This window comes from Melospiza melodia, chromosome 16, assembly GCF_035770615.1.
Source record: "Melospiza melodia melodia isolate bMelMel2 chromosome 16, bMelMel2.pri, whole genome shotgun sequence".
In the NCBI taxonomy this organism is placed as follows: Eukaryota; Metazoa; Chordata; class Aves; order Passeriformes; family Passerellidae; genus Melospiza; species Melospiza melodia.
In genome coordinates, this window is record NC_086209.1 from 3,358,967 (window position 1) to 3,431,055 (window position 72,089).

At 42.2% G+C, this 72,089-nt stretch overlaps 1 long non-coding RNA gene across 1 annotated transcript; it reads left to right on the forward strand.

Moving 5' to 3' along the window:
- Window positions 1-11,396: 11,396 nt before the first annotated feature.
- LOC134425915 (uncharacterized) lies at window positions 11,397-37,026 on the forward strand. The gene is made up of 3 exons (XR_010029802.1): window positions 11,397-11,763; window positions 32,478-32,586; window positions 34,343-37,026. It is a non-coding gene; the product is annotated as an uncharacterized LOC134425915 (long non-coding RNA).
- Window positions 37,027-72,089: the final 35,063 nt, after the last annotated feature.

Below are 72,089 nucleotides of genomic sequence, written 5' to 3' on the forward strand. Positions count from 1 at the left end.
CAAACACCTTCAGCCCCTTCCCTTCCTGTGCCCCACCAACCGGCTCTGGCTCTTGGCAGGGCTGGGAGGGGGAACCCCGGCTCCTCCTGACCTCCTCCAGCACCTTCCTCCTCCTCCTCCTCCTCCTCCTCCTGACCTCCTCCTCCTCCTCCTGCTGCCGCCTCCTGCCCGGTCCCCTGGGCTCCCACCGCCCCTTCCTGGGCAGAACAGAGCACAAACCCAGGACAGACAGCCTTAAAAACCAAAAACTCCTTACAAATCAGGTAATTGTCATTACTAGGGCAACATTTTGGACATTAGTGGAAGTCCTGTCAAAGGACAGAATCTATGGAGAGAGGCTGAAGATAATTATCATCCTCACATGGTTCAGAGCTCAGTTGCTGCTGCTCTGGTGCAATGACCAGAGATCCTCAGGTGAAGACAAGGTAGCTCTGCAGAACTCAGATAGATTAAATTTACCTAAATATCACCCTTATCTACTAGATGTCTTTTTAAATGAATTGCAACATGTAAAAAGAGTAAAACAGTGAAAGAAATGAGACTTCTACTCAAAGGTTTTAATATTCCTAGTCCTAACCAATAAACTAATTGACCTAAGTCAAGGTATTGAACTAGGATTAGTTGTAAACACATTATTATTATTGAAAGCCAATTCTATGCCCAGGTATGGCCAGTTCTAATGAGCAGGTATGGCTGACTCATATGTAATTCTGATTAAAATATTCTATAATAATTCTGTAATTATAATTCTATAATTTTCCCCCCCAAAAGATGTAGTTTTGCCTGTTCAGCTGTTATTTTCTCTTTACAGAAAGGAAACTCCCTTTTGTCATAGCTGATCTGGCAGCAGACCAGTGATACAGAACCTCTGACAAGCAGGTACCATTGTGATAGAGGATAAAAGGCACAGGCAGACAGCCAGGATCTGGCTGATGTGATGTTTCTTGTTCCTGAGTCTCTTTATCTCATCTTTTATGTCTTGGCTACCCTTAGTAAGAAATGTGGTTCCTCCTTCCCATTGTTGTACAGTGTCATTTCTATTTGATCAGAGGAATTCACAGAATCACAGAAATTCAAGGCTGGAAGAGACCTTTAAGATCATTGAGTCCAACCCATGTTCTAACTGTTCAACCAGATCATGGCAGCAAGTGCCACATCCAGTCTTTTTTAAACTCTTCGAGGGATGATGACTCCACCACCTCACTGGGTAGATGATTCCAGTATCTGACCACTCTTTCTGTAAAATACTTCCTCCTTAATTCTAGCCTGTATCTCCCTTGGTGCAGCTTGAGACTGTGTCCTCTTGTTCTGTCTGTTGTTGCCCGGAGAAAGAGCCCGACCCCAGCTCACCACAGGCACCCTTCAGGAGAGCCCGACCCCCAGCTCACCACAGGCACCCTTCAGGAAGCTGCAGAGAGTGATGAGGTCACCCCTGAGTCTCCTTTTCTCCAGTCTGAACAACCCCAGCTCCCTCAGTTGTTCTTCATATGGCTTGTGCTCCAAGCCCCTCACCAGCCTCGTTGCTCTCCTTTGGACACGCTCAAGCATCTCAACGTCCCTCCTGAAGTGAGGGGCCCAGAACTGGATGCAATACTCCAGGTGAGGCCTCACCAGTGCTGAGTACAGCCAGAAGAGAGAAAATGGGAAGGAGAACGTTCTGCCTGTGAAGACAATTAGCAGAGTTTTCCATAATAAATTAAATGACTAAAGCTCCTGAAAGTCTCAGCTGGGGTAAGGCAGCAGAATAGCAAAGGCTCAGGGACAGACCAGTTTCTGTTCAACACTGAAGGACAAAATGCATCAATCTCTGTGCTTGGATCACACCTGGGGGATCCCAGCAGGTACCTGGAGCTGGGTCATGAACCTCTGGCACCAGCATATCCTCTGATCCCTTCTTGCCAACCTGAGACACCAAACCCCACTTCCATTTAATTATTAGAACAACATCATGTGAACCTTAAAATTCACAGGAAGATTTTTTTTTCTGCTTTGTCTTAAATGTTGCTATGCAGGGAGGGGAAATTCTGTGGTACCCAAAGATATGTTACAACTAGTTCTCACTTAATGTCATCGAGATATTTAGAAATAAAAAGCATTATCACAAATTTCTGACATAAATATTCATTTATCTAAATAGTTGGGAGGAAAGGCTGGATTATTTTGTTAAATGCAGCTTCTGGTATTGGCTTGTGGGTTGGTTTGGCTTGGAATCAAATTCATTTTTCAGATTTAAAAACCCTCTAAGTTTCAGTCCAAAAGCTGACATGTTTGCCCATCTTTTACAACCACTAATTTATGTTTTATCGGTTAAAGGGCCAGAGTGTAAACAAGTTCAATGACTTTTTTTAGTTTGAATTTAAAAGCAGAAAACATCTCACAATGTTTTTGTAGGCAACTCCGTAATATTTAGCCTAACTACTTGTTTCAAACAATGCATTCATGTGATGGAAAAAAATAGGAAGAAATCACATTTATGCCTAATCTGATTGCAAACCCTCTTGTTCTGCTCAGATACAACAATCAGATAGAGGTGGTGCTCCATTGACATTTCTGAGAGGTTATCAGTGGAACCAGGCTGTGGAGAGAGGGGTTGAAGTCAAGAAACTCCATCCAAACTTGTGGTATTTGAGCTCTGAATTTCTCATCCCCTTAGGGGTGAGGCTGAAGGATATGGAATCTGGATCTAGTTCTCAATTTTGTGGCTTGGTCTCTTTTCCAGTTCCCGCAGAAACATGTTCATCAAGATCTCCTGACATTTCTCTGCATTTTTTTTCTTTCTTTCAATGATAATTTGAAGCAAGCCCTGCCCTTTCCCCCATAACATTGTGCTTTTTACATCCCTGCAGCATGTAAACACTAAAAAATGCAAGCATAGCAACTCAGCAAAATACATAGAAACAAATGTGAGCAGAACAGCCTTTTTCCACGATTTTATAGGAGTTCCACAGAGCTGGGATTGCACACACAAACCAGAGCAGAGTTACACATAAACCAGAGTTCCTGTCCTGGTGAACAAAACCTCTGTGATCCTGTGCACTGAGAGTCCTGGGTAGGAGATTTCAGTGCAGTCCCACTAATGAATCATTCTGCAACAGTGGCTCTGTGTGCAATGCTAATTATGGTGATTACAGAAGTCAGTGCCTTGACAATGTGGGTAAAAGCTTCATGAAAATGGGTAGTTTGACTCCTAAAAAATTACCAGTCCTTAAAAAAATTGCTCCAATAAAAGGAAAATGTGGACAAAAAAATAGGCTGCCTTCCAAAAGATGGAATCAAAGGCCTGATACCTTTTATCATTGTTTCACCACAGCTAATAAAACTTCTGTAATTACCTGAGGACACTGGAGCCTTTTATCTGTGATGAGTGACACAGCAGTGTGTCTGCAGTCAGGAAGGTAAATACAATACAGGCCTGTGACAGCATATCAGGAAACAAAAATAAACAGGGATCCACTTACAGATGAATACTGGCATCATCCTGAAACTGTAATTTCCCCTTCTAAGCCGTGCACCTTCCCAACCACCAAAACCACCACTGAGCCTTCTACTTCAGCTCCTACCCAAGCTCTGCAGAAGGCTCCCTCCAAAATACCTTTTTGTGTGTGTTTAATCACTAAAGTAGCCTCATCATTTAATCAAAAGCCTCTGCTTTAATCAGTGATCACCTTCCAGTCCAGGCTCTCAAGAACAGAGAGCATTCCTCTGTAACAGCCTCCCTCCTGAAAAATGAGGGATTGTGTAGACACTGAAGGCTGAAATTCTCCCAATTTGCCCCAAGGGATGCCAAGTGCAGCTCAGACAAGTACAAAGGGAACCTGTTCTTGCTGCTTTTCAACTGTGGCCCTACTTAAATTGCCCCGGGGGTTTCACATTTCATTCTCCTAAGGTTACTGTCTCAGGCTTTTCTGTAGAAAACATTAAGGATGTAGGCCTTGCTTTAAACCAATTTCCCTGGGAATAAGACTGGGCTCATAATCTTACAGTAACAACTCACATGTTTGGTATTGTCCCTTTTCCCATGCATGAATCACACAGCCTGGTCTTTAGAAAGAGTTCCTAATTTAATTTATTGAGATATATATACACACATAAACACACACATACCCATGGAATGGAAAGAAGGTAAAATCAAATAAAACCAGCACTTCATACTGCACAAAGGCTTATAATCTTAAAATTTCATGTTATTCTTAGACTTTTCATTAAAATTCTTGCCACAATCTTCGAAGGCACAAGCCAGTAACAGATCTTGTGCAGGAGGATCATTTGATCCAGTGTTGAAATGCTGCCACTTTGGAGTGGAACAGAGCATCTGGTTTACACATTAGAATAGCTGGGGACATGAAATGAAGGTTCTTATAACCACCTGAAGCAGTAAAGGAAAATGTAGGCAAAAGTCATTTTAATTAGCTGAATCCCTGCAGAAGAGCCCTGGGAACACTGGTGGATCAAGCTCTAGTGCTGATGTTTTGGCTCTTCTGACAAGCCCCAAAATCATTTCATCTTGCCTCTAAAAGATGTTCTCCCCCAGTTCAGCTGAAGACCAAGTCTCCTGAGGCTGCAGAACTGGACAAGTGACAGCAGTGCTGGCCAAGGTGGCTGTCACTGGAGCTGAGCTGGACCCTGTGTGGCTCAGGGACATCATGGCCTTCCTTACTCTGATTGTTTTCAAAGAAGAATTAAGCATTTGTGAGACAGAAAAAGAGAGAAAATTGATTTTCAAGGGTGGGCAGGGTGCAGACTCCTGTTTCCCTCCCTGCCCTCCTCTGCTTTGACAAACCCAACCTCTCCCCCCGTGAACAATCCCATAACAGATCCCACAGCCCCAGTTGGAAAAGGCTGCTGTTCCCAGCATGGGAGAAGATGAAGAAAAAATGACAGCCCAGCCTGCTCTGTCACCACACAGAGATGATAAATCCTGGCTGGGGTGATCTCAGACATTTCTCCAGCAAATTCAGCTGGATCCCTGGGCCCTCACTGGCACTTGCAATGTGTCCCAAGCAAATAAATTGAATAATGCCAGCACGGCCTCTCACCCAGCAGATGTGCAGCTCTCACTGCTGCTGCAGATACAATATAATCCATGTGCAGGGGATGACTACAATTTAATTTACACCAGTTGTAGCACAGAAATCTAAGCCACCACACAGAGCTGAAATCATGGGATGGTGCCATCTGTATGTAATTGTCAGGGTTACGTTTTCCATTACATTTTCTGCTGGAGGAAGGGGAGGATATGCAACTGGGTAGCAATCATAACAGTCAGGCCTTGCAAAATATCAGTCAGAAATCACACTTTGGTTTGCTAAAGGGGTGATTTGCATTTCATTCTGACACGTCAGAATGGTCTATTTCTAAACAATGTCAGAGAAAATGAGATGAAATTCAATTTTTATTCCAAATATTGTAAAGCAATAGGCCAAACAGATGGACAGGTATGGCATTACTTCATCTGTGGCATGCTAAGCTTGGCCACGAGCCTGCAGAGCACAAATGTTTCAGCAGTCCTCAGGGGTTAACAGGCAGCACGTTCAGAGAGGCCCAGAAATTAAAAGATTTAGCAATTGTTGCTTTTTTACTTTAACCCTGCAAGAGGCTGCTAGGCTGGGAAAGCAGCTAGCTGGACTAATCTGCTTGGCAATTGTAAAGGAAAACTTCAGAAAATGTAACTGCAACGACTGAAAAAGAACCCAAAATACGTTAAGCCTGAAATGATTTCTTCTGCTCCATTTTCCTCTTTGCTCCGTTTGTTTTCTTAGAAAGTGAATATTTAAAAAGACACTGAATACTTCATATAGACAAATGGTTATTATATAAAGACTGCCAAGTCTTTAATCTGTTTGCATGCCTTAAAGAATGCTCTAGGAGGTTACAATTAGAACTCGAGGATGCAGTTCCATGAGTATTTTCTGTAGCACCTAAAAAAGATCCTGATGGACCCCACACCATCTTCCCCTTCACACCCTGCATGCCCTTGTCCTGCAGTTCACCTCTGAGGCACTCTGCTAAAACCCAGCCTTGGACAGAGTATTTTCCTTCCAGAACCCCTGATGGCATCAGCTCCTGCAAGGGAGTTCTGCAGGGATCTGCAGAGGAAAATAATTTTAAACTACGCTTCTGCTGTGTATATTTATCTAAAGTCGTGAGTTATGCTGATGAAGCCAATCATTTTCCAGCCCCCTTTAAAGTTTGCCCAGGTTTTGTGAGGACAATTTTTTTCCTGTGAGTACTTTTCTGTAAAACCTCAGGTTTGCATCTGCTCTTTGCATTCATAGCCAGAAAATGGGGAAAAGGAAAAACTACCCAAGTGCACAAACCATGTGCTACAAACTGTCTGTGCTGTTTGACATAAAGACTCTGGGATAGTCCAAAACAGGGATTAATTTCTTCAAAACTCTGACCTCTGACAATCCCCTCAGGTCTGGAAATACCAACACTCCAGGAGAGAAAAGTTCTGCAAAGCATTCACAGCCCAAAATCACAATATACCTGTCCTGCATGGCTGCTTTCAATGTCTGTCAAGATAAGCATCATGGCCAATGTGCTCTTGGAGTTAGAAAAGTCTCCAATAAACACTTTTACAAACATTTACCCATCCATCACTCTTCAGAACAAAATCTCTCCAATAAACACTTTAACAAACATTTGCCCATCCATCACTCTTCAGAACAAAATCTCTGGCAAAACTGTTGGCAACAAGACCTTGATGGATAGGGACAGGATGCCCTTCCAGTGAAATCCAAGAATTTCAGCTTAGTTCTTTTAACTGTTCAAGTGGCTGTTTAAGCAAGTAATGTTCATGAGATACTACAGAAAAAAAAAATTGTTTATGTTTAAGTTAAAAAATGATTAAACACCCTCTTAGACTCATACATACAGGTAGAAAACCCTAAACAACTCAGGCCTCCAGCATGTAAGGGTTAAGTTCCTGTCCCTTTAATGTTTGGTTGTTAAATGCTTCCAGTGAGCCTGGAACTACAACTGGGCACTGCACACTCCAAGCTAACTGGCAGACAAGTGTTGCTTTAGGCTTAGAAATGCTGTTTTTTCACTCCTGGGAGCTGGGTTTATTCCAGCTTAATCCAGCTACAAATTGTTCTTCTAACGTCTGCAGCTTCTTTTAAGTGCCTCCCTCCTCCTCGTGGCCTATAATTACCAGCAATTACCATTCTTGTTTACCAGGGGCCATCTCTGAGTGGTGTCAGTGTGTTTATGTTTGTGGAAGAGATGGAGCCTTTCTGAAAAGCTGCATGGACCGACCCAATGCTCTTGGGAAGGATAAGACAAATTGGCGTGGAAAACTGAGAGATCTGAATCATCCAAAGGGGAGTTGGGTACTAAAACAAAGCACAAAAATAAAATATCTGGGTTTGCTTCATTTCTTTGGAAGACCTACCACAGAGTTATTTCCCCCACCTGATGTAAATAATTGCTTCTGCAATGCTCAGCCATTCAGAGGCTGTTGTGTTGGAGCAGTTGCTGAATGATAAAGTACTTTGGAGATAAGTTTATATAAAGAGAAATTAGAGCTATCCTGCCAGAACAGTGACTCAGCCTAATGTGTGAGTTTATAGGCTGCCCTGGTCTCAAAAATCATCCTTCAAGTCTTGGCAGCCAGTACCAGGTGAACATTGTGTTCTTCACATGGAGCATCAAATTTCTGGGGCTTTGGCTGTCTGGAGCACGTGCTTGGAGAGGTGCTGCTGCACGGGCAATTAAAGCCTGCTCTGCACCTCTGGTGCCTTCAGCAGCTGCAAGGATCCTTCAGAAACAACCCCGGGCTCTGGGGAGATGCTGCATTTCCCAGGAGCAGAGGAGTGGGAGTGCTGCCAGACGAGAGCAGGATGGAAGGAGGGTGTCTCTGACACCAAACAAGACCCACAATGTACCCATGATATTTTCTGAAAAATCCTTTCCTCCTGAGAAGCTGAGAGGCCTCAAGAACAAAATGTAAACAATGGTTATCTGCTGCTGTGGAATGCAACAGGTGCATCTGGGATTGGTCTCATGTGGTTGTTTCTAATTAATGGCCAATCAGTCAGCTGGTTTGGACTGTGTCTGAGCCACAAGCCTTTGTTATCATTCTTTGCTATTCTATTCTTAGCTAGCCTTCTGATGAAATCCTTTCTTCTATTCTTTTAGTATAGTTTTAATATAATATATATAATAAAATAATAAATCAGCCTTCTGAAACATGGAGTCAGATCCTCATCTCTTCCCTCATCCTGGTCCCCCTGTGAGCACGGTCACACCTCAGAGCTGAGCTGGCTGTGCTGGGAGCCCAGAGGAGCTGTCTGGCACCAGGAGCTTCTGAGGACACCTGGCCATCACCTCTTGCTGTGAAAGCAGCAAAACTTTAGTGCAGAGGGGGCCAGAGCAGATCTGCAGAGCCAGAGCAGCCCTGTCAATGCTTGTGACACACTCACAGCCCTGTTTCCTCACTGAAGTGCTGCCTCATTGATTTTCTGTTGTCACACAGTAAAATGTGCCCTCTGCTCATGGCTCAGCACCTCCTGCAGGCCAACAGGGTGACTTCCATGTCAAGAAGGAAAACAGGCAGTGACACAAGAGAATGTTAAAATTGATGAATAGAAGGTGAAGCAACTTTTCTGCTTTGTGAATTTATATCTGTCCTACATTTAAACTCCTGTTTGTCTTTCAAGTAACAAACCAGAGGCTGATAAAACCATTTTAGGAGTGTGGCAATAAATTATTTTCTGTGAGCCTCTACATTGAGGTTTTCTTGTTTCTGTGAAATCTCAGTACTTGAGATCCCAGAACTCTGATGACTAAAAAAGAAGGAATAGATCCAGCCACATTGACTGGAGACAGTGCACAAGTACATTAAATTAGTGTCCCAATAGCTCCCCACTGTCCCTAATGGCAGCTCTGGGATGCTCAGACCCATCTGCAGCCATTGGCACCTTCCTGGCGTTAGTCTATTGCTTTTTTAAACATTTCCTTTTTCCTAAAGGCCTAGGAGCCCCTTTTCAGTGCTCTTCTGCCCCTACTGCTTCAGGAAAAGAAAATAATGAATTAGATTTTGGTGAACTACAGAAATACTTTACTTACAAACTCAAGGATAAGCTTTTAACTTCTCCTACATCCATTCCTGCTATTGTTCCTATTTTCCTTCCTTTTTTCCTCACCTATGAGCTACATGTGCCTGATGTGCCAGTCCCAGATCTTTAACCCCATCTGAGCCAGCTCCCCTGAGCTGCACAAAGGCAGAAATGCAGCAACTGCTCCCACTGGAAGGTCACAAGTCAAAGCAGCAAGTGCTGAACCCCCTCTGACAATGATTAATGCCCACACTGAGAACAACTGAGCTCTTTTCCATTCTTTGTGCATCTTATCAATAATAATATTTATTTTTAATTGACAGTAGTCCAGAAAAAATCCTTCACATCCCTTTAATGTGCACAACAAGACAAAAACATCTGAAATAAGAGAGAGAAAAGCAGCAATGTGGATCAGTAGTATTTCAGAGGCTGCTTCAATATCCTTTGCTCACATGGCTTGGGACTCATTTGCAATAATACTTGACATGGTTAAGCAGTCAGGTTGTGAAGCTCTTTATAAAGTTTGACTCTTTGCAAAATAAAAAAATATTTTTGGGTTCTGCTACAAATTTTGAATGAATCCATGCATTGTGCCCATACCAAAGGCTCACCATGGTTTACAAGTCCATGAGAATTCCTTTGTCCTTTATTGTTTCTACTTGTCTTGAAGTACAACCAAAGGTCAGTTTGAGATGAACTGTTTATCTACAGCTTGGTTTGGGGTTTGAGCCATGTGGGTGTTTTCAGACATGGAGCTATAAAGAAGGCTCTGAAGGAAATACTTCATTCAAGTCAGGAGGGTTATGATTATAATGTAATGGGTTTAAAAATGTTGTACTGCAATTTAAAGATGAGAAAAATGCAGCTGTGAGGCATTCACTGAAATAACAACAGGACCACTAATAATAACAAGCAATAATAATAAGAAGAAGGACAGAAATGGGAATGCCAGGGTGCATGTAGGAAAACATTACCAAGCCATGAAGTAGCAACCCAAAAATTTGAAACAGAAGAAGAAAAAAAGCTCTAGATCTGTAGCAATATTTGGCAAGCAGAATTTGGCACTTTGGACTCAACAAGCTTTTCTAGTTAAGAGTGCAAACTACACTATTTGTACCAGAGGGGGATGACTCCTTGGGATGCAGCTGGAGGGAGACTCAGACTCTCCTGAACAGCCCTATGGGTTTTCAAGTCTGCCTTGAGAAAAAAGCATTTTCCTGTGTCTTAAATCATCTCATGTCCCCTCTCCTGCCACTGCCCCTTCCCTGAATCTTCTCTACTCTTAATTTTCTCCTGGCTAAAGGGAGAGCACTGGGGTGAGTTTGAGATACAGTTTAGCCCAGCTGTCACTTGGCCACTCAGAGAGTGGCAGTGCCTTACACACACTCCTGCTCAAAGCACAGGTGGCTGCTGCCTCACAAGGAGTTATTGTAGCACAGCACCTTCCTCAGCCAGAGTTCACTGCCTCCCATCCATCTCTCAGAGGCCACCACTCAGATAACCATGAAAACACCCCATGTTCCAATTATTAAGTCCCCCAGAACTGTGGTTTTGTCTTTTGAGCTTGAGTACATTACAGGTTGTAAAGAGCTTTTCCAGCTGTAGATGGAAGATGCAATAGAAGGTGAAGTAATTCTATTTTTCAAGTGTGAGGTGTAGGTGAATCCAATTACAAAGCAGAAAATTCAGCTGTGATTCAGTCATTACAAACCCTACTGCAAACGCAGAGGAGGGGACGAAACACCCCAAGAAACAAACCGGGAAACTGTTCCAATCATAAAGGGAAAAATGGGAATTCCTTTGGGAATTTTATTCAATTCCTAATGAGAATTGAAAATGTTATTTTATTCCTAACGTTATTTTATTCCATTCCTAATGGGAATGGAATAAAAGAACCCAATCTCAGCAGCAAAAGGCCCGAGGTGTTTCATAGGGCATGCAATGCTGAAACCACCCTTCCCCAGGCTCCAGAGAAGCTGTGTGCTGCAGCAGCACTGAGAACTCTCTGCAGTGGATTTTCCAGAGTGCAGAGAGCCAAGAATAATATAACATCACCAGGCAGACTTCAAAGCCCTGCTCCTCCAGTCACTCGCTGCTCCTGTGCATCCCCCCGGTGCCAAAGCACACAGGGATCGAGGGCTCTGCTCAGCAGCTGCTCAGGATGTTTGACACATTTCCCAAACTCTTACAGCACTTGGAAAAGAAGTTTCCAATAGAGGCAGTGCTCTGACCGTAGCATTTACAAGAACCAAAGATAAAAACAAGAGGGAGTTTTGTTTATTGATTGACTGACACAATTTGCAGATATTTCCTGGAAAAAGGCATCACTGTAATTGTGCAGGATCTTTTCCTGTGGGACTGCAGATGTTCACAGAAGTACAAAGGAAGACTTATTGCTCTGGTAGGGAGCAAAGTCATTTTGGGAACCATCTACAGATAATGACAACAAAGACTCACTAACTCTGTGCGTTAATCACTTGATGAGCTTCAGGTTGGCAAAGCTGAAAGCATCCCAATTTAAGATCAACTCTGTTTTCAGAGACAATAAATTCATGCTCCAGCTACAAAGACTTTCAGAAGTGAGAACACTTGGTATCCTGCTGTGTGAGCAGCATATTGGCAGAATAAAGATTTCCCATCAAAACTGAAGACCCAAACATACAGAGGAGTAGCTGAAATCCTCAACTCCTGTGCTAGACCTGTAAGTACCAAATTTTCCCAAGGTTTGATGGTGTGGGGTGTGGAGGGCTGGGGAAGGGTGGCAGTGGCCCTGCAGAAGGGTCACAGGGCTCTGGGTGCTGCCCTGGCAGCCAGGATTTCACTGTGAGGTCCCTGCAAAACCACAAATAGGCAGGTTTTGATTTGCAGATTTTTAACAAAGCCTAAAACCTAAACCAGATCTCAGTTAAGATCATGAATTTTCATCTGGATTGTTAATACTATTTTTAGTTTATCAAGTTTTAGAAATGTCTCTGAAACTGTGTGGGGAAGAAAAGGGACAGAAACCCCTAACCTAAAAAAGCACCATGAGCACTTGCAGGGCCAAGTGATGTTTTGCAGCCTCCTGTGGCTGCCTGATGAATCAGGGCTGAATTCCCAACCAGGAGCAGATATCACAGCCTTTGGATGGACATCACAAAACAATGTCCACCATCACCCAACCCCAAATATCCCATGGCACTGCCTGCTCAGATCCTTGGATGGGAAGCAGCTTGCGTGAGACTGGAGCTGATTTTTGTTTCCAGTTTAATAAAAGGTAGCATCAAAAACTCATTCTCACCCACAAATGCCACACGTAACCAGCAGCATGAGCTGGCAGGGAGGCTGGAGATTTGCTGTGCTCTCAAAAGGCAGCACTTCCAAATATTCCATTTAGGCCATTGAGGTCACATCAGTCCTCATCTTCCCTGACAACAAAACTGGGATGAGGGAAACTCATCTTGGATCTCCTTTTGGTTCATTTTGGTTGTTTTGCCCATTTTCATAGGGGTTTATTATTTGGCAGTAACCTTGGGAAATCTGGGTTGCATGTAACAGATTAAAGGCAGAAAGCACATTTGCTGAACAGAAGTTCACCAAGGATAACATCTTTTAATATTAAAAAAGTGAAATGCAATAAATAATAGAAGCCATATGAGCTGAGGTTAAAAAATCAGGGTCCTTGAAGGTGCCCTGATGTTCAACACTTGAGAGTTTTCCCACCAGCTCTGCCACTGGTGTTTTTTATTCATCAGTTTCCCTCAGCTGTAAAACACAGAGTGGTTCTCATGCTACAAAACTGTTCTGCATTTAATAGGTTACAGGGTTTAAAATGCTTTAAACTTGTAAGCCATGTACATACACCACTGAGGCACTTTCAGTTTTAAATAGACAATAACTGACATTAATTTCATGTGTGACAATTTGCAGTGGCATTTTAGAGAAACCAAACCACTGAAGGCATCGAGCCTTGAGGGAAACTAAAAGCTTCTAGCACGAACCGGTGCAATTGGGAATAAACATCTGGCCTCTCAACATCTATTGAGAGCAAACATCTGCTCCATTGGTAGGGTTTTCTGAGAACAAATAGTTTTATTAAAGGAGAACACAGTTATATGAGGAGAATACAGTTGTGTGGCTGTAATTCACATGGATCCTTCAGCTTGCTCAGACAAGCGATGGCCCAGGTCCTGTTTGCAGCTTCTGCTCCTCAAAGACCTTTGAAGGACCTGCTCATGTGCTAAAAGGTTTCCCACTCACATCAAGAGGTCAAGAGAAGAGGAGCAGCTGCAGACAAGAGATTTTTGAGCTTTAGAACGTGTCTTCAAAACCCACAGGAGCTGTGATCATCCCTTCCCATGAGTGGGACCCCAGACTGCACCACCAGGATGTCCTCACTGCTGACCCTGCTCTTTCCATGCTGGGATCTCCTCCTCAGAACCCTGAAGTCTCAAACCCCTGCTCTCAGTCTAATAAATAACTCCAAGTGATCCCAGAGCCCTTCTGACACTTGTCCTTTAAAGCCTTCCTTTCTCTTTAGGCACTTTGATAATTTATGGCTTTCCCTGCCCTAAACATCTCATGGGAGTCCAGCTTCTCTGTTTATTTAAAATTCACCTGTTCTGAAGTGTATTTTGGATGGTATTCCTTCAGCAAGTACACACTAGTGCCTTGTATGTAGATAAACAATGATTTTACTTCAAACAGAAAATTCAAACCCTGTATACTTTGAGATACAACTTGCTCCCAAAATTAATTATCTACACATGTCCAGCTGGAATTTCACTTTCTTCACACAGTGTGCTTAAGCATAATAGACACTAAAACAATTATTTATACCACAGACTGGAATTGCTTGGGTAGAACAATGAGAATCTTTTAAAAAACATGTTTTTTAAGATAAAGCCAACTAGCTTTTCAGCTTCAAATTTAGGTTTTGCAATAGAAGACATTCTACAAAACATTATACCTTTGGAAATGCTTTAAAGAAATAAATTTAATTTAGAAAGTTCATAGTTATTTTTGTGAAGGGAAATGTGGTGGGGAGTTTGGATCCAGGATCGCACGACATCGTAAGTCTTGGAATACTTGGAATTCTTGAAAGACAGTGGAATTTCCAGAGGACTAAAAGAAAGCTGGTGGTGTGCCAGTTTTCCAAAAAGGGTAGGTTGGACAGTCTGGCTAAGACAGCCTGGTCAGCCTCACTTCCCAGGCAAAAAATATAGGGATAACAGTGCTTCAACCCATGCAGCTCAAAGAGGATTCCTAATTAATCCAAATCAATGGAGGTGTACAGAAAACTGGTTTGGCTGAACATCAACTGCTTATTGAGAAGGGAGAAAGACAAAATCAACATGGTAGATATTAAGAGGATTCAAATAGGTTAAATGGCATTTGTCTGCATTTAAATGGGGAGTCAGAAGTGTACCTGCCTACTCAATCCCAGAGTAATTGTGAGAATGCATGAACACATTCTGTTGTTAACTGGAAGAAACGAACAATGAACACAGACCAAAGATGGGTACAAAGAACGTGGTGGGAGGAGGAAGCAGGAAGAGATTGGTCACTGATTGTGATCTGCAGCACGTGGGAAGCTCAGCAACAGCAGCACCCCCAGAGCAGCCAAACCCTGGGTCAGCCTCAGCCCCAGCCCTGCTGCAGCCACTTCCCTCTGCTCCACAGCCCCTCCAGATCCTCTGCAGGGATCACACTGCATAACCCAGTAATCAAGAACTCCCAAAGGTGGAATATCCCACATGGGAAGTGGGCTTACATAATCTCTGGGTATGGTACTGGAGCAGGTACCACCCCAACATTTGGTATCAACAAAATCTGCCTTGATCTTGATTTGGTTTGGTTCAGGATTAAAAACAAAATTTGTTCTGGGTAAAGAAGCCCAGGAGCAACACTGGTTTAACTTATTAAGGAGAGAATTCTGTGCTAACTTTTTAGGTACCTAAAAAAATAGAAGAAATCCAAGAAGAGGAACATTTCAGTCTAGAGACAAGAATGCTTTTAAGTCCAGTGGGCACAAACACAGAGTAGGAGTTAAGGAGCAAATTTAGACACACTGGTTACCAACTATTGGAATAAGTGAAGACAGACTGTGATGAATCAGTGGAAACTGTAAGATCAGGATTCTTCCTGTTGAACAGGGATTAAGCCTGGTGATCCATAACTGCTGTACGTGACCACAGGAGTTCACTTCTGACTACAATCTTTATGACCTGCAAGTCCCCAGATAATATCACCTTCCCAAATCTAACAAATGGCAGAAATGCGCAATCCAGCCACATCAGAGGAGCAGGGTAAACAGGGCAGAGGCACCAAGGCTGGCATGCTCATACTGCATTTATTGATGTGTAACCTGGCCTGGGCCTCCCCATGTCTACATGGAACTGCTCTGTGCCATCAAAGCAAACCCACTCAGAGCAGTTTTTATTGTCAACATTTGAGCAAAATTTGATATTACCTTCAAGAAAAAACAACAAGACATGATTTAAATATTCATATTTTAGTAATGCGGAATGTTTTTATTACTAACACATGCAAAGAAAATATTGCAATGTTTATGTGAATATCACATGCTTTAATAAACAGTGATAGAAGTTCATATTTGTGTTCATTCTTGTCTCTAGAACAAACCTTCTGTGACCTTTCTGAGATGCAGAGCATTTTAGAGCAGTGTTTACAAAGTTCATAGTTACCTAACAGCTTTGAGCTGGGATGAAGGCACATGGTGCAGAACAGGGACTTCAGACATTTTTGTGCAAGATCAAAAGAAAAGAGGAAAACAGCCAGCACCAAACAGGCACACACATCATAGCAAATAACAAGGCTGGAGCTGCTGGGACCAACACTAACCCAAGGGCTTGGATGTTGAACTTTTATTCTGAGTGCCCAGAGAAGATGGAGTGAGGACCCTAACTTGGAATTTCCTGGCTGTCGTCAGTTCTCTTACAACCATAACTTGTTTCAACATGTTTTCAGCTTTTAAATTTTTTCCCTCCTCCTTAATATAGTCTAAACTAGACATAAAATGGAAAAAATGTACTATTTCCACTGAGCACTGATGCCTTTGACATCTGCTTCCAAGTGTTATTCATCACCACACAGTGCAACAATCTTAGAGCAAGTACAAGGCACCTTTTGGAAAAAGTGAGTCCCTGGGATTGCTTCTCATAACAAAGCCTCCCTTTCCCCAAGGAATTGCAGCTCTTGGATGCCCACAAAAGAAAAGCACTACAGCCCACCTGCAGCCCTAGCAAGCGGCAACATTAGCAGTGCTGATTTTAGGGTCAACCCTCCCACCTCACAGATGGCACAGGGGATGTTCCTTACTCCCTTTTCTCAAGCACAGTTTCCAGTATTTTTTTTTAATCTACTCCCATCTCATAGTGGCATCATTTTCTGCTCATGATGACTTTTACATACAAAGGAAAAAACCAAAGAGAATTTCTGAAAGGATGAAAGTCCTGATGAGCATCTCTGCCATGAACCAGATGGCCTTGGGAAATCCCAATCCCACACTTTGTGTGTCAGCAGCTGGAAGCAGCAAACTGCAAACACTACAGAAGATATTTACAATTGTGAGTTTGGGTTCCATCCCCATGGAATATGGTTCCAATCCCTACAGCATGAAACTCTTCATTGATGAAAATGCAGTAAGAAAAAAATTTGTGGCTAATCTCACCAGCAGGTTCCCAATCTAAATCACTGGGCTGAGTTACAAAAACTTCAGATAACTGCCATGCTATTGCTATAACAAAATAAAGGAAAAAATGCCAGTTTTATTGGGAACAGAGGAACAATGGCTGAGCAAAATCACAATTACAATCAATTTTTTTCTGCATCAAAAATTCTATGCAAAGCATAACAGGATGGGTATTAATGGGTCCCTTTCCAGGTCTTTTCTGTTTTGCTAGATAAATTTGAAATAATTAGCAGCTGGGGGTGGCTCTGTTGATATTGGTCCATCACAGCTCCATCAAGAAGGAACTGTTTATAGCTAACACTATTCTCCCTTGGAAATCTCCTCCATTTCCATACAAACTGAATTGTCCTTTGTTGAATGCAGGCAATTAAGGATGATTCACATAAAAAAAGAAAGATCTGACTCTGCACAATTATTTTTTCTCTTGAAGATAATACTTGATTGCATGCTAATTCTAAGCATCATTTTAAATGGGTAAATGACAGGAAAATTAAGGTTACAGTGATGTTTGTCATTGATTTTTACTCTCTCTACAGAGTTGTGATTGCATAAAGTTTCTGGCTGCATACTTTGACAGCAAAAGCAGGGAAGTGCAGGAAGAGCTGTGGATTTCCTTTGCCATAGGCAGCACACTGAAACCAAGGATGTTTGGGGGGACTTATATTTATCTTTCAAACACAAAATATCACAAACAAGTGATGGCAATTACCACTGGCAATTTCACAGCTCTTCACTTGCTGATGTGCACAGCAGTGAAATGAATTTGGACAATTTCTGGGACTAGTCATGAGTCAAGGCCAAGGCTGTGAGCAGCCCTGTGCTCTGGTTTCACACAGGTCCTGCGCGGGACACTCACACCAACCCCGCTGCCAAGGGCTACACAAATCCAACCAGTCATGCTCAATGTCACTCCTCTGAAAGAATCTGGGCTCTGACCTGGGGTGCAAATTAACTTCAGCATGCTCTCTACAAAGTGTTGACATGGAGACATTATTTAATTCTTGTACAGCAAGGGTGACTTGTATGGATCATTTAGGACTGTCAAAACAAACTGCTCTGTGACTAAGGGCTCGCTCCATCTGAGCTGTGCTTGCAGGATTAAGTTTTGGGGAAGAAACCACGAGCCTGTTGCTCATATGTCTGGGGAACAGGTCAATTTCAAATCCTTTAATGCAAAAATACTGTTTTTTTCAAGAAGAAAATGTTGCATAAATATTTTAAAAAGAAAAAAAGTGAGGGTGTTGTAACAAAATCGTTTTAGCAGCACTCTGAGGTGAACAGACTGGTCAAACAGAACAACAGCAACCACCTGTGCCAGTGGGGATTCATTGCAGGGATCCATTCCCCTTTGGATTAATTCTGAAATGAAGCAGTTTATTTATCTGTGTTTGCTCTCCACTCAGGAATAACAACTCCCTGTGCTGACAAGTCCAAGTGTGTTCCATTAGTGCTGGTGCTGCACTGTCAGAGTGGCTGAATTCAAAACAAGCTGCAGGGCAAGGGCAGGTGCTTAAGGACAAGTACTGGGGTCAACACTGAAAATTTTGATATTTTAAAGTGCAGAAACAGGAGAATTTAATGTTTTGCAGTGAGCAGCAGAAGGTTTCTCCTCTCTCATGGCAAACACAACTCTCCTGCTAACAGTGATACCCATGAGTAAAGCTCATTCTGAAGTACTGATAAAAGATTTTTCTAGAAGACCTTATCAGATTTGAATAGAAGAAAGAAGGTGCTTGGCAAGATGAATAAACATGGCAGCACATAGAACAGATTAGGAATTGGCATATTTAGTGAATAGCAACAAAAATTTTGGATCTAAACCCCTAAATAACTCACTTTGTCCAGGGCACATTTCAAGGAGTAGGGGGAAAATTCAAATAAATAAGTAAATAAAATATGTGGACCAGACTAGCTGCTTGGTGGAATGTTTTGATTTTTCTCCCAGGAGAGCCATGTTGATGATGACCCTTTGACAGTGGAAGAACCTCATCTCAAACACAGCTCTCTATTAAATCCTCCAAACAAGACACTGCAGGGGCTTGAAATCTTCTTAGCACACATGCATGTATGGACAAGGGGAAAGGCCAAAATTCTAGCTGTAGACAAAGAGTAGAGAGACATTTGCTAGAAGCAATTGTATTTTGCTTATTAAATCAGGTGTCCTTCTGGTTTTGATACCTTTAAGATATCCACTCCTACTGCACAGCCTAAATTACACAGGGCAGTGACTTCCTAATGGATATAGCACAGCTCTAACAATAGTCTTTGTTTCCTGACCTAAGACAAAGTGAACATCATTCTGGGCTATTAAATTTCCTATAAAGCACAGCTGGACAAAAATGAAAACTTTCTTCATGTTGCCTTGTAATGGAAATAGGATGTTTCATTTCTGCACAGAGTCTTTATATAGTGCCCAGAAAATGGAGCTCGGCCCCAGCTGTGGTGCTAGAACAGCTCCACACAATTTTAACAGGTGTTTATCCCAACAGGATTTTGCAATCTACAACAACAGAGACTCTCCTTAAAGAATCTCTTCTAGTGAACAATTATCAGCATTTTAACAAGTTTCACTGATGTCTAACTCTGGAATTCTCTTACCTGCTGGTTTTCATTCTGTTTCTTTGCCTAGAGCAGTGTGTTCCCAGCCTTCCTCCACCCCAGCACTGCCTCTCCTGAGCCATCACTCTCTAAACCACCCATCCCACAGGGCTTCAGCAGCTCCTCAGTGCTCACTCACACCCACATTTCTGACCTGTGCTCTTCTCAGCTCACTTGCTGGTACCTAATTTTTCTTTTTGTCATGGATATTTTTCATATTTATGACAGTTCTTTGCCAGAGACAAATGTCAAAACAGCAGTAACCCTGTTGCATGTCTATTAAATGGCTCTGCTGTTGATAAACCCCCAGTTTAATCTGCTCCATTCTTGCAATAGACTAAAGATCATTCAACTTGCACAAAACAGTGTCCTACTATCATCTTTTCTGTCTTTACTTCATGCTTTGTTAGGGACCTGCAAGTTCTCCATCACTATTTTGAATTTATTGGAAGTCCTTGTCCACCCCAGCAGCCCAGGGGTCATCAATTCTCCAAACTGCATCTTCTCTTACTCTGGAATGTAGTGTCAGAAAGAGCCCTGTGACCAAACCTGCCCCTCACACCTCCCCCAGAGCAGCACCAAACCCAGGGTTTATTTTTCACACAGGCAATGGTAACTCTGCTGCTCATGGCTCCAAAATGCTCTCAAGGGCATTGGAAGAGACCTGAGGGTGTTTGTGAACTGCAGTGTCAAGGATTAAGTCTCTGTGCTTTTGAAAAGACCTGGGAAATTAGGAACAGGAGCACCACCATCTCCTTTAGCCATCTAAACCCTTTCCAAAGTTTTCTGAACAGTTTTGTTCTGTCTTTAAATAGAAAAAAGAAAAAAAGAAAGAATTTCACTGTTCCTTTGCCCAGTACATAGTGTGAGTATTACTGTGTTTGTGTCCCCTTCCCCTGGAGTGAGCACAGCAACATTCTGGGGTGCAGAAAGGGAAAAGCAAGTGTGTCATTTCAGCTGCACCTACCCACCAAAAAATCCTCTGCTGAGAGGGAGGAAAAGTGGAGGTTCTGCTTGAGATGACATTAGAGGGATAAACAAAAGGCAAACCATCCCCAAGTGCAGCTGAACAGCCCACTTAAATTCATGGTGCAGCCATTTAATCAGAAAACAGCTGGGATGGAAAATCTGATATTTCTTGGCAGTCTGCGTGACATTTTCTTCTCACTGGTGAAAAGTATGACCCTGAGGGTTTATAATTAAGCAATAATTAATCAGGCACACAAGCACCTCAGCAAATGACACAAAGCTTCAACATCTCTAGACATTCCTGCACTTCTTTCTGCTTTATCCAAAATACACTGTGAAAATCAGACTGCAGAGCTGGAGCTGGAGAGGCTGCCAGGTGAGCCAGGGAAATCCACAGCACCAGTGAACAATAAATCTGCCACATGTGAGCATTTCTGCTCTCCAGCCCATCCATGAGGGGAAGGCTCACACACTTTGTGGCTTTGGGAGATTTTGCAGCGTGAAGGAGGGTTTGACAAGGACCCTGACAAAGAGAGGTGCCCCAGAACCCAAATTTGAGCCCAGATTCAAATGGGACACCTTTGTTCAAGCTTTAATTCAGTCTGCAATGGAGGAAGAGCTGCCTGCACAGTCTAGAGCTGAACCTTCCCAGAGATCAAAAGGGCCCAATATTTGGTTCTAGCTCTTGAAACAAGCTGCCAAAAAAAAAAATATCCCCAAAACCTTCAGCTTTTCGCTCAGATTAACCATTGCTTTGGATAATAAAATATTCAAACTCTTCAAAATCCCTGCTCCATTTCTTGGCACAGTACCCCTACCCTACTTAGAGCTGTGGCAGTTGGAACTTTTGTGTAGCATTGTCTTTTCTACCTTTCCCCATAACATTTCCAGGTCACCTTTTACAGGACAGACCCACAGACAGAGGAGGAGATGCAGGTGCACTCAAAGCCTCTATGGTTCTGCTGTGCAGGGAGTTTCCATTACCTCTAATTTCCATTGTTTCAGTGAAAACAACCAGGCCCAGCTGGGATGGCAGCCTGGGAGCTGAGGCTGGATTGTTTTCAAGCACAAAGTCAGATCTTTTCTAGCAATTGCTGTTTCTAACTGTTAAGTGGCTTTTGCCACCTCTCAGAAGTTTTGGTGACCAGCTCTGGTGACAGGCAGGTGATTTGTTTATGATTTTGGTGTTTTCTTTTAGGAGGTGAGAACACACAGCCAGAAACAAACATTTTTCATTCCTGAGTCCTGATGAGATTTGAAATCACATAAAGATTGTGATATATGATAATCCAGATAATTATTTGGATTTCAGCCTTTGCAAGGAAATTCTCTACTGCCATTTGCATCTCAAGAGAAACAGCTGGGAAACAGAAGTGACAAAGATTATCCTTGCTCTGATTTCCAGATTTTCTGGCTCCCACACAGCATGGGACCAAGCTCTTAAATTAGTTGGCATCCACTAAAAATGGTTTAAGAGTTTTCTGTTTTTCTGGCAGATTATCAGTGGAATATTGACAATCACAGAACTTTATCTTCAGGCTTTTTGTTTGTAATTACCAACTCCTCAGAATCAATGCTAATGCTGGTGTTGACAGAAATGAGCAAAGAGGGCAGGGTGGGCACCAAACTCCCTGTTATACACAAGATCCCAGGGAAAGCTCTCACTACAAAAACCAAATACCACCAGGCAAAGTGCACTGAAAACCATCTCTGGAGGCAGAAACACCTCCACCTCCTGTAAATCCAGTGTCTCTAGAAGAGGTACCACACTGATATCCAGCTGCACTCTGGAGCCTCTTGGATCAGCATCTTGGATTTTCATCTTTCAGGTATCAGCTGTTGGGCTTGCCAAGGAGTTTGAAAATGAAACTCTTCCTTCACCTACAGGTGTTACAGGACAATTCAGCCAAAATAAAGGGGGTTAGGCAAGATACCCCACCCTCCCAACTCTCATAAATAAACCACACCATTCCCTCACTAGGGCTGCCTCAAGCAGGAAAAGGTGTGAGCAACACAGAGCTTTCTACAAACTGCAACAGAGACAACTGCTATGGAATATTTACAGAAAATGTCCTCATTTTATGCAAGTCTGACAGCTAAAACTCAGATTATCCTTATCAAAACAGCCAGAAAATTCCCAGTTCCATGCAGTCAGGACCAGTTCAGGGGCTGTTTCACATTGGTGAAGTGTTGGGCACTGCAGAGGAGTTTTCTGCCTGTGCCTGTGCCCTGAGTGAGCAGCAATAACCACACTCCAAACAAGGGGTGACAAATTTGACTGGTGTCAAACTCTGTTTTTACACCAAGCATTTCATTCCAACACTCACAAATGACTCCAGTGCCACTGAAACAGAACCACTCTCGTGGCAGACAGTGGCAACTAAAAACACATCATACAAAGTCTGAGGGAAATCTAACGTTGGCATAAGATAATGTTGTCAAAACTCCATTTCTGTGAAAACTGCTCTGGGAACTTTCAAGTGCATTTCAAGCACACACAAGTATTTTCAATTTATGTAGTTTCAACTACATAAAGCAGAGACAAGACCTCAAGATTCAAGTTTAAAATTTCCTTCTTCACTCCTCATCCTAATAAGCCACACTTTCCTTGGAATAAAAGGAAAAATATTAAATTTATACTTTATTTTCTCCAATTCAGTGTTGAGATCAACTGTACATCAAGTTGAGGAGGAACTAATAGTATTTTCTAAATATTTGACTAATTGCAGGTAGGATTTATCCCAGAAAGAGGTGGGAATAACAAAATTGTCTCTTGGTCACTGCTGAGAATGCATAGACAGGAGCACTTAAGCAGATTTGTCAATTTACCTTTTGGACAAAGCTCTGATATAAGGAACTGCCCACACAGGCATGTACAGAAATGAAAATATAACCTTGCCATCTGAAAATTAACCAAAGTATATAATTATGCTATAGGCTGGATCTGGAGAGGGATTTAGGAACAAAATGCAAATTGGCTGAAAGATGCATCTTTAAAGGAAAAAGAGGAGGGAGTGTCAGGATAACAAAATTAAATGGTTGAGTTTTATTGTCATACTTTTGCTTTGAGCTCGACATAAGGAGGATTAGGTCACTTAGGAATAGAATATTTATTGGGAGTTTATTGGGAAACAACTTGAGATGCCCAAGAATTCTTCAATTCTTCTATTCCATCATCTCACCCAGTGAAGTCAAATTTGGGTATCAGAGAGCACATCTGGGGGTAATAATTAGCCAATATTTCTCTTTTTAGTGAGGAAAAAACCCACCAACAAAGCCTTTTGGAGAATATGGAAAAGAGGACTTAATAATCATTGAGTAAAAATCTTCAGCTCTTTCTTAGTGCACATTCTGTTGGAAGAAGTAATGTTGAATTACTATCTCTACTTGGTCACAAAAGAGCATAAACAAAAACCAAACAGACTCCAGGAAACAAGATCTCCCTTTTCCATATTTATTGGGATTGCACTGGGGCTGCTGCTTTGCACAGCTTGGAACACTTTGCAGGAGGGCTGAGACTTCTCACCCTCAGCTCTGTGGTGATCAGGGCAAAAAGCTACGGCCAAAAATGTTTCTTTTCGGGGCATCTGCTGAAGATATCAAATAAAAACAACATCCACAGCCATTACAATGGGCCTCTTGCAACTTCAGCCTTATCCAGTTTCCCCAAGTTGCCAAGAAATGCCATTAAAATTTGGCAGGGGCAGAGAAGAAGCACTACAGTGCCATGCCTTGTGTTCATGGCTCCTTGTCCCTGCTTGGTGATGACAGAAATCCACTGGCAGCAGGGAAATCCTTCCTCACTTACCTCAGTCAAAACAGGCTTCAATTTACACCAAAAGCAAATTTTCTCCTTTCTATGGTGGGAACACCCCTTAGAAGCTTTGTTGATTCCTTTGAAGAAACCTTAGAAGCAGAAAAATCAATTCCTTAATGCAAAAGGGGTGCTACCAGCAGTCTTTTTGTCTTTTTCGCCATAAAATCAAATATAGTCAAAGATTTTGGTGGCCTGACCATTGTAAGCAGTCTGTTCTCATCCATCTGCAGCCTCTGCAACAACAGAGCTGTGGGGAGGGATTTTAACACGAGCCCACACAGCAGCAATGAAAGTGGCACTTGTGGAATAAACAGAAATTCATCACTAAAAATGAGAGGAAATTCTATCTCAATTCCTTTTCTAATCAGTTCAAGACTATTGCAGACTAGGAATTAAATGCTGCTGGCTGAAATGTGTGTTTTCTGTAGCTAAAATCAAGGAGTTTTCAATATAAACCAATATATAGCTACTTATCTTTAGCAAATAACTTCTCTAAAGCAAGATGTACAAATTAGAATGTAGCAAGATGACAAAATAAAATACCAGAACTAAGAAACACAGATGTTAGCAACAGAAACACAGATTTGGATTAAAATAGTGAAAAACTAACCATAAACCATGCAGCATTTAATAAGAGATGCAACTGGAATGGTTGAAAAGATAAGATGATGAAGCGCTAATATTGGTATTTTTGTAAATGAACTTCAAAAATGCATTTGAAATTTGCTCATTTGGATGGGCAATAGTATTATTCATGATATAATATCTACCTGCTGGTTTGTTCTATGATGGGAGCTCAGTTAAAAAATAATCATATTTGTGGTAACAATCCATATGCATTTTACTAGATTTATATAACATTATTAAACTAGACAGACTTCATTAAAAATGTAGGAGTTAAAATTCCACAAGTAATAGAACATATTTCTCCTGCTGAATTTCTCCTCTGTCCCTGCCAGGACTTCAATATTGTTTGTGACTAATCAAACAGATGTACCATAACCTATAAATATACATATTTACATGAATTTTCTAGCCAATTTCTGTGTCTTACAGAAATAAACTTATGGTATCTTGCAAATTGTTTCATTCCTTATTAAGGAAGAATTTGATATGAGACAAATACAGACAAAAAGCTCAGAAAAGGTGAAACAACTCTGTTAAAGGTTGAATAATGATATGGCCTCAGAAAAACATCTGTGATAGACATCACTCTAGAAATAATGATTTATTTTTATCTATATCTATAGAAATAATCTGGTAATTAAAACATTTCACTATTTCCCTTCCTACCCCTTTAGCTGGTAGGACTATCAGTCCTCTGATGCCCCCCAGCACCAATTTCCTCCTTCCCACTGCTGTTTATTTTGGTAATTTAAGCAGAACAACACTGAGGATTTGTGGGCATTTTTAAGAAGCTGTAGGGCACAGGATCAGCAAAATGAACAGCAACATCTCCACTGGAGAGAACAATCTGTAAAAGGTGTGTGCAGAGCCTGGTGCTCATGGTTCCTCTGTGTATGTCCCTAATTAAAACCAGGGATGGGCAACAAAAGAACGGAGCTCACTGTAAATCCAGATTTTGTCTGAGCTGGTTTTCCCTCAGAGGTAACTGGGAACTAGTGAGAGACATGAGCTGACCCCTCAGTTCCATGGTCTTGGAGGAGGTGTGGTTTTCTGGAATATCCCCTCAGAAATGTTTTCCTTGATTTTGTTCAAACAAGTGAGGGCAGCCCACGCCTTGCGCGTTGTGTGACTGGTTCCTCTCCAAGCATGGCACCCACCCAATGCATGTGGCTCGAATCAGGGTGAGGGGCTTTGCAAGGCTGTGACAAAAGAGAGGAAAGTCACAACAAGGCCAAGCAAGTGCAGGGACATGTTCAGCAAGATCACAGAGAGGGTTCCTGAACCCTCCAGACCAGAGCCATGGGAAGGGCACTCAACGGATCACACACAGAAATGGCTTTTCCTCCCCCAGCACCATCCAGGAGATTCCTTTGCTTCTCTTGAAGGCCTCATCTGCCTCCCCAGTCATTTAAATCCCAATTTACACTCAAATTCAGTGAACATCTTTGATGTTGCCTCTTAGTCAATGAAATTCCAAATGGCAAACCCAGAGGTGTTGGGTCACTTCTGTGCTGTGATCAACCTTCAAACCACCTCAGCTTTCATGGCTCAGGCTCTGAAATCATTAAGTTATGATACCTTTTACAGATGACTCCAAGTCACATAAAGTGAAATTAAGAAGGGTTACAACTCAGGCAGCCAGCAGCACAGAAATTCAATGAATATATGGAAGTAAAACGAATTGAACATTGTCTCAAGACAATAGCAATAGCAGTTGCAGAATTGTTTCAAAACTTGATTAACAAAATAAAATCAAATAAAAGGGACATTCTCCCACTCAAGTATCCAAAGACCCAGCTCCTCAAATGCAACAGCCACAGGAAGCCCACAGCAACCTTGAGCTGTGAGGGAATGGGAACATTCTCCAAAAGCATAACTTCTCCCAGCATGGCTTTGGGGAAAGGCAGAAATTTCTCAGCTCTATCTACACTGTCATCAATAAGTATCTGGGATAGACTTGAAATGGTCCCCAGATGGATTTGAGAGCCTTGATCCTAACTGAGCCCAGGATTTGTGCCAAGGGGAGCCCTGGGAAAGTTCCCTGGTGGGAGGTTTGCCTCTGTACAAACTTCCCAGGCAGCAAGAACCTGGAACCTGGGCCAGCAAGGCCTGACTGAGCAGGAGCTACAGGCTGATCTGGACTTGTTGCTCAGTCCCTGAGAGCACAAACCCAGCAGGTATTTACTGTGCAGCCCCACATTAAGGCAGCAGGTGTCCCTTGGCTGTTTTTCCAAAGCTGCTCTAAGGGACCAATCAAACTCACACCAGTTTTCCTCCATGTGCTGTTGTTTCTGCTGATGGGATTTCCTGGTTTCCCAATCTCTGTGCAGCCACTCACAACACTCCTGGGAAGTCACACTTTGGTGCAAACATCAATATTTTGGTTCCTAGTGATGGCGCCTTTTCCTTGGGTCATGTGCCCCCAGTGTGACACCAGATATCCCATTTTTCACATATCCCATTTTTTGGACATCACCAAGCATTTCCAGGAGCCTGCACTGCAGCAGCAGCATTTGGAGTGAGCAGGACAGAGGAACTGAACCCATCACAGACACCTCAGCCACTCCTGATAGGTCCAACCCCATCCCAGGCCCACAGCTGGGTTCTGCAGGGCCAGCAGAACTCTGATTGCTCAGAGAGGCTGGACACCAGCACTGGAATGGATCTTTACAGCATTTGGCATTTCTAAAATTGGCATTGCTGCTGCCCTCTGAGGAAGAATAGGATGATGAGGTGGGAGAACACAACCACAGCCTCCTTTGGACTAATGGGTAAAAAATGCAGGCAAACTATTTTTAGATGAAAGCATGAAAACATTCTGCTTGAATTAAATTCAGAACCAACTTGACAAAGCAAGAACAGATGCAAAAATACTTTTAGTAGAAAAATATGTTTAAAATTCTCTAAAAAGAGTTTGGAAGATGCACTTCCTTAAAAACTTAGACAAAGTTTAAAAATGAACCAACAACCACTACTCTCTAACCTTCAAACACTCTTTAAGGCTGTCTGCCCTCCCACAGGAGTTTTGGGAATGCTTTGAGTGGGCACAGCAATGCCATGAAGTAACATCCATGCAAATGAAAATAGCAACCAGACATTTGGCAAACTGGAGTAAGAGTGAAGAGATTGTCACAGCAAGAATGGACATTTGTCAGCTACAATCCTCTCTTTCAATGTATTTTCCTAGGCTTTATTCAGGATAAAGGTCTTACAACCTGAAGCTGGGCAGCAGAGCAGAGAGGAGGGCAGGCAGGGAGTAGCCTGTGCTATCTCAAAAAGGTTTTAACCCAAAACCACTGGCTGTGCCAGAGATCCCCCTCCTGCCACCTTGGCTCTGTTCTGGTGCTCACAACTGAGTTTCACACTGATTTAGGGATAAAACTTGCATTTAAAATGAAAAAGGATGGCTGCATGACACTCTGCAGAGACAAAGGCTGAACTGGTGTGAAGTTCAAGTATTGAATAACTGCTGTGTGAGTGATCTACAGGAACTTTGTTCAGATAATGCTATTTTTCAGCTCAGAAAATGTAACAGTGCTACTATTTCATCCTGTGCAAGATCCTTCACATGTAAATGCTTGTAGCCTTGTTTTCAGGAGAGAAACCATACCAGTCTGAACTTCCCAGGTTCATCTCCAGGTTATTCAAACTTACACCAGAACCAACACCAGGTCATGCACTACCAGATCACCCCATGGCACAGTTTGATCCAGATCAGGTGTGGGCACGGGATCAGATGTTTCTAAAATTAGCCAGAACCCCCAAAGTGAGGTTTGTGCCAGCTTTCCATGGCTCCCTGCCAGCAGCAGAGCATATCAGACCAAGCATAAAAGCACAGCAGTACCACAGAGAAACCCTGAACCAGAATAAAGTCAATCAGCATGGATTTAACTTCCTCTGATATTCTGAACACATCTCAGTGATTTAAACTAGGAGAATACTGAATTCTAATCGGGTACCAGGAATCTGAAAGCCAGATTTATTATATTTCTGAGCTATGGCACAAGTGCAAAGCAGAAAGGCCAACCTGATAAACATCTATAAACATCTACAAATGACTATAAACATCTACAAACAAATACAAACTTCTACAAACATCTATTTTGGTGTTTGGCACCAGCTGGAAACCAAATCCACAGCAGGGCTGGAAATGCAGCTCAGCAGAGAAAGCACTGAGCAGAAAGCTATAATAAAGCAGAACTTCCCACCACAAAGCAGTGCTCCTCATATCCACAAGATTCCTGGAAAGAGGGTGATCTATGAAGCCAGAGGGAATCACACTCTATAGAAGGAGGCCAGTTTATTTTGCACACTGCTGAGTGGATTCAGTTTAGTCTGAGTAAAGAAGTGTTAGCAGCAAGGTTGTTTGGTTGGCAAATAAAGTTGATGCCAAAAGGTCCCACCTGGGACAGGCTGCTGCACTCAGGTCAGGAGCTGTTTGCCCTCCCTGGCCTGGAGCTTTCAATCACAAACTCATTGGCCATGGAACAGGAGCTTCTTCCTCTGAGGCAACCAACACCCATTGGTGTGGACAGGCTCAGCAGCTGCTCTGCAGGCCAAACAACTGAGTTAGCAGAAGAAAAAATTGATAAAATAGGGGTTTATCCATAGAAAGGAGGAAAGCAAGGCTGTTAGCATGGAAACTGATAAAATAGACACATAAGGGATATTTGAAGTTAGAGGATACGCGCCTTAGTGAGCAGCCCAAATAATTTGTTGGATTTAAATAATAAATTAGGCAGTACTGCCTAAACAACTTGGTGTAAACTCTTGCCAATTAATTATTGACATTAATTGCTTTGTACCAATAAAATACAATGAGCTATTCCTTTGTCCAGTGAATATAATGAGCTGTTTTGATGTAACTAATGATTTAAGAGCACGCTTTGGGTATAAAACTTGAGAACACCTTGCAAGAAAGTAGTAGCCACTGTTGTCTCTGCACAAGTGTGTGTGTTGTGTGTCCATCTCAACAGAGACACATTGCAAAAGGGAGAAAAATTATCCTTGCTTTTTGAATAAAAAAAATTTGGTTTTTTGCTAGCTGGAGCTTATTAATGAAAATACTGTGAAGAATGTAAGATGAAGCATCATTTCACTCCAATTTCTACCCTGGGCATTGTATTATGGGTCCTGGACGTAGTGAAGTCACTCATTTTCTTATTATACACAAATATATTTTTATACACAGTCTCAGGATAAAAGAGATGTCCCAGAATCTCTACAGGCAGCAATGGACAGAAGTAGGTTATAGGCAGGAATAACATAAAGCTCAGCTCTGGCTGGGGAGCTCATGGAAATAGCCTGCATTTTCTTCTAGTGAGTTTTGAATTAAAGTTTTGCTTTCTTTTTTCTTTCCTTAAATCTGTTTTCAATAAGTGTGGAGCAAAAAAGTATGACGATAATTATAGCTGTCTGTGCAAAACAGAAATGTCAGACCTCACATTTCCCAACTGACCTTTCATCAGATGAAAATTCCCACAGCAACATTCCCCAAGCACAGAGTTGGGAACTATGAAAATTTGCAAAACAGCTTTCTGTCCAATAACTCTGTTCGTGTGGCAGATGCACAGGTGGGTGTTACTGTGATTTACATGGGAGGAATAGCTTTAAGGTAATAAAAAAGTAATCAAACCTTAAAAGCTGTTCTATGAGAAAGCTTGTGCTGAGCAATCAGAGCACAGCCATGCTGAGGGACTGCTGGTGAAATCAGCTCTGACTGCAGGAAAGCGAATGACAAGAAAGCCAGATAAAAAATAAAAACTGAATATTTGAGCAACATGTCTTGTCTTGTCTGGCTCCTTCCATTGATTGCTGGGGAACATCCCCAGGAAGGATGGAAGGATGAAGGGATGGAAGGGTTCTCAGGAACTAACACTGGATAGGAGAGTTGGCTTCAATCAATAAAAATGAGAGAAAGTCACACAAAATCTCAGCCTAGCTGGAAGCAGCCTAGCACTGGATATCATAAAACAATGTTTTTTGTTCCCCAAAGTGCTCCACTGGCGAGATGTGCAGATATCACATGGCTCATGTGCTGAGCATGGATGAATGTGTGCAAGTATTTTCAGCTGGCTTGGGAAGAGTTTTGGAGACTCCCAAGCTCTCATGCCTGACACAGCTCACCCTGCAGGCACAGCTCCATCATCCCACTTCTCCTACATGGGTGCACAGAATCCCAGAATTGTTTGGGTTGGGATGGACTTTAAAGGTCACCTCATTCCTGCCATGGGCAGGGACACCTTCCCCAGACAAGGTTGTTCCAAGCCCTGGTGAATTTGTCCTTGAACACTTGCAGGGATGAGGAACTCACAACTTCTCTGGGCAGTAAGAGATTTCCCTCCATGAAACACTTGAGGGAGGAATCAGTCACCACTTCATCACCTTCTCTCTGGAGCACATTGAGCCTCCCAGAGCAGTTCAGGGAGCTGCCAGGTGTGCCAAGGTGCCCTCCACCCCCTGTGCTGTCCCTCCCAGCAGAACAGCCCCAGCACCATCCTCAGTGCCCACTCCACAGCCCAGCAGCACTGAGGAGCAGCTCAGAGCAAAGCCAGAGCCAGCTCCAGCCCTTCAGCCATTTCAGTCTCTGGTACTCATTGTTTCTTTATGAGAGGGCTGGGGCAGTTCCTGAGCCTTTCTCTTGTTCTAACAGATTCTCAGCTGTTCAGGACACAGCTCCCCTGAGCCAGGGGCAGGAACTCTTTGCAGCTGAGTACTGGGCCCACTTTGGAAGGAAAACAATCCTGGTTTCCTCCAAGAGTCAGCCTTCAGATCCAGAAGTCTTTTTCCTATTTTGTTGGGGAAGATGAAACAGGAAAGCCTTATAAATATGATTGTCTGGCAAAAGATTTTGAGAATATAGAAACTATAAGCAAGATTGAAACGAAAGCAAGCTTTGAGATACCTCAGTTACTGAACAATTGGAAAACAATGGTGTGGCTGGACTGAAGGTGATCCCCTTTTGATGGAACAACACCCTCTGCTTGCAGACAGGCCCAAGGGTCAGAGCAGACCCTACAGCTTGGCAGAAGGGGCCCAAAGAGGAGTTTTTAGGGTTTAAAATGTAACACAGTATGGTAATGTAATGATTCTTACAGGCTGTATGTAAATGCTGTAGGATTTGTATCTTGTACTAGATTGGCTAGTGAGAATTAGAATATTCAACACAGAAGATGATTTATTGTATTGTAACGGGAACCTCGCTCTCTTACTCTCTCATTCTCTCTCCCCCTCTCTTCTCTCTTTGCTGCTCTGAGCTGTGTTTGGCAGCTCCCAGCAGGGCCCTGCACCCAGGCCCTTTGCAATGAACCCCAAATCCCAGCAGGGCCCTGCACCCAGGCCCTGTGCAATAAACCCCAAGTTCCAGCCCTGGCTGCAGAGATCTCTGTCTCTGTCCATCCCGACTGTGCTACCCCCCAACGCTCCTACACTATTTGGTGTGTAAGAAATGAAGATTTGTTGGGCACTCTGTGACTGCAGCAGTGCAGTCTGAACAGCCACATGTCCTCCCTCACCCTCAGACCCAGCTTGTCCTGCAGTCCCTGCCACTCTAACACATCCAGAACACTCTAACTCCATCCCAGAGCTCCTCAGCACAATTCCAGCAACAAACACAGGCAGCTCTGGCCTTTTCACACACATTGACATGTTACTGATGCTCATAATTGCTGAATTAAAAGTGTAAAGTGAATGTGTTTTCTTCCACCTGCAGATTTGCTCTCCAAAAAATTACCATGTCTTTTATGGAAGTGTTTCGTTGTCATGGAGTCTCTGGTTCTGACAGAAAAGTTGTTCATGAATTTGTCTTGAGCAGTTAAAAGGTAAGATATATTTTTAAAAATCATATCACCAGATCTAACCAGAAGTGGATAAACTAAGAAAAAAATCAGATAGGAAAGTTAATGCCTCTCACACTCTCTCTAGAGATAAGGATATGGTTTAAGTGGCTTTTTTACTCATTTTAGATTCTGCACAAGCTTACCCAATCATTACATTTCTAAGGGTAGCAAAATACATTTTAATGATTATTTTTTACTCTTTCTTTGTATTATCATGGTGTCCAAAAAGTATTTTAATATAATCTATAAAGTCTTTACAACAGAACAGGAAAATAAGGATAGGTAATGGAGTTTGAAAAAAGAAATACTAAAATATTAATTCATTATTATCAGTTTTGCCCACCACATTTTGTAACACTCCCCAGCCCATTTTCAGGTACATTACAAGCCTAGGAAGATTCTGAAACCAGAATTTAAAATCCAAACTTCAAGCGAAACAACTGCAGCTGCATTTTGTATCCACATCTTTCTAACTTATTTGGGTTAATCCTGCTCCTAGAGGTAATTCACTGAAATCCGGTGGAGCACTGGCCCAAACCTGTTGCCTGAAAATAACAAAACCAAAATGGAGCACTTCTTTTCCACTTAGTAATCAAACTTTCTCCTCCCCATTTCTTACAGAGCAACATAATCCATAATTTCCAATGCAAGAAAAATTCATTTTTTCAAACAAAGTGTTGAGTTCTGGAAAGGTTTTACTGTTAAAGAAAAAGCTCTGCCAAATTATTTTGGCTGACAGCTGGGGGTAAGGAAAACCAGGCTGCAGAATTTTTTTGCAGGACTCTGATAAAAGTTTTTAAATCCCTGCCATTTTCTGATAATGGCAGTGAAACTTCCACCACTTCCAGCAATCCTTTTGCTCAGAGTGTGACAGAACTCCTGGGAGCATCCCTTGGGAGAGCTCTCAGTGGGAGTCAGAGACACTCAGAGTGTTCAGCATCACCCACCCCCATGGGGACAGATGTGCCAGGGCTGGTGCCGCTGCCACAGCACCCCTTTTTCCTGGATTATTCTGGGATAAAGCCATTCCTGAAGGATTTCCTGAGCCCACAAGCCATTTATGGAGCACTGAACATGGGCTCCATCAGAAACATTCATGGAATGGGGAATAATAATTAAAAACCCCCTGCACTTGGCCACTTGTGTAGTATTGTTTGCATTAGACAAGGTACAAATCTGCTGAGAAGTATCAAAAGAAGAGGTGATAGATGATGGAGATAAAAGCAAACGACATCCTTAACCTCTGGAAGGGGCTCCTAATGCTCCCTCATCCTTGCCAAAGTCCAAGTCTTAATAATCCCATGGCTGTGATTTATTACCCATGTATGGCCACGTTCTGAAAGAAGTCCCAGGGGGTCTGTAAATTGCAGATGTAACCACAGATTAATGCTCATAATCCCTGGTAAAAACTCTGCAATAACACTGCTATAGCCTGAAGAAATTCTCCCACTAATATTCCTAATCCTTTCCCATTGGACTTTATGATCCTTCTGTGATTTTCAGCCAGTCCAGCAGTGACTAAACAATATTTATGATTTAATTCTGCTGGTTTTCATTTCCAGACTAGAGGACTTTTAAAAATTTTATTTTAAGTTACACCCACACACATAAATGCTCCCTCCTATAAATCCAGGAAATGACCAAAAGAAAAAATGATAAGACACAAGAAGATGTTCTATGTTCTTTATTGCCTCTCCTACCATTGCATACCCATTTGGAAACTTGTTTTTCTTGTCAGGCTCCGGAAAACACACCTGGGAGCATTAGTGACCCTCCACTGCTGCTGCTGTAGCATCACATCTTCAAACTTCCAAAGAGCAGGACCAGAAGAAGGAAGAGCTTTCTATTTTTCCCTTTTTTATTACATCATACTCAGTCTGATTCTTTCTTCTGAGATTGAAAAGCTGCCAGTTTTCAAGTGTCCCTCATTAACTTTTAAAACCTAAGCTCTGCTAAAGTGGAGTTATTAGTTTTTTCCTGGCACTGCCTGAAATTGCAGTACCCACATAAGAGCACTAAATCCTAATAGCTACTCAAGGCATAGCAGGAACCAGTGCCTAGTGTGAGATGTGCCAATAAATATTTGTACACAAGAGGTTCTAAGGGACAGGGATTGGAGCTGCAGGTGGTTATGGGCGCTTTTGGAAGGACAGTGGTCAAGCTGTCTCAAAGAAAAATTACCTTTAAAAGTCAAAGTATAAGAAAATATATAGTAAAAAATAACATTTCTGTTATTTATGGACATGCAGGTATCTCATAGAGATACACAGGATGAGTTTCATGCTAAAGAGAGGCTGAATTAAGGGGATTCCAGGGATGAGGGTTGGTAAGCACAGGGTTGGACATGTCTTTAAGGTGAACCTAAATAGCAACATAAACATAACCAGAATGCCACAAGCCAGATTCTGATCCCCCACAAACCACTCAAGGGCTCTGCAACACCATCAGTTTGACATCTGTACTCTCCTACTCCATCAGGAACCTGGGATTTATTAATAATTGTCTGGAGGAATTGGATTGAAAGTGCCAAGTCAAATATATTTCAATCTCTCTTTGACAGAATGTAGGACTAAAAGATTCTAAACAATTTCTACTGATTTGCTTTTCCTTTTATAGTGGAATTACAGCCACCAAAGCTCAGACTTTTTGATACCTACAGATCTGCAGTGTCAGAGTAATGAGAACAGTATGAAATTTAGTAAGCAGCTTGTTTTGAAGGTATCTAAATGAAATAACACAGGAAGCAAGCAGCACAAAAGAGCACAAAAAGCCCTGTTTTCAAATAAAGGGTCTGGCCATCAGCTTTTTAAGAAGCTGGACTTCATTAGAGTCAACCATTTCTACTCCTTGTGCTAGTAAATGCCCCTACACATCTCTCCAATAACTACTGTGCTGGTCTTGAAAATAATTCTGTGCTTCTCTTCAGTTAGAAGGTGGCTGTTAAAAGGTGCAGCCAAAGAATGATCATGCTGGAAGGTTCTTACCCACCTTCCACCCAGCCATGTGGAACAGCACCAAGTCAGACTTGCAAAGGATGTATTAAAAACAAACTAAAACTAGTGCAAAATCCAGGGATTTATGATGCTGCTGAATGAAGCCACATAAATAATTCAGTATTAATAGGACTTTAAACCTTCCTAGATGTACTGAACCTGATAGAAAATTAACTTCAGCACCTGACTTTTACTTCCAAAAAAGTAATGTATCTTTTTCCTTCCTTTCCTCTTGAAATTGATTCTCTTTCCTTCCTTTTACTAAACTGGTAAACTGCCAAAATCCCCAGACTGGAGTCATGGATCAATAGTCTGTAACCATTCTGCAGCAGTGATGTCCTTAAGGAGAAGGAAGGACCTCTCCTTGCTTTCATTTCAAATATCCTGAAGCCTGCAGCAGACACCTTCTGAGCAAGCCAGATCCAAGCACATTCTCCTCATGTGAAGGTTGTGCTTCAGTTCTGGAGAACACTGGGGATGTTTAAGAAAATAAAAGCCAAGCTGAATGGCTCAAAATACTTCCTACACCTGCAAAATAAAAATTTCACATTTCTCCCTATGACACCTGCTATATAAAGGAGGGTCAAAGATTCATGAGCAGGCAGACAGAAGCTTGGAGTTCCAAGAAAACACAGGATATTCTTGGAAAATGAACTTGGGTTTAGTTCTGTGGCACATTCAGAGGCAGCACGAAGTTGGATGAGGAGCTGCCCTTTCAAACACTGTCTGTGATGTACAAAGAGATCCCAAACAACCCCAGAACTTGCTACTCCTTAGAGTTTCACACCTACATGCACACACACACACTTTTTATGAATAGATTTTTATTTCTGGAGAGCTGCTAGAGAAGCCTGATAGGGTGTGCTGGCACACTGTGACCCACAGGATCATCAGGCTTAGAAGGAATCCCAAATGGGTCAAGCCAATCCATCATCTTCCTCCAGAGCAGAAGGGAGCTCAGCATCCCTAAACTCCCCAAAAAGTGGTGTCAAACCTGCTGGGGCTGCTCAGCTGCCCTGGAACCTCACTGCACTGACCCTTCTCACATGGCTTTTCCTAAGCCTTCTCTGCCCTTATTGCCTAATCAAAATAATTGGTCCCTGTCCTTTCTCTAACAGTCCTTAAATGTGTTTGCAGACACTTGGAGTTTTCTTTTGGTCTAGACTGAGCGCAACCCTTGAGTTTTCCACAGGGATTGCAAAGGTTGATGATCTCCCTGGGGCTGAGAGCAGGGCCTGGCCTCAGCAGGTAACAGCTGCTGGGAGGACTCAGCCATCAACACAGCCCTGCCACTCACACCAACAGCTCCAAACATTCCTCACATTAGGGGGAAATTTCAGTTTCTCCAGACACACCACCATAACTTATTTATTGCTGCTCTGCCTCTGGAAGCTGTCTGCTCTTAAGAGAAGTACATTTGATTTTGCTAGAATTTGTGGGTTAGAATGTGCATCCATGCTTAAAAGAGAAAAAACTTCAGGGAAATATACTTGAATAAAGGACCTGAAAGGTCTTGATCTATTCAGTTCAGCAATTAAAAAAAAAAGTAAAAAATTTCAGTGCAGTCTTTCAGAATTACTTTGTAAGGAAAGAGTAAGTCATCCTGAACTTAGCAAAGGTCCCTACCTTCAAACTAGAAATGAGATGGAAATTTTTCACAGACAGGCTACCAAGGAATGTGTCAAGATCTCAGTCACACAGGGTTCTTCAGTCTAGACCAAGGTCCTTCTAAAAGAGGCCACTTCAACCACACGTGCAACATTAAGGACTGTTTATGCACCAGAGATCATAATATTAATTTCTGGGAATCAAGTCCCTGTTATACAATTTGCAGGTTTCCTTATGGGAAATCAGCTACAGAATACTTGAAGACAGACTAGACTGCTGAGCTGTGAATTAGCTTAGAAGAAAACACCAAACTGCAATTCTATAAAATTTTATGAAAGGCACTTCAATCTTTTCTTCTCCCATTGGTAACTGAATATCCTGCAGCTCTGGTAGGCAGACAGAAAAGGGAGGAGAGGAAATGGCTTTCTTAGTAAAATGTAGCCTGAAAGAAAAGCAGCCCATGGCATATTTCGAAACTTTCCCCAGAACTTTTTACTCTCTTTTTCTCCCCTAATTTTTCTGTACTCCTTGAGGAAGGCCTGCTGGAACATCTGTTATTATCCCCCCCCTTTCCTTATCATCATAGAATTAATGCACTAATTAGAACTCTCATTTGGTTAAGCACAAGAGCTCCCACTTCCCTTCTGTTGTTTTGTCTCACTTGGTCCCTTCTCCCATCCCACTCTCCCTGTAGTTTTCCTTTCTCAAAGTCTATTTTTTGGGTTTATGGGTTATTGGTTGGCAATTAGACATCTCTGTTATTAGAAAGGCTTCCCAATTCTTGAATGAGCACTTCAGGCAATGGAATTCTTTCCTTTACCTTATTAATATCAAATACTACAGTTGTTGTAGTGACCACAAGGTAAATTAAATCAGATGTTTTTGGGATCTAAAAGCGGATTATAGTCTAAATAACTGTTAGCAATGGAGGGCAATAAATAAATAAATAAATCCCCACAGCTGGAGTAATTTACAAAACATAATAGGGAAAAATGGGCCTTGGCTGTTAGAAATCAGAGCATTAAAAGGGTGTCACACAGAACAAGGTTAAGGCCTATTAAAGCATTGTAATTTTGCAGCCTTTAATGTTATCAGCATTTTCCATTTGATGCTGCCAGATAATAACTAAGAGTGGACAACAAATATTAGCTAAGAGTGGACAACAAATCTCGTGCCTGTACTGTCAGGGTACGTGCAGAGAATGTCCCCAGGCTGAACAAAGAACCCATTCCCTGCGTGTAGGGGATGACACCTCCCAGTGGTGACAGCTCTGTGCTGAGGTGGCTCCTGCCAGGCTCAGACAGGGGCTGTGAGTGCCCCCTGCCCCACAGCCAGGCACGGGGCACAGCCCAGGAACTGCCTCAGTTTCTCTCCTCCTTTGAGCCTTGCTAAGAGAACAGCAGCATGGGTTTCAAAGTCAAACAAGAATCCATAGGGTGACATTTGATAGTTGGGGTTATTTTTTTCTCCTTGAAAAGATCTTGTGTTTGTCCTCATCTTTAATTGAATGTTGGCTTTGTTTAGTTCACACACTGCTCCATTGGCTGGGGAATCATTTTGATGGATGTTTTCCTCCACAAGCTCAGAGAGCAGAGGTGCAGCAGACACCCCAACAGCCAGGGGAGCTGAGCAGCACCTCTGACAAACCAGAAAACCCAAAAGTTTCATGTTCTAAGGGGTTATTCCTAGTGCTGGGCAGTAACTTCAGCAGCTCCTGTGCTCAGAGCTGTAGTACGGCAAAGCACAATGCACAGAGGCATTGCCATGGCACAGCACAATATAAAAGGGACATCAAGCCACTAGGTGTGTTGGGAAGGATGAAAATTTGACAAGAAAGTCTCACAGATATGTGTGCTTAGCAGAAAGATTTTTGAATGTAGAATCTGAAGAAGGACTAGAGATGGAAGCAAGGTTTGATATTGAAGCAAAGAATTGCTAAGCCATTCTTATTGGATAACCAAGGAGGCAAAGGATGTGTTAGTTAGAAGGGGTTTTCATGGCTTAGAGCAAAGGATAAACCCATCTCAAACAAGAAGATGTTTTTACCAAGCAGGAAGAGAGCACAGGCAAACAAGCCTGCCAATGTGGCAAGGAGAAAAGAGATCTCAGAATTTTCCACTGCAAGAAAACTGAATAAAACCTTCTAGCTTAAACTGTAATGTACTAACTTTTAGTGATTGGAGAACAGTAACATGAATATGGTAATTACAGTAGTTATGATAGGCTATAGATAATAGTTAAGGTATAGATTGGTTCTGCTGCACTAAGATGCTCAGCAAAGAAAAGTCTATAATGCATTGTGACCAAAACCAAAGGGTCTTCAGGGCTGCCTGCAGCTGGAGCTGACAGCTGTAGGCACAGCTCTGTCACCCATGACCCTGAGCTGCTGTAACATTAACATCCTGGATGGAATAAACTGCATTTTGTATACAATAAACTGCACTTTGTATACAATAAACTGCATTTTGGAGAGCCTCTGGAGTCCCACATTCCTCATTTTGGCTCTTACAAGGGAGTGTCCAAAGGAGGCCATAAGGATGGGGAAGACTCTGGAGGGACCTTATGAGGAACAGCTGAAGGCATTTGGTTTGTTCATCTTAGAAAAGAGGAGGCTGAGTGGAGACCCCACTGCACTCTTCAACACCCTCCTGGGGGAAGCAGAGAGGCAGTGCTGATCTCTTCCCTCATCGCCTGGGACAGCACTCAAGGAACCAGGATGAAGGAGAGCTTTAGGTTGGAGATCAGGGAAAGGTTCCTCACCCAGAGGGTGCTGGCACTGCCCAGGCTCCCCAGGGAATGGGCACAGCCCCGAGGCTGCCAGAGCTCCAGGAGGGTTTGGATAATGCTCCCAGGGATGCCCAGGGTGGGATTGTGGGGGTGAAGGGCCAGGAGCTGGACTGGGTGGTCCTGACAGGTCCCTTCCAGCTCAGGATATTTTATGATTTTAGGACAGAGTCAACTCTCTGCAGAAGACCCAGCCAGACTCACCCACCCTGCCCACAGCCACACTTGCTGGGGCTGGTACTTGGCTTTGTTCAGGATTTCTGCTCTCAAAGATCCCCCCTGTTCTTGGGACCTCCACACATCATGTGGAGCTCCTGCAGGACCTGAGCACTTCATTCTCTCCACAGCCCCTTCCTACAGCACAATACTGCAGTTTAGGTAAAGGATCAGCGGAACCTTTCCTCTTATTGACATCAGTAAATAAGAATAGAGCAGCACTTCCCAAAGGAAGCAGGATACATAAAGAAATCTATGCAAAGTTCTTCTACCTTTATAAGGATTTTGCCTTTATCTCTTTCCTCAGAGTTCTGTGAATCACTTAAACTCTGTAACACCATCGAAGATGGAAATATTTATCATGAGAAAAGTGATATAGTTAAACAATATCAAGGACTAATAAGGAAAAAAATATCAATAATGAGTCAGTGCTTTAAGGATCAGGCAATGTTGCATCTGTATGAGATGGATGAAGCCGCTGCAGCACTGGGCAGGGAGGGGCTGTTCCTTGGCAGGGAAAGGCAGCAGAGGGTGTAATGCTCAGGAACTCCACTAGCCCTTGCCCAGCACAACACCATAGTTAAGAAAAAAAGGAAAAAATATGGAAAAACAAGGCAAGAAAAGATGATCTTGGCTGAACACATAAAGGGTATCTTGAATAAGTGATATTTAAGTCATGTTCTTGTTTATTCTTTTAAACATGCTTGTGGTGAGCAATCGTTCACCTGCTATAAATTACAAGCAACTGATAAGTCTCCATTTATGAGTCTCCAGTCAACAGCACTCATACTAAAAAAAACCAAAAAAACAAACTCAAAAGCAAAGCCATCCAGAACCAACAGCATTTTTCCAGAGCTGGACCACATAGAAAAGTTTCCAAAGCAGATCTGTAGCAGATTTCTTACAATTTAGTAGCTCAAAAAAGTCCCAAAGGGTCAGGCAAATTTCACTCTCAACCATTCTGTTGTAGTTCTTTACTAGATGTAAGTTTAATACTAAAAATAAATTAATCTGTATGCTTGAAGCCTGTTCCTTTTAACCTTAATGAGTTATGATTTTATACAGTGTAGAACCTTATCCAGAACAGCTTTAAAAATTGAAAGGAGTAAGATCAGAGAGCTGAGAATATGACGTGGGGTTTTATCCAACATATGACTTGATGTTTCCAACTAATATTCCGTGCTAAGAAGGGGAAAATGAGCCATTAAAAAAAAGTATTTTCATAGGAGATCTTCACAAATATGTTACCTCTGCTGACCTTTAGATAAAGGTAAAAAGGTTAATGCAATAGTTTGGAAATTATTAGCCTGAAAAAGGACCAATGACCTTCTCAGGGTTGTTCCCAGATTTCTCAGCATAGCTTCTAATTCCTGGGAGATCATTTGAGCCGTGCAGAGACCTTACTTAGTCAGAGTCAAAATATTTTTCTGCCTTTGTAGTGGCTCTCCCAATCTATAAAATGTGGAGTTTCCTTTTGTTCCACCTCCACCCCTAGCTGGGGAAGGTGCCAGGGCAGCCTTTCATTCATGGGGCTGCAGATTTTCCGACCCTCCGCCGGACCGGAAAGAACAACAGTTGGGATTGACTTGTCCCTGACATCTCCTCTCCTTCCCAGGGCTTGTCCACTGAGCCCTGGGTGCAGAAAACAATGCAAGTTCATTTCATCCATTTACATCACTGCTCAGTCTGGCCAAGAGTTGGGAAATTCCTGATTTAAGTCATGGCAGTATTGATAATGGAGACCCAAAGGAGGAGCACAGAGGAAATGCAGAGTTCTGGGTTCTTACCCAGCTCCTTCAATGACCTGAAATCCAGCTTGAGAAAACAATGAGATTTATTTATGCCATAATTTGCTTTTAAAGTTGATGTTGGAAAATAAAATATCTCCGTGATGGATGCAAGTCTCAGACACTTGCACAAAAACCCCTTTAGAAGTTGGACTGGGCAGTGCCAACTGTAAAGAAACGTGGAATGACATCTGAATGGGGCAAATCTCAAAGCAGGACCTTCAAGTAATGGCCACAATAGTATTTTGAAGCAGAAATTCCTCACAATTCCAGCCCCTTAGTTTTTCAGATCTAGATTCCTCTCAACCCAAGTTCTGTCAACTTGTCATTCTGCAAAACACACAAATACGACCTCCAAGAGAGATCTCCGTTTGGATGCACTATGAAATGCTGTCATTTAATCCTTCAGTCCTTCTGTCCAGCCCTAGAAACTGAAATTACCTATAAAATATAAACTACTGCAGAGCAGCATTGCTACATACATCATATGAACAGTGTGCCCTATGCAGAAGGAAAAGCTGACACAACCTGCACAATCTCCTTTGAAGGAAGGGGCTTTTGTGATGATTTATTTTTCACTGTGTCACCACAGCAGAACCAGTTCCTGGTCTCTGTCATACCATGGTGGTGGCAGTAACCCAGCACAGCCACAGGCTGCCACCAGCCTTTTAAAAACTTTTCCTGCTGCTGCTGCTCTTTCCCCAGAAGCCAGAGGAAGGCTGAGGGCAGGGTTCAGCCCCAGCCCTGCCAGGGGAAACCAGGAGCTCCCACCAGGACAAGGACTGTCTAGAAATGAGGCACACCAATAATGGTGAGACACACACCAGCTTCAGGAGGTCAGATGATTTCTTTGCTCTCCTCCTTGCCTGTGTGATTCTCAGTACTAACCACAGCTCATTGGTGGAATAGTGCAAACTCTTTTCCATCTGAGCTCTGCTAAAAAGGCAAATGGCATCTCAAGGAGCGAGCTGACCCCATTATCAGAGCCTTTGGGAGTTAAGAGAGCAGCCAGCAGTGGAGCCAGCCAAAATGCCTGAGCTGAGGCCAGCTAAGGAGCCAGCCAGGCAAGTCCAAGGCTGCTGGAAAAATACATTCTGGAGCTCAGTGTCTGGGACCCCGAGCTACTATGCACACCCTGCTTTAGTGGATGTGGGTGTTGGCTTGAACAGAGCAGCACAGCAGAGAGGGTGAACAGGAGGAGCAAATTAGACTGGAGTTACATAAAACACCTATTGACTTTTTAATGACTTTGTTACTTGGAAGTAGCAGGTATATTTACCAGAACATAATCTCCTCTTTTACAGTAAAAGGTTTTTTACAGGGAAAAGATATGCAAGAAAGGATCTTACACTATATCCTTACAGAAGTGTAGAGGAATAGAAAAGCATAAGAGAAGTGGGATGAACCTGTCTACTTACAGTCTTTTCAAGCTTTGGAAAATGTATTTTTCAGTCACTGTTGAGTATAATTGCTCTTTAAAGCCAAAAGAGAGAAGACCTTTGCCACCAAAAGCAGTAGAAAACAAGAAGATTTATTAGGTTCACAAATTATTATTCACTTACTTCCAGATCTTTATTTTAATAATAAAGAAAATTATGTATGATTTTTTAAAATGTAATGTAGATGACAGGACACAAGATAACTCAGAGACACAGGGTCTGTCCTCCCACTAATGCCAGCAACTGCATTTTGAGGGACTTCTGAGGGTGGGATCCCTGCATCAAGCATAGCCAAGCACCAGGATGGTGTCATGGCAGTGTCCAGGTCTGTGAGCACTCTGGAACAAGTTGATATCCAACTACAATCAATGGATTAATCTCTTCTCTTGCTGTACTGAAGTGCTGACCTGTCCTAAGCAGATAAGAATATTTAATGCACAGAGCTTGGCAACCCCTAAGAAATCATTGATGGAATTAAAAAGTCATAATCCTAGATGACAGTAAAGCTATTTCTAAAAGCACTGCTCTGTTTTAACCTCTGCTATCAGGTCTCAGCTCATCACTGGAAATCTGTATTTCCATGGAATGATTAAAGTCTTGAACAATGTTTGTTTTAGGGATCTCTGCTCCCTTTTCTGGGGAAGCATTTTGCTGAAGCACTGTGTAAGAGGAAAAAAAACTTCTGCCTAGAGCAGCTACAGAAATGAGAATCCCATAAGACTCTTGGGAAACTGAAAAGTAGGTGGAAATATCTGATACAGCTTGGGATTAAACCACAGTGTTAGTCCATGGCCACTTTTTAGAGCATATAGCTTTTCACTCCTGTGCCATCTGAAGCTCAGGCATAACACCTGTCCAAGAGCTCAGGCTGAGGTTTGGACTCAGCTCCTGGCCTAAGGGAACAGAAGATGATTAAGACATGAGACAGGAGGCCTGAAGCAGAAAGAAAATAGCCTGAGTTAGAAGCCTACAGCAAAACAGAGGATGAGGTGCTCAGAAATGTTTCCAAGGATTGTCAGTGCTTGCAGTGCTTCAGGCTGGAGTGAATTAGCACAGATCAGGTGAAGGAGTCTGCTACACAAAAATATCCTGTAACACAAAACTTTCCTGCTGTCAGAAATGCTCTTTTTAATCATTAGTACTTTAGCAAGAAAACACATGTGCACATACACACAAGTTTAACATTTCTCTGAAAGTCTGATCTCTTGTACTTTAGACCAAATAGAAAACATAGGGCAGGCCAAATTCTGACCAGAATCTGCAGCAAAGTTCAGCTGATCTGTGGTGTTGAAAGCCCATTGCTGCTTAAAACAAGTATTTTACAAGGCAGTGAAATAAACTTCAGATAAACACAGGCAACTGTTGCTTTGGCATGGAGGAGACCGACACGCTGCAGAAATATTACTCCTGTTTTCTGCTCCCAAGACCAAGGAGAGAACACAACTGTGCAGAGGACACTGAGACTTCTGGCAGGAGAATGTTACACATCCATAAATATCAGAACAGAGCTCCAGCAGCCTTGAGTGAGCAGGAAGATGAGAGGCCACTGGAGAAATGGTCTGTGTCAGCAAAAAGTCATGGAGAGGTTTGTCACGGGACCCTGAATGTTGCTGCTTTCCCTGGGGATGGAGGATTCCCAAAGAAAGGAAATGTGGGGATGTTTCCTCTGGCCCCTGGTGGAGTCCCATATAGGGCTGGAAGCTGCACAAGCCTGGAGGAGTGTCTGGGAATGTGGCAGTGCCACCAGGGAGGTCACCACTGAATTATGCACACAGAACACACTCAGCATTGTTTGCACATTTTGCTGCTAAAAAGGAAAGGTGTCAGCCCTGCCTCCAATTTCCCAGTTCCTCCTTTATGGTGACATTCAAGAGTGGAAGAATCTCTATAAAGATACAAAATGAACTGAAGCAATGGAGCAATTCAAGGTGCAATCATCAATTTCCTTCTGCTGAAGCAACAACCTCTGCCCCAAAGACAGCCAAGAGACCCAGGTACAATGACTTCAAATCCTTTGGCAAATATTTCCTATTATTTCTGTTGCTGAAGCCTTGAAATTGCCTTTGCAATGGCCCTCTGGGATATATGGGATGTTTCAGTGCTGGAAAGCACCCACTTTTAGCTTCAGTAAGAGAACAGATGTTTGGCATTGAGCCTGTGCTTCCCATGCTGCCCGTGCCACTCCATCCAGGGCAATGTGCATGAGAGGCAAGACAGGGCACTGGGTTTTCACTTCAACATGAACCACAAGGAAAAACATCAAACCAGCAAATGCTTCAAAATACAGGGCATATTCACTCAAAAGGAAAATCTGGTTAATCTTTGCAGTATTTACCTTGATAAAATTACACTTTTAAACTAAAGGGGCAAGAAAGAAGGAAGAGAGGCCATTCTCTTCAAGTTTGAATCTTCCTTGTGCAATGCCAGAAGTCACAGATGATCAGTGCTTGTCTCCCATCTTTTTTATTTGGAGGTTACCATTAACAACAGACAGTTACATCAAGACCTGGATAAGTACTTTTCTAACTTTAAAACCAAACAAAATACCCTCAAATGTAGCTCACCTCCATAGTGCTATGAGGAACAAAACACAAGAGGTTTGCCAAGCAGAGTGCTGAGGCAATTGGGCAGCAAAAAGGCATTTATCAGCATGACTTTCCAGGCTGATAACCTCAGAGCCAATCTAACACCTTTTTGGTAAAAAAATAAACAATTTGCATTTACTGATATTATTTGCAATGGGGAATAAACATTAGGTATTTATTTTTATGACTGTATAATCCATGTACTAACCATAAACTGTCCCTTTTACTCATTTCATTTTTCTCACTGTGGGTGACCAAAAATTTAAAAGCAACATTATCATACTTTATTTGATCTAATGGAATGGACCCATTTTTGCCTTCCAGATAAAATATTTAAATTTATCTCTCTCTCTCTCTAACCACATATATATAGAATACATATATACATACATACATATCTGGAATTAAAAAAACACTCCAAATTTTTCATGGAACCTGTATCACATTTTTTGAACCAGCTGTCTGTTTTAAGTAGGAAGTCCCTAGAACGGGCAGACCCATATCTTTTTAAAAGGCCCCATGATGTTATGCTAAACACACATTTAAGAAAAAAAGGATCAGCCACTGAATCTGGGCCACAGAAAAGTGACCATGAACTTCTTAGGTAACCATGTTCTAAAAAGAACTCCAAGCCTCTCTGGACATGCTGGATCTCATTATCAAACATTTCACAGTTGTATGAGACATGAGTCAATATGAAAACACTGGTGTAAAAGCAGAGCAAAGGAGCTATTTATTATCACAGAATCACAGAATGGTTTGGGTTGGAAGGGACCTTGAAGCTCATCTCATTCCATTCTCCCTGCCATGGCAGGGACACCTCCCACCATCCCAGGCTGCTCCAAGCCCTGCCCAGCCTGGCCTTGGGCACTGCCAGGGATCCAGGGGCAGCCACAGCTGCTCTGGGCACCCTGTGCCAGGGCCTGCCCACCCTCACGGGGAATAATTTCTTCAATATCCCACCTAACCATGCCCTCTGTCAGTTTAAAGCCATTTCTCCTTGTTCTATGACTACAGATCCCAGTCCCAAGTCCCTCTCCAGCTCTCTTGGAGCCCTTTAGGTACCAAAAACTGCAATAAAGTCCCCTGGGACTTCCCCAGGCTGAACACCCCCAGATCTCACAGCCTTTCCCCACAGGAGAGGTGTTCTAATCCCTCAGTGGCACCCAGAATGTTTCAGTTGGCTTTTCACTGACCCTATCAATCAGTGAGTTTGGCAGAAAAGGAAACAGATTCTCTAATTTTACCCAGATAACCAAACCCTACCCATCAGCAGTGCTAGGAGCAGGACACCACCAGCTTTACCTTCCTTTAAAGGGGTTTTTGCACATTTCCATGCACATCTAACAGCTCTTCTTCAACAACTACAGCAGAATAAAAACTGGAAGGCTCCCCATGCTCTCAAGGAAGCTGCAGTTGTGTGTGGAGCCATCAGGACAGCTTTGGGTGTTCATTTGGCCCTCACATCAGCCCAGCTGGACAGAGGCATCATGGAAAAGCAGAGATCCACCCGAACACGTACACCAGCCCTGAATGGGCCCTGAAGGATTTGATGAATGAAAAATGCTCAGGATTCTGAAGTTTCATTTGATTTCCACTGCTGAGGGAATAAGATTGACCTTTTGGTTACCATGGAACCCTGCAAAGTGGGAGCTGGGAGAGCATGTGTCACCCCAAAGAAGGGCTTGAGTCAGCTCTTGCTCAGCATCTTAGGGAGCAGCTGCTGTCTGGACACATGTCCTCATCCAAAGCTGGTCCCCTGCCAAGGAAATAAAAGGCAGTCAGAACTGCTTCTTCCTGAAAATCAGATTAAGGAACCTTGGAAGAAAGGAAAGATTCTATCATCTTGGTACACTACAAAAATCAGCTGAAACCCAAGAAATAACACTTAGATAAAAAAAGACAAATTAAGTACAAAGGGCTATCAGAGAATTAGATTCTCACCTTAGTTTCTCCAGGGGGCAAATTCCCATCAAAATTCAAGAATCAGAGCCTGATATAAAATGAAAAGCATTGATGCAGCTTTATGACTACTAAGATGAGAAAATCAGGCATTTCATCATCCAGAAGAGACAGCCATTTCATACAACAGGAAACAACTTAGGTCTGATGGGAAAAACTCTGATGCACTTCAAGATAGCCAATGCCCTCAGCCAATGCTCCCAGTATTAAAAAGCAGTTTTTAACAAAAAAGCCTGTCATTTTTAGTATCTACTTCACCTCAAAAGCCATTTGACATGCAAATGAATACATAAGCAGTGAAAGACTGCAGGAGAATCTCCAATACTAATTGTCAACTTTTCAGCAATTCAGTTGAATTTCAGCATTTGATATCCTCAAACAGGAGAACAGGATTGCAGCCAGAAGCCTCTAAATAGTACAAACATTTGTGCACTTTTACAAGGCAGGTAAAAACCTAAATTATGTTGCTAATTAATTTTATATTTCCTTTGGGTAGCCAAAGAAACCTGGAGCTGCTCAGCAATCATCAAATGAAGGGGTTTTGCCAAGTATTCAGGTATGTTATTAACAGAACAAGCCAGAAGAACTGAGATCATGCTTTTTGCAACACCTACAGGGAAAAAAGTCAAATTCAAAGCAAACTTATGCAAAGGAAATATCTACATGAGGCAGAAAGAGAGAAAGCAGCACCAAAGCACCCAAGACATTTAAATACAAGTAAAAAAGCCCTTAAAAACATTTCTCTAAAACTAAGCTAACAAAGCCAAGACTATAATTCAATGGCAGTGAGTACCAACTACTCCAAAGAAAAATAATTACAAGAAATTGAGAACAAAATGCTAACTTGATGAACTTGAAAAAGATGTAAGATATGATTTGCAGTACGCACATATTGCCCAAATAGGCTACATCAGACTTAATTGATTTTTGTAATTGAGCATGGCACCATAAGCCAAACTTTCCTACATAACTGCACTGTGTAGGTGTGATGCCCTGGAGAGAAATAGACAGGCAGGACATTAAATAGAATATTTTTACCTTCAAAGCTGCTTCCCTGTCTCATTTTAACCTGCACAGTCTTTTTTGTTTTCCTTACAAAGAACTTGTAATTCAATTGAGGAACATCTGTGTTCATATCAGCTTTTAAGATAGTTAAACCCTGATTACCATACACAAATATTCATTTCCCTCTGCACCCACCAGTGTAAAGCAACAGCTTATCTTCTTCATTCTCAGGGCAGAAATCAAAGCCAACTCTCTTTTCTTCTTAACAAGTTCATCTGTTCAGTTGCTGTTAAAAGGGAACCAACTATTAACCACAATATGAGTGGTTAATAAATAACATTTAAAAAATAGATTTTAAAAATATGTAAATAAATAATACTTTTTCTCCCTCCCGCCCCAGCCTTCAATCACCAGTCCTCTTGAATCTATTGTGTGGATCTATTACTTATAAAGGTATATCCTTACAGGATTTCCAGATTTCCCATCCCAAATCACTCCCCAGATGAATCCCAGAGTCTTCACTCTTCTCATCAGGGCAAGTGCTATAGCTGAATGTTTGATTTTGTTCAGCAATTGAGGAAATCCTTACAGATACAGATATACAGATAAAAACTTTGTCTGTAATTCACAATCAGCTCCCCTCTCTCTCTTGGGAAGGGGATTAATATGGCAAATCCAGCTCACCACTCCATTCTGTTTCACAAGGGCCAATATTCCAAGTTGCATTCTCTAAGGGAAAAAGCATTTATCCCAATGCCCGATGTAGCATATTTTCATCAATATCTTTACCATTTCCTTCAAAGGAAGGAAAAACATCCCAAACACCTTGCTCCACCTACTCTCCAACAGCTGAATTTCAAAGGTTTTTGCTCCTTCAACATCAGCAATGCAAGATTTAGCACCAGCCAAACATTTTGGGTCAGTGTTTTAAGACTGGATCGATCTCGATCATACATTGCCGGAATTGTTTTTAACTGATAACAGTGAAAGAACTTAATTCCTATTCAGGTTCCACTACCTTCATCTCCAGCTTTTATCAACTAAGAAATCTCACTTAATGGCTGAGAGGGACAAGGTTCCCCATGTCTCTGCATCCTCTGCCTCAGCTCAAGATTTGCAGCAGTCCCAGACTCTGGAGGAGAGGCCAACGTTAACAAGGTGCAATCCAACCCCCCGTGTCCAGAGACACCAAAAACCAGCTGAGACAAACGGCCTGGGAATGCTTACGGGAAAAAGTGGAGCTGTGCATTAAACCCCAGCAGCTCCTGCTTTATGGGCCCTGAAGAAATGGACATAAACGTGCAAGTGCACAGAGCGTTTGTGGCGCTCTCCTGCCCGGGATCTGCGGCGCTGCAGCGCCTGGGCTGGAGGCAGCTCTGTTCCCCTGCCAAAAGCGTGTGGAATGCTCTGAGAGGTCAGCCCCAGGAATTTATGTGTTTTGCAGTTATTTAGAAATTACGGGAAAGAGAACTTGGCTGCTGGTGCCCCTGCACAGGTGTAGTTAACCCTGCGTACTCGGCGGGTTGGGCTTTTCCAATCAAAATTCCACTTGGGCAGAAGCAATGGCTCCGTGCATGTGAAAAGATGGCTCAGTCTGGGGAGACAAACTGAAAGATCACCTTCAAAATGCTTCCTTTGAACCATCTTTTCATCTCACCAAAAGCCAACTCTAGGCTTTACATTACCATCATCTCAATTATCTCAAAGATAATGATAAAATATTGTCTATGCATGTGAACAAAACCCAGAAAATAATACCCTAAGTTTTCATTTGGTTATGCTCTTCAGTGGAACTAAACCACTCAAAAATCATCACAGGAAATGTCATTTGAGCTCTTAGCTGAATAATCAGTAAAATGATTCAGAAGGTGAATGGAAGAGCTCACTGGCTGCTCTATCCATGAGCAGAACTGCATTCCCAAACCTTTTGGCTTGGTGCATATACAAAGAGCCTTACTGATTTACACCTACTGAAGAGAATAAAGACATGGTGGAAATGCAGAATCATTGGGGTGTTTTTTGCAAAAAAAAAAAAAAAAAAAAAAACAGGAAGATAAAAACACAACAAGAAGCAAAATGGATGATGGAGGGAATGAAGGAAATGTGAGAACATGCAGTAAGAAAATAGAAAAGATAAATACACAAAAACCACAGTAAAAACCAGCCCAGACAATTCTCCCAGATGTGTTAAGGTGGCCCTGATCAGCTGTCACCTATGTGGAACTGTCAATTTTTGATGCCCTCAATAGTGTACCTGTAAAAAAACACTACTCTGCATGACAGTTTCTCAGGAAATAAACAAGTAACAAAAGCTATAACATTGAAATTCAGGAATTAATTTTCCCTTCTGAACATTATAAATGCCTAAGAAAACCCCCTGGGTTGGTGGCAGCTCCTGAGGAGTGTCCCAAGGTGGCTTTCCAAGGCAGCACACAGCTTGGTTTGTGGGCACAGCAGCAATCTTTCCACAAGACACAGTGTGCTACTCCAGTAGGAATCTGTCAGTGCACAGTGCATGGAAAGTTAAGTGTCTGGACAGCACAGCGGTGGGTAATGTGATACAGATGATTTCACCTTTAGGTCTCCAGTTCAAAAAAATTCAGCCCAAAAAGTGTCATCACCTGATAGATTTTACTACTTCTATTTACAGTACAAAATTTCCCAGAGGGCCAAGCTGAGATCAAGCCTCTCCCTCCTCCCTCCATGCTCTGGGGATTGTGTCTGAACTGAGGAACAGACCTTCTCTGCAGATCCCATGGTGTAAACAGACTTCAGATACGAAGGGAAAAAAGCACAGAAGACTGAAATGTGTTGTCAAAATTCAGTGAGTCAGACATAAAAGCAAGTCTAACTCCAGACCTGATGACATTTTTACTCTGCTTTTTGTGTCAGGAGAGTTTCTCTACCCTGCACATGTGCAGCAAGATCTCAGCTCCAGGATGCATCAAACTTCCTAGACAAGGACATATTTTTATTTTATCTCATGTGGATTAGGGCTGATACCTCCCAGGAGTGCTGGGCTCACTCCACACTGCAGAAGTGATCAGTACACAGAGGGAGCACATCCAGGATTCCCAGACATCCAGCAACATGGTCTGAGCCACCCCCTCTGAGTGCCTGGGAATCCTCAGCAAAGGGTTAAAAGAAAAAAAAAAAAAAAAAAGGCAAACAAAAAAAAAAAAAAAAAAAAAAAAAAAAAAAACCATCCAACCTCAAAGTTCATTTTTACCAGACAAAGTATCCATACCCAGGGTATAACAATCTGAGAAAGCAGTTTATCTTAATTTGAATAAAAGGAGCAGGAATCAATGATCCTGCTTTGCTCCCTCAAAATAGGGCCACCTATGAATATAACTAAATATGAGATCAGAAAAGCAACTCTTGCATGAATTCTCTTCTAGCTCTAACGATGGCCTTTTCAGGTCAAACTGGCAGGGTGAGCAGGAATCCTGCTGAAGCTTAGATCACTGTATGCATCAAACTCATTCATTCTAGAAAGTTACACCCATTTCTCAGCAGCATAATAATTTTTAAAAGTATTATTAAAAAAATTAAAGCCTCAAAAATGAATGATCCCATTCAGAGTAAAGCACCAGGAGCATCAAAGAGTTATCTCTCCACAAAAAGATACTTATATATCTCACCATATTATATCTCTATGTAATCAACCACCTCCTCTCACCATTCTGCAACAACAAGCAGTAATTCTATTTCCAGTGTAAATAATTTCTATTCTGACATCTTCACTGAGGACTAAATAACATGTGACCTTATCTAACTTCAATCTGGTATTAATTTTAACAAGGAAAAAATGCTTTATGAAATTCAGGAGCTTAAGGGTAACTGGGGGGATACAGGTCTGCCTCAAAGGGTAGCATATGGATTTCATTTTCCCTACATTTTTCACCAAATTCTAGGAACTACAAGTAATGTTTTGCTATTGGGTGCCACAGAACTAACTCTGAACCTTGCCCAGAAGAATCAGGGTCTGAATGCTGCACTGGGCAAAGGAAATTTGGAACATTTGAACAACAATTGCTAAACCTTACATAGACTTGATTTCTTTTCAAGCTTTTTCCATGTAACTTGCAGAACCTTTAAAAAAATAATTGCCTTTGAAAAGTAGGAGTATGACCCTATTATGAAATACAGATAAAGCCTGGTTCTGCTTCCAGTCATGCTTTTAAGTGGGGAATGAAATTCAGTTAAGCTGCTACGATCATAAGACTAAAAACTGATCCTTCAGGAGACCTTTGATATAATTTGCCAAAAAACTTCCTGATTCTTCAACACCAACTTTCTGAACTGCAGTAGGAAAGACATCTCCATCCTGAAGATCTTTTCATCTCTCTGTACACATAATTTTCTCTCTTCTACTACTTGTTTTCTCCTAAATACTTTCATACCTCCAAGAGAACCTGCTGTCTGTCCATCCTTTCACAAGCAGGGAAATCTTCACTTGATTTGGCACCTGGTGAGGACAGCCTGGACACCCACATGCTCTGCTACATATTTCAGAGGTACCTGAATCAGGGATCTCACTGTTCCTTTGATTTTACTTGTGTTATTGAAAAAAATCTTCATTGTCACATTTTAAAGTTTTCAAGTAAGCTGTCTAAAAAGCACTTGGTTTTATTTGTCTTAACACCCCACCTATTAATTTTCTTGCACATCCCCCAGTTCTTGCACTGTGAAAACCTGCCAGACAATAATCAATAATCAGGCACTGGAGCTCCACCCTGCTCTCCCTCCAAACACTTTTCCCAGTCCAGACAGACTGAGGCTGCTCCAGCTCTGCTCCATTCTGCACCTCTCAGTATCACTGGCTCTTTTCTAGATTTTTCTAGTTTTGTTCCATGTTAGGACAGAGGAAACCAATCAGGTAGAGCTGTGAGTGTAGCCGGCACTTACACAACTGTGCTGCTTTCATGTTTGTTCTGATTCTTTCCACCACAATCCTTACCTGCCCTTTGTTGGTTTGATGACCAAAAGTAGGTTCTCCCTTTGTAGTTTGAATGGAGGACACAAAAGAACACCTTGATATGGGACAGAACTGATTATCATGACAGACATCATTGAAACTCCTCTGGGGAAGAGAGGAAAAACCTCAAAATAACAAGGTTTGGTTTGCAGGTCTTTTCCTATGCTTCTTTCTGTTCATCAGGTGCACTGATGAGACTTCAGAAGTGTTCAAGGCCAGGCTAGGGCTTGGAGCAACCTGGGATAGTGGAAGATGTCCCAAGGTGGGAGGAACAAGATGAACTTTTAGGTACCTTCCAACCCAAGCCATTCTTCTATTCTGATAAATGTTGTGAGTGTTAAAAAGTTATAATGATAATAAAATACACAAATTCATCAACAACTGTAAGAAATCTCTCAATAAAACAGTACTTTAAAAAATGGTTATTAGCTTATTTATTAAATCTGGGAAGAAATAAGGCAGAGTTCACACACTTCCTTCCCACTAGGTGGTCACATTTCATTTTGCAGCTTCATCAGCTGCCATAGAATGGGCTGTGACAGCTTCCATCAGGAGCTGCACTGTCTCCAAGCTCATGGGTTTCTATAGGGAGGAAAAAGGATGAGACCTGGAGCACCTCCCCTCCCACAACAAACTCTGCACCATGCCAAAGCCAAGACAAGCACTTTTTCCTACTGCAAGCAGACACAGCTCTCCTTCAATTCATGATGCATCAAAAAACTTAGGTGGAAAGAGTACCCAACATAGGCCTCTAGAAGGAAGGACTCTTTACACAGCATCTCTCCCCTGTGCCCACCAAAAAAAACCCAAACAAGTTCAGGAAAGGCATCCTGCTGGACTATTAAAGAGCTTGGAGCCAACAGTCAACACATTAGGTAACCTCATTATCCACTGCCTAGTGCCAAAGGCAAAACAGGTGTGAGGATACCAAAGCAAGAGGAAAGCACAGCCTGTTAAGAGAAATCTGCAATTTTAAGGGCATTAAAATATTTCCAAATGTTCAGAGAAAAGCCTCACAGTGGAGCAGACATTCACTAATGGAAAATAAAAGAAAAATGGGAAATGCTGGCAAAGTGCATCACCTTTAAGACACAGCTTGTTTTTCCCCTTTTTTGGTTCAGATTAACCCTGAGACTTAAGGGCTTGAGTTTCCTTTTGTTCTCCAAAGTGTGGACAGCAAAGAACAATCACTATCTTTGTGTCACAGTACTGAGTTTATCATTTCATGGGGATGGAACACTTTTTTTGAGACTCAATAAATGAGACCATTCCACCAGAAGTGTCATAGCACAGTCACCAGCTTGGCCCTCTAACTTCCACTAATCCACCATTCCCAGCTCAGAACTGGAAGTTACAGCTCTCAGAAATAGCTGCTAAGCTGTAGCAAGTTCTGGTGAAGTTAGTGCAACTACACAACTGCAGAGACAAGTGAGAATCAAACTTTTTCTTCAGCCACCACAATAATCAGATCCTGGAATCTGTATCTATTTTATAGGAATCTGGGCAAGAAAATCAAGTCTAGCAGAGTTCCAGAAGTCAGAGTTTTACATCACTTTGAGTCTCTGGTGCATTTCCTGAGGCAATTTATGTCATAATTTAGCTGAATTTAGTTTTGTCCATTCCCTCAATCTCCAGACTTCAACTACACAATTCCCCTCCCTTCACTACCAGGTACATAAATGTCTTAACATGGTTCCTAAGGAGTAGCGATCTTATGAGACTGAAGGCCTCAAACTTTGCTATTAATAACCACCTTCATGAAAAAGACAGTAAATTCCAGAATAATGATGTAAAAATATTCTTCTATTTCAGCTCTGTACTCAAAGTACAGCTTATTTTCACCAAAATTCACTTCTACTCACCTCCTGCAGATGCTGCAGGACACTGATGAAATTTCAATTTCAATGGATACCTGATGCCCAGAGCTTGCAGGTTGAAGACCACATGGGTTCCATTTATAAATTTTACTTATTTATTTCAGTGAAGTCATAGGATTTGCAGAGGGGACTTAAGCTGGAGAGGATGATGCCTGTATGTGAGGGGAACATGGCACCACCTGAGAGTTAAATCCCATAAGAATTATTTACTAGCACTTTAGGTACTCTTTCCATTCAAAACATGATAATGAGGTTCAATTAGTCTTTAACAGCCATGATAAATTGGTTGCCAAGAGTAGACCTAGAGAATGTGAAGGACAGAAGGGAAAAAAGAGCTTTGACAGCTTATAACTGTAAGCTGCCTTCAAAGTGTGGTTTAAGTGGAAAACTCAGTCCAGTGGAGCCTGGTCCCTGACCTCAGCCATGCCATGGTTGGGTTTCTTGGATTGCTTGCCAAAATAATTCAGCAACACATTTTGTCCATTCTTTCCTTACCTGTGAAAAAGTGACAAAAAGTTGAAAATTTATAAAAATCTCTTCAATGGGCCAGTGGGAAAGACTGTACTGGCAGGACATGGGTGTCCCCTGGTCACACAAAATCCCCCAGGGCCAGGGACTCTTACAGAGCCCCTCAGGGAAAAATTCACCCTGCAGGGAACCCCTCTGAGCCCCAGCCTGTGCATCTCCTCAGGGAGCTGCTTCCAGCAGGTACATCTGCCCTTCCACAGGGTAGCAAACAATCTCATTTACCATTTAACAAGAACAAAGTTTCCTACACTTTTTCTACCTTTCCACTATCAATCTGCTCCAGCACCAATCTCTGTGTGTGTCATTATTTCCACTGTTTTACTGAAAAAATCTTTCCAGAAGTTTCTGTTGAAACACCACTTTGAAGACAATCTATGTCAAACTCAAATACCACACTTGGGGGATTTTTCAGCTGTCACTGTTTTTCTCTGGGCTTTTAAGAACTCATGAACATTCTTTCCATTAAATCCCTAGTCAATCCAAAAATGTAGAGTCTCAAGGAACATCTGAAGAAAATTCTAGGTTTCTAATCATGTTAACTTACACTTGTGTGTTTCAAAACAACTCTTTCAGAAGCTGTAAAATCAGGAAATAGTGAAAAAAATATAAAACCAGTACTGAGGAAAGAAGAATAATCTGTTGTTGAGCTTTCTAATGTGGATTTAGTGCAGTAATTCAACTTCTGTTATCTGGCTGGACACAGGTGAAGGAATGGATTAAATGAGAACTTTGAAAGGGACCATCAAAAGATGGTAGAGGCAACAACATTGGAGGAACATGGCAATACCCATGGCTTTTGACATGCTGGGAACCTACACACTAAATAATGCTCACTAAACCTAAACTGGAGTTAGAGCCATTTAGGAGGAAATTCTCTCCAAACAGAAAGTGCAATGGAAATCACAGATGAACAAAATGCCTGCAAGTAAATCCTGGCAGTGAGTCCCCCCTTCACACACACACTTCTCTCATGTTTCTCTTGACTGACTCTTGTGCTGAAATGAGTTCATATGACAAGTCTGATTTTTTCCTCTACAGATCACCACACTTTTCCAGCACAAATAACCCTGAGTATAAATCATATACTTGCTGAAATGCTTAGATTGGCATGTTATCTCATGTAAGAGCAAGGTACCAAGATCTCAGTTGTAGAGACGTGGTATTTTTTTTTGTTAGGGAAATTGCACTGTTTTTTTCTTTATATAATGCTTCTGTAGGATATTCTACATTTTTCCCTCCTCTGATAAAAGATATAGACTGATAACTCAGTATGTCTGTGCTGTTCTTCACTCATATATTGCAAAATGCAGATAATTATCACCAATTTAATAATGAAAATCCTGATAAAAAGATCTTTCTTCTCATTCCAGCAGTAAAACATGGAACAAAATTCGTGAGTCTGAACACTCAGTTCAATATGTTTTCCAAATAATTTACATCCCATTATGAAATAATTAGACTGGCTCAGACTACAAAATGACCTTAAGGAAAGTTCAGGAATTTTGGGTCCTAGGATGTGCACCAGACTCCCACGCCTGCTCAAAACAAGTCTTAACACCAACAGTTCAGCAAACATTGAAACTAAAAATTTCTGTGTTTAGTCCTATTCACTCCAATCTCAGCACTTATTTTCTCCAAGGCAGTCCTTGTTTCAGCATCTCCCTTCCTTCCTTCCCCAGTCACATCTCCCGGGCTCTCCAGCTCCCACCCTTTCCTATCTGTCTGGAGAACAGGCAGCCATTGACACTGGGAGCCAGCTCATTGGCAGGATGATGCCTCAGAATGGGTGACATTTCAATTCTGTGTATATGTCTTTTTGTAAGAGCACCAGTTCCCTCATCTTTCCCTTTATTTGACTCCTCTTTTCCACAAAACTTGCAGAAATTTAGCTCCCTGGAGATGCCAAGCTGAAAAAGAATACATGATATCATTCTGTCTGGAGACAGGGGTGGAGGCAGATGGGTAACTGTCTTCAGACACATCCCTGCAAAAAGAATGAGTGTTCCATGAGTAGGATGAGAAGAAAGAAGGCTGAATTTCATCACAAAACATTCAGCTGAGGCATGTAAGGAATTACCCAGCAGTTGTAGCTTAATTAACTAAATTGCCGATGGAAGGTTGGAATGGCATCACTGGGCCTTTCAAGAACAGGTGAGTTGAAAGTGCTGGAAGGAAACCAGGTGTAGGTTGGTTCTACTCACTTGGTGGGCAAAACACCTTAGGAAGCCACCCAACCTCACATGCTGGGCCTGAGCTCACAGCAGGAGAACAGGCCAGACACAGGCAGGGTACAAACCAGCACCAGGCACAGCAGGAAAAGATTCAGGGATCTCTTGGGGCAGGTGCAGAGGCCACGGAGATGCCCCATGGGCTGGAGCCCCTCTGCTCTGCAGCCAAGCTGGGACACCTGGGGGTGTTCAGCCTCAACAGCCTGGGAACAGCTTCTTGTGATCTTTCAGGACTTAAAGGTGGCCTACAAGAAACATGGGGACTCTAGCTCTGACATCAAATTAAAAATTTAAGCTCCTAAATCTGAGGGGGAAAAAGAATCAATTATAATTAGCTTGTGAAAATCAGCTTGATTCATGTCTGGCAGTCTTTATTCAGAAGTGCCCACCTTATTCATCACTGCCCTCTCTCACTCAAAGTCACTGATTATTTAGCCAGGCATTTGTTACTTTACCAGTACTGGGCTTTTTCCTCCCCACTTGTGTAAAATTATTAAATGAATCAGTTTCCCTTTAAGAGCTGGATGGTCCTACCAGCTTAGCCAACACGAAGCATTTCCAAAGAAGTTTCTTGCTCATCGCAGTAAGGAACAAAATATTTTAAAACCCCAAACTTCAAAATCCCAGATGGTCTTGAAGCCCTTTTAAAATAAACTGTGTGAGTTTACAGTCAAATCTGCCCAAGAAAATCTTCTAATGGAGACTGAAAACTATAAATGCTCTCAGTTTATTAAAAAATGATTTGACACCAGCACAGACTATTTCAATTTTTTTCCTCACATTGCAGAGCTAGACACACTTTTCAAAATATTTGCTTTCAACAATGTGACAGCAGCCCCTCAAGAAGTGTTATGTATGAGCCAGTATTTGAATTTTTTTTGTTATATTTCATATTATATTGTCTGTTGAATAAGATGTTTTAAAAACATTAATGTAATATAGAATTTCAGACTCTTAATCATTTTGACAGGTTTTCTGAAACTCTTCAGAGCAACATTTGAGTAACGACCCCGTGCAATACACGGCACTGAAACGGGCAGGACTGGGGGAAGGGGAGAGCAGGGCTGGAAAGGTCTCTGCTCTAAAACACATGCATTCATTAGAAGAGAAAAATGCCTAGAAATTTGGCACTAGGAAGAGTGTTTAAATGAAGTCTGCCTGAGGGGATAGCCCTGACTTGCACTCTTACCAACGGGATGGATATCATGTGAACGTTAACAAGAATTACGTACCAGGTTAAAAATCTCCCTGTAAGAAACCACAGCCCTGTGCCACGCTCTGCACCACTGCAGAGACAATGCCTTCTGCAGGGAAATCACTCCAGACCCATGCACAGGCTACACACAAACTCATCCAGACCAAAATGGCAACAAGCTAAAACCAAAATTCATTGTATTCTGTACTTTTGGGATGTTCGCTAAGGACAAATTTGGATTGAAGCTTATTAACAAACAGTCAGGGTTTAAGGTCAGCTTGTTTTGAATGCTGATTATTTTACACCTTAAGTTCAGGTTTTCAGTGTATCTTCATCCCAATTTTTTAACTTTTAGACCTACATTCAAGTCTTGCATTGCAGCTCTCTGGAGGGACTATTTTAATGCCAAAGTCCATGTGCCAGTCTATATGCTCCCATCTGAAAAATCAAATCCACAGCTGAAACACAGCAATGGACTCAACATGCACTTCGTTTTCCAAACCACAATTATTCAAGAAATACTTGGGGACCAAAACAAAGCAACTTTCATTCACACTACAGAAAAATCCTGTATTGGCCTGGAGCCTTTGGTATTCATTTTCCCCCATAACTAATTTCAAATACCTATAAATAAAACATACAGTCTTTCATACAAGGATCTATTATAGTTCAAACACCACAATAGGGGACATACATGGAGCTGTCAAATAGAAAGGATTTATACTTTTTTGCTCTATGTTCTTTCCCTTTTAGAGGAAGTTTGAATGAAAAGGATCTCATGCTTTGCTTTACAAAATATTACAGCTAGCAAAATAAACAAAAAGTTTAACATACATTTTTAGTGTATGTTAAAATCCAATGTCACATTCAGGAGGAGACAATTCCCTAACAAACTACAGGTTAACCAGCCACCTTCACCCATTTTTAACTTGTGATGGATATTAATATTCTGTATGAGCTGCTTCCCAAGCAAACTCAGCTCCAATTCAGCATCTGGAGGCTGATGAAATTTCACTTTTGCCCATTTTCACAGCTGCAGCAGAGCAGCCAGAGAAGGTCGAGCGATTAACCTGAGGTTGCCGAGTGAGTCAGTGCAGCAGGATTACAATCATTAGCACTCCTGGCTGCCAGGCTCAGCCCTGCTTCTTCTACTACCACATGCACAGCCCTCACCAGCTCTGGCACACAAAATGATGGGCTAGTTAGTGCCAGCACTGAGAGAGAGGGCAGTTTTCCCTGGACACAGCAGTGTCAGTCCACTCAGCCTTGATCTGTGAACACCCTGCAGCCCCAGCACAGTTCTGCCAACACATCTCACTGCTGGCCTGCCAAACCCCAGGGTTTGTGCCCTGGGCCCCTGTTGAACAGGGACTGCCTGCTGAGCCAGATGGGGAGGTGGCTGTGGAACCTGACAATTAATTGGAAAATTCAACACCAACTTGCACCTGCAGCTAGCAGCTCACTGACACTGCAGGAAGCAAGGGGAGTACAAGCAAGCCAAGCCAGAAATGGACAGTGTAGTCATCTCCTGCCCACAGCAGCACCTGACTGCAAATACTCACCTGTAGTGCTGCTAGAATGACAAACACAACTTCACAGCAAGGTTGCTTCCATGGTGGAGAGGACAGCAGCTGCACATCAAGATTTGGGCAATCTTACTGTCTCAAATGAAGGTTTAGGTTATATACACAACTCTGGCACCACAGGGCTTTAATCAGGTTGGTACCATCATCCTGCACACAGCAGGGCAGGGGCTTTGCTCACTGAGCCACTGACAGTGCATCCACAGCTCCTGGTGACCATCACCTGCAGCCTGGAGTTTGCTGTGTCTCTGTGGGAGTACAGGCAAGGGCTCCCAGTATGTGAATCCATAATCTCATGAAAAAATCCTCTATTAACCCAATTCTGTACATCCAAGAACCTTGAGAGCCTTCTGTCATCTTTTGTCGGATTTTTGAGTGCTTTTCTGAAACAAAACTCCAAAGCCTCTATGGGTCCCCTACTGAGGGTTTGTAATATTAATCAATCACATCTCATACACTTGACTTCCTGCACAAAGACTAGAATTGGTTTCACTGCATCAATTCACATCCAAAATCCTGCAGCTGGTGTCACAGGGTGGTGGCATTTGTCATGTCACAGCACTGTGCAGGAGGCAGAGTTAACAGCCAACTTACTCTGCTCTTCAGCCAATGGCACGGGGTAGAGGTGGAAGATTTGAGAACACTGACAGATGGGAAATATATCTAACTCTGGAAAGGCTAACATTTATCTTATAGCAGGGTTGAATTCATTTCAGGTTTTCCTCAGGATGTTCCAGGTACAACACAAACCTGCAGAGATGTGACTACAGCAATCCTAAGCACTGTCTGTGTTTTTGAGTATCACCCCTGGGAATCCTGGACATCAGCAGCAAAAAAGGAAGAGTCAGGACAGCCAGAGGCACTGATGCTATCCCAAGGCTACTGTCTCTCTTCACTCTCACATTTACTGTCTCTTGGAATGGGACCTGCTGCTCCAAGGAATATTTCCAGAGAACTCAAATGAACCCCAAGACAGCCAAGCATGCACAAACCAAGGGAGAATAGCTGTACTGGTTTATCACATTTTATAGCAGGATTCCTCAATAAAACTATTGAATAAACCAAATAATGCCTTTTATTTGAATACAAGTCCTTCAAGCATTAAAAGATTAATAAAGCAAAAAGAAAATGAGCACAGTGCATAGGCCATTTTTTACAACCATATGTCCCATTTCAGTTTTGGGTTGATCTTTTAAGCCAGATAAATCTGCCACCAACTGGCAAGTACATTGAATTCCTTGGTTCCCAAGCATTCAGTAGTCCTTTTGAGTTCTCAAAATTCCAACTGCACACGGAGGGGCATGACCACATCTACAAACTCTATGTTCTTCCCTCAGCCATTCCCTTTGGAAGGTTCTGCATGGGGAAGAGAGCCAAGCACAGTCCAACCAGCAGAAGAATTGCTACAGACAACCAGAAACATCCATCTCCTCACCAGCTCCAGACCAAACACTCCCAGGAAGGGACCACAATTCCCAGCTAACAAAGGCCACACAGCAAAGCTCTTAGTCCTTAATTAGTATTTGGATTAGGAAGATTCTAAATCAAGTGCTTAGATGGCAGTGAAAGGCAGATGTGCATTTGTAATAACAGGTTCCCACAGAGGAAAACCCAAAGGTTTCTCTAAGTTGCACAAGGAGTAGACATTTCACCCAACCCCAGCCCAACCAGTCTCCCATCTGAGGGAATGTGAGGCTGAGCCCAGCAGGGACATCAGGCACACAGGGCAGGGACAAACACCTTGCAGCCCCTGCTGGGACTGACCTGCACACATGGAAGGAGGCAGGGATGCCTGGGTTGTTTCTGGCCTAGGAAATGCCATCTGTGATGCCTTGTCCCTTCTGGGTCACCAGAACTGATGCCAGTGAAGGCTGACCTAGAACAGAGGCTGGACAGAGTTAAATAATGAAGTAGGAATTTATTAAAAGGCCTCAACAGATCTACTTCAGGCAGCACAAGAGCCCAAACTGGGCCACACCCACGATGGACCCAAAATGGTCACAAAATGGAAAACCAGACACAAGGTCTCACATTTTTGTAAGTTCTGGTCCATTTGCTTATTGGAGTTAATTGTCCAATTACAGCTTTAGCCCCTGCAGTCCCATCCTTTTTGTTTTTCTCTCTTCAGTCCACATTGTTTCTGCTCTTGGGCCTGAGATTTGGGTGGTTGTTCTTGGTCTCCAGCTAGGAAAGGAATTGTTTTGTTTACCTGCTCTTGTGAAGAGAGCTCACCATCCCTTAATATGAAGCTCAAATATGAAGCTCAAACCTACGCACTAAAGCAGTACAGAATCTGAAAAATAGAAAAGCTAAAACCTAAGGCATCATTTGCAGCTGTGAAATTCACTGAGTGGGTGAAGGAAACAGGTGGCAAACAGGAGCAAATGGTTAAAATGTTCCTCTCACTGCAACACATGTGAAATCCTTTATTCCAATGGGCTGCAACAAACCTACCACTGTCAGTGCACATAAAATGGCTTGAAGAATTTCTCTTCACAAGGAAGTAAATCTGATTTTTATCTAAGCTGGCAGTAAATAGGGTCAAATATTTAACTGTTTCTGTGGCAACTTCCCCACTGCTTTTCAAGTTTTAAATTTTTTTTTTAAATGATGCCAACAAGGCCAGAATTCTGCACAGCGACAGATCACAAGGATGTGAAAGGTGAAGGGGGTCCATGGCAAACACCAAAGGCCAAATGAAGAAAGTAAATGCTGATTGTAAAGAGCAAACAGTGGTACCAGATAGAGGAACTCAGCTTCACCAACACTGGATTTATTGTGCATGGTTTAGTCAAGTGATTTATATGGATTACACCACATTTTCCCTTTTTCTAGCTTGCCTTGGTAATCAAAAAGTCTTTTTGTAATTTACATTAATAGCTTTGCAACATTGTGGAAAATATTAAAAAAGACCTTTATATTTTTGGCACCTCCTACTTCAGAGGACTGCACACAATCAAAGCTCTTTTGAACTGTTCCAAGGGGTTTGGCAAGAAGTTGAGGTACACCCAAAATGTCATGAAAGACCCTGTACAGAATCCTCAGAAAAGCTGGTCAGTGGATGTCCAGGTCAATAGTTTTCTTAGGCCTGAGTCCGCAGCATGTCCCTGCCAGCAAGAAAAAAACATTACACATCCAAGGCACTTCCATTATCTTAAATCACTGGCTTTGAATAATAATAATAAGACACATTATGGAAGTGTTATTTCCACAGTCAGTGCATCCCAAGTTGGGGAATACTTTCAGGCCATAAAAGGATGTCAGCACAGAAGATTTCTGAATTAAATCAATTAAGAATTAGCCCACATTGCTGCCTCAACAAAACAGGAAAACAAAGCACAGCCAAGTGTAGTTCAGTGACCCAAGGATGGAACTCAAAAGCCCGAGGTTTTGATTGAATCCACTATTCTGGACAACCATGCCCTTATTTTATTATCTGTATTTTCTCATCCATAAAAAGATCCTATCTCAGAACAGGGTGGAAAGAGTGAAAGGATAAAATGGAAGTTTTGTAAGCACAAAGACATTAATTGGTGTTGAATTGGTGTCGATGTGCACTGCTGGTAGTGATCTGTCACTCACAGCTCAGCCTAGTGATAACTGACATAAAACTGCCATCAAAAGTGTGATGCTGGAAAGAAAACAATGAGAGTTCTGGTGCATCTTGGCTGTCAATTCATAAAATACTACCTAATTACTGCTCCTCCAAAGAATAGCATAAATGCTGGATAAAATGCATGGTAAGAAGGAACGGGAGGTATGTGAAGCTGAACTCACAGCCCCAAATTCCAGCTACAGACATACTTTTTCCAAAACTTCCCATCAGAATTATGTGTTTCTATCACTTCTGTAAATGTAATTATCTTGCTTTTCTTCCATCTCTTCTCGGCTCTCTTTGTGAGCTTCAGGAAAATGTGAATCAGAACAGGATCAGCGCCAGTGCTGGGCACTAAGCACAGACACTGAAAGGCATCTGCCCATACACTGCATATTTGGAGCTGTTCAACAAATTGCAAAGACATAAAAAAAAGGAGTAAAATCTATTAGCACAAGAGAATGCAAATATAACAACAAATGTAAAATGCACCAAGAAATACCCAACAAAATTCTGGTTCCCAGAAGAACGGGTGATTTCCCATGTGATTCCCAAACCAGTGAGGAGGCTTTGGAGCACCAGTTCAGTTTCCTAAAGAAGATGAACTGAGAAGAGCCACAAAGAAATGCCTTTCTGCTTTCCAAGCTGTCAGTCCCCACACAGGGAGAAGAACAACATCTGACCTCAGAGCTCTTGCTCCTCCCTCCACGCTCTGCCAGGGCTGTCCACGCCACAGGAGGATGAGGCAGAACTTGCAGCAAATATTTGCTATCACTAAGGTACCAGGCCTACACACAACCAATGCCTACATTCTCTGGTTTAAGAACATAAAATGAGAGCTGTCATTGTTAAGCTAGAGCCAAACCTTGTTCCAAAGATATGCAAAGCCTATAGCAGCTTCTCCCAGGGCCAGGATTCAGTAACTTTAGGAGAAAGCTAGGGACGTCTAGAATTTCCCCATATACATATTTCATTTTACACACAGTGAATCATCCTAGAAAAACGCTTTCCAAACACTTTGAGACAAGCTGGATATGTGGTATTTGGATAAAGCAGTATTTGAACATCATGGAATAAGACAAATAAAATGGATTTTTGCAGACTGACCCAGAAGAAGAGATTTTAAAAAACCAAACCCTTCATATCTTAAAAAGGGATCTCTTTCCCTTGCATTGAATTATTAAGCAGAAATAATCAGGAAAGAGAATAAACCTACATGTTTAAAAATCAAGCCACAGACAGCAGTTCCCCTCCAACAGGGTGACAGTGATCAGATCTGTAATTCCAGGCAGCAGAAAAAAGCTGTGATGAATTAGCACCACAGACCCAGGCACTGAATTTTCCCTGGTTCTCACTGTTCTGCATCACTGGATTCCAGGAGTTAGTTAAAATCTCACTACATATGAACAGGATTTACTTCCAAAATTTTGCAGCTATTAAGATACCAGTTACTGCTAACATCTGGATCAGCCCAGCTCCAGAATTCACCCAAGCCTGAGCTAATTCCATATTTAATCATGCTGATTCCAGCTTTAACAGCGACAATACATAAACCTTGTCCACATGCTTAACAAGAAAGGGAGGCAGGAATTTATCTCTTAAAATAAAATCCCAGTGATTAATAAATCACATGTTTATATCTCTTTGGAGGAATACTTCTAATACATAGCAATTCCAGCCAGATCATTCCATGCCAAATCAAATATTCATATGAAAAGAAAATTTCTGCCAGTTTCTATGTCCAAAAATGCTTAAAAAATTGTAAAAATGAAAGCATTTGCCCTCTTTCCATGAAAGCCCAGAGTGCTGGGCACCAGGAAACAATGTTCCCACCAGCCTCCAGGAAGTGAGGTGAATAATAATTCCAGAGTTATGAGAAGTAATTTGATGCATTCCACTGTGTGGAAAAGGCAAAAAAATCCAACCCAAAACAACCCCCCAAAAAAGAGGCAACTCCTTTTGATGCTGTAAAAACTTCCCTACAAAAATATCTGCATTGTGCAAAAATTCAGGTTTCTTTTCCTCCTGTATTGTCCAGCTAAGGAGAAGATGTTTTCCCCTCCCAGGCTATTTGGAAAAGCTGTCAGAGCCACAATAAAAAGAAAGCATAAACTGTTTATTTACTTATATTTTTAACTAAGTAATGTTTTCCCTTACTCTATAGGAAGCTGATAAAGATGACCAAGTTCCAAAGTTCAGGCAAGAAGAAGAGCAAGCAGTTGCAGAAACTTTAGTCAAAGTACCAAACAGAGCTAGTGGAAACTGTATTTTTCCTCCCAAGAAAACACACAAGTATTTTCCAGAAATACTAGAAAAACTTTGAGTCAATTTGAAATCTAAACAAAGCAAACCAAACAGCCAACAACCATTAAAAAAACCTCAACTAAACAAACCCACAACGGCACACAGAAACAAAAACAAGCAATGGTGAAATTAAAATGTACCATAATTGACAACCAGTGCTTTTAGTTCTATCTCCATTTATCACCAACCTTAGAAACTGCCAGCCCACATAATTTCTCACACAAATACAGATAATATTGATAAGGACAGCCTTAACAAAGAATATGAAAGGTTTAGAGGGTTTTCAGTGAGGAAGTCAGATCCAGCCCCATATGCCAGTAAAGGGCTCTGCAAATTCCCCTAATGTTGTTTAGAGTATCTCCATCTCAGGTTTACAATTTATCTAAAATCTTATTTTTCTATTTAAAGTTTCATAGGGCCCTGGTCAGGCTCCCATGTCCATGCTTTATTTTAGAACAGCAGCACCAGTATATAACATTTGGGGAGCCATTCCCAAATAACTCCTCTGACTTTGGGAAACAGGAAAGAGATGCAAATCCTTCCTTTTGATTTTTTTTTAACCAAGGCATGTAATTCTCCTGAAGAAGCATCTCCAATATACTGGTTCTCAGACAACCTTCAGCAGTCATGGGGAATCTGAGCTATTTCCAAGTTTGTCTTTGCTCTCCAAGGCTGAAGCTATCTGATAACACAGCTCCAGCTCATTCTTTATCGGCTGGCTTGTCCCTGCTTCTCAGTGGTTTTTTTCTACCCATTTTTCCTCCACTATGGCAACTTTCAGTTTATAAACTCCTTTTTCATATCAAAAATAGATATCACACTCAAAAGCTAAATTGCAGGCTGAGCACCCATATAGTCAATGTTAAGTTCCTGAGAAAATTATCTCACTGAGACAAACTTGGACTTTTTAACCCAAGCAACTCTGAACAGAGAACATGGCAAAATATTCAACTGAGAAACATCAGAAGTCTAATCATTAAAAAAAAAAAAATTAATATTCTGTTGCCTGACTAATTTTAGAATCCTCTAGGAAAAAAACTCCACCATGCCATAAGTTCCACTGCATGAAACACAAGCCACTTTGAGTCAGTCCTGGCAAAATCTGCAGGAAATGCCAAGAATAAGTTTTGATGGAAACCTTGTTTAACAGAATTACTGAGAACACTGGTGAGAACTCTCTAATGGTACAGAGCAAGGAGGCCAAACAGAGTTAAGAGAATGCTAGTGTCTGCTCTCCATTGAGGGGCTTCAGAATGTGCTGCAGCAGCAGAGTCAGCAGCTGTGCTGAAGTCTTCACTTCAGAAGGACAACCAGTAAAGAAAGCTGGCATCTTCCTCTGAGGGGGAAAAGCCACCTGGAAGTGATACCTGCAAGAAGGAGACCTTTCCTTTAGAGATGCCACATCTCTTCCAGGTGTGTTCCTGCTCTCCTGGCTGCCCAGGGCAGCTGAGGTGCAGCCAGGTGGGTGTTTTTAATATCTTTGCAGACAGAACAACTCTGATCCTTCCAATGGAGCAGGAAGCTTTTCAGTCTGCTCTCCCCAGCTGTACACAATGCACAGGCACTGTCCAGAGAAGGGACACATGTCACATTGCACATCAGAGCATCTCCAAGGTCCAGCCAGCCTATCTCTAATTGTGTTAATTGGAACACGTACATCACACTTCCCTTTCAGCCTCATCCTATTTTCCACTCCAAGTTGTAATCCTCAATAGGCTTCTCTTTCATGAGCTTCCTCTGTCTGTTCTGAAACCTCTGACAAATGGAGCACCCACAGTGTTCTTTGGCAAGTTCTACAGGTCTGCTCCTCAACCCATGAAGACCTTCCCCCGCTCCCCTTCTGAGTGACCCCAAGAGCTTCACAAGACACCCCTTAGTTCTTGTATCAGGAGAAGTAATAAACACTTGACCCACTCTGTGCCATTGAGACTGCGCAAAAATCCACCATTCCATTTGTTTCCTTCCAGACTGAAGGCCTTACTCATTTCTAATACTGAATTGGCTCCACCTATAGTTTTTTCACCTTTCTTGTCCTTCCCCATTACATAGTCACTTTTATGTCCTTTTAGAGATACAGGTAGCACACAAGAAGCAGGCAAGTCAGATTTTCTAATCCAATATTACCAATGCTCAAAAATCCACAGCTGGATTTTCTAATCCAGTACTAGCAATGCACAATTTCCTTTCTTCCTCCTGCTGTTGCCAGGGACTAAGGAGATCTTCCCTTGGAACTGCTGTCATCACCCCCAAGATCTTGTCTCACATTTTATATGTGAAGGCACTATTGTCATTTCCCCACATGCATTACATGTGTAATGTTTACTTAAGCTGAATTACATCAGCCATTTCATGGCTAAGTCAGTCTCAAAGTCTTTCTGAGATTTGTCCTAACCTATGTCATTTCTCTAGTCCTAAACTAGAGAATATAATCCTAAACACTGTGATACATGCTTGAAATTTTAAGGGCAGGGCTTATCTGGGGTGACTGAGTATATTTTTAGAAAGATATTATAATGAATTATTCCAGAGAGAGAATACATTATTACAGAAGGATATTCAATTCCAATTACTACTAGAAAAATACATCACAATACAAATTTTCAAAAGTTCTCCAAGGTTCATTGATGTATTTCAAAAGCAAGTCAGCTGCAACTCCCCTTCCCACTGAGCACACAGAGCCTGTTTTCTGTAGAGCAGTTAAAACAGTTGAGCAGGAAACTGAAGCAGAAAGTTTTGAGTCCCTCTACCCTACAACCCCTAAGGCAAAGGAGCCTTGTAACTAATCCCAAATGGAGCTGCTCTGTGGGGCTGGAATGTCCCTCTCCCCTCTCATGAGAGCTCAGAGAACCAGAGCCTCCCTCACTCCACCTTTACACAACACAGGGAATTGTCAGCTTTTCTGCAAAGCAGAACAGATTCAATAGGTGAGGAACTGTTCTCCTGCTTTTCCCATTTCCATGTATAAGAAGGAGGAACAGATGCTTTTCCTGTTTTACTCACAAGGAAGACACCAGGGTTACCAAAGCAGGCTGTCCATGGTTAACTCTTAAATGTTCTCTCAGCACAGCTATAGGTCAAAACCAGCATCTCACACCACTTTTTTCTCAAGTTGCTAAAAAAGAATTTAGGCTTCTGTTGAAAATATTTGAATGCATCTGAATTTTACACAGCTCCTCAGTTTCACAGTCAGAACCTGCAGTGTGGAACACTTGGCTCAGAGGGACTTGTCTGTGCTGGAAGTTTACAGGGGGTCAAGGGAAGATCAAACAAGATAGTGAAAGAAATTCAGAGGGGTTTAAGGCACAATCAGTCTGCAGCAGTTCTTGAATTCAGAATTCTGGGGAGAAAGTTTGGGAAAACATCCCAAAAATAATATTGTAATATTTTTTTCCTAGGCTTATCACAAGATAAAATGAGGTCCTATTCTATAAGGCCTCACACCTTATCTAGAGTAATTAATTCCTGTGTCAGCAGCAAGGCAGACAAATAATACAGATAAATAAATAATCCTGTGCCATTTCCATCCCCAAGCAGGCAGTGCAGCCTGGAAGATGTTTGGGCTTCAAGTCCTGCAGCTGATTGGTTGGACCAGCCTGCTCTCAGGGTGCACAGTTATCTGCTTGTGATTACACAAAGGGCCTGGAATGTCCAGGTTGCCCTCCCAACCTCCTCCAACAGTTCTGTCCTACAGGACCAGGCAGGTTATTTGGTCATGCATCACTTTCCCCACTGGAATAAGCTTCCACCTTTACAGCAGCCATGCATTAAAATAAAAGTTGCAATTGTAACACACAATGCATTTCCTGCAGCTATTAGAAGGATGTATTTCTCCCTGTGTTGTTCTAGATTCTTCTTAACCAACTCTGAACACCCCAAGCCATGTGGAAGCAGCTGTGCCTTGAGTGCACACCTGGGCTCAAGCTGGAGTGGGGGAAAGTTCAGTAAGGATTAGACTGGAGGTGCCAGAACATCTCATTCATTCCATAAATATCTCACAGATTTAATATTTCCCCCCATTTCCCCCTGCACTGGTTTGTGCTTTATCCAGAACACAGATCAGAAGGACAAGGTAATTTCTGGAGAGCACTGCAAGAGTTTCCATGGATCTCTGTTGATCCTGGAGCTGTGCTTGCAGAGCTCTATTGATTCAGGACAAAAATAGGTCTCTGGCTGGGCACTGTGGCTTTCCATGGATATCTGCTCATCAGCAGGCCAAAGCAAACTGCACTAGCAGTGAAAAAACACCGTGCTGGGGAATCAGACAACACCAAGCTTGGAAAGGACTGCGGCCTCAGGGACAGCAGGGGCAAGTGCATTTAGGGAGTACTCTCAGGACAGCATCTCTGACTCTCTCCTTGCCTACTCAAGACTTTAAACTCAATAAAATAAGGAAACTGTGCATGCAGGACACAGAAAGAAGAACCTGCCAACCCGCAGAAGAGCTCAGGACAGGACAAGTCAAACAGGCCATTCATGATTCTTTTTTTGTACAGCCCAGCACCACTTCATTGCTGATGATTCCCTTGCTGTAGTTGTCCTTGCAAGGACACACATTTCTGTAGTTTTCTCCAGAGTTATGCAGTTTGAAGTGTGGGATTTCCCCCAGACTTTCATCCCATGACACCAGTGCTACTTGCCATAATCTAGCACTGGCTTTAAACCACTGACTTGAGCTTCAATCCCTCCACAAGCAGCTCCCACCTTGTTCCCATCCTTCTTGGTCAAAGCAATGCCCTGCAGTTTCTCCTCCAAATCAGTGCTCAGCCAGTGCCAGAACTTGGTTCTAAGAATGCTGTACTGTTAAAGACATTATCA